Here is a 71,767-nt window from a genome sequence, read left to right on the forward strand (position 1 = left end):
AAGTCTTAAAAGATTTGTACTTTCTCATAATAATGTACAGACAAAACTGTGTGTTAACAGTTTTACTGTACATTAGAACTTTATTTATCATCGTGTGATGCGAGACACACCAACATCGCGAAATTTGTGTCGCTTTACGATGCTAATGTCAACATAATAATCAGTGGTATGGATGTACGATGTTGAAAAAATTTGAATGAGGTTCTTGATTATTCAACTTGAACTTGACTTTCATCACATTTTAGACACCACAGATAGGAAATCCATCCAAATAATTATTATTGCATCATTTTTATCTCTGTGTCCTATCACTTCCTCTTTCTTCCAAATTGTTCCGTTGACCTTGTCCACCACCTTCTATCTCAGTCAGGTCACCTCTAACCTGCTCTCCAATAAGTGGTAAATTAGGAGACTCTATAGATGCCCTCCCCCAGGGTTAGTCTCATCTAACCCTCCAACTTCCTGCGAGCTCATTTGCTAGCCCCCAACCACACACACACACACACAACACACAGATGCACATACAATGGAGGAACCCTGATCCGTTGCCATCCTTTTCCCCCTGCTTCTTTTCTCAGTCTCATCAATAATTCAAGGTTCGCTGATGGCAATCCCAAGCAGGGGTGAGAAGCTGGAGGCTTTGAGCAGAAGGTCAGACCTCTATGGGGGCTTCTGGGATGACATTAATTAAAGACTCTTGCAGGTGTCCGGCCCCCCCCCCCGAAACAAACACTCACATCCTGTAGGTGCGCTCATTACCCTTCCCCTCACAGCAGGGCCTGAACATTCATCCCCAACTCAACACATTTCTGCCCTTAACTGCTCACCTCAGCCTCTCCATACGCTGTTTAGAGTTCAACACGCAAACACATTCGATCTGTTATCAACACAGACACCCCCCCCCCCCCGCAGCATGGGTGGCGATTTCTATCCACCGCTAATAACCACAATGTTTATGCCACACCTGGTCTCCCCCCTCAGAGATCTGACCACCGGCGTGACCACTGATGCGTTCCTCCCGCCCACTCCCCGTACTTTCCGTTTCCAACAGCTCGTCACAAGAGTGATGGTTGCGCCGCCTCCACCGTGAGCCGAGCCCATCCATCTCTTCCGACAAAAGGCAGCGGAAGGAGGAGGACGGTAAATCAGTTATGTTGAAGGAGAGCATGGGTGTTGGCCGCACACTTGTTATAGTTCCTGTCTTTTCAGTGGATGGGAACGTTGCGGTTATGTCGTTATTCTCAATCTGCAGTTTCCTGCAGGGATTAGAGGTGTTGTGTTTTGTTACGGCAAATTATTAAAACAGCAAGTAAGAAAATATGCTTGCATTGATTTCATCGGTTGCATTATACTCTTCTGGGCAATATTTAAATTATTTTATATCTACTATGGGTGTCAAAATTAGTGTTTTCATTTTGAGTTAATTTAAAGTTCCTTTAACGCCACAAATTATTTTAAACGTGAGATTAATGACTGCCCCTTACTTGGAAAGCCTGTACTAGGGGAATTCCAATCGCAACGCAGCAGACGCATCCACGTCAAAATTTTGCAGTAATTAATTTAATATTAATGCATATATTTGTAGCGACTGGGGTCAAGTTGTATTTTACGATTTAAAAAAATGTGCAGAATTTCACAAGTTACTCCATGTTAAAGATTAGATAGCTTTTAATATGAAAAGAAAAATGCACTGAGCTGTCACCAATGTCTTACAAATGCAATTATGCCCTCTAGTGGCAGAAAAATTATGTCAACGCAAATCAATATCACACTTATTTTTTTTACAGTACATTACATCTGTTTAATTTTAACTAAATATGATGAATTATGTAATTACTGTAACAATGACTAAAATATGCAGCCATATTTGTATTAGTTTAACATTTTTAACAAGAGTATGAAAACTTGGGAAAAAATATTTTATTGTACATTTAGAACAGATATAACATTTGCGATTAATCGTGAATTAAATATTGAAGTAATGCGATTAATTACAATAAAAAAATAATAATCACCTGACACCCCTAATATATACCATTCTTATACAATTTGCGGCAGCTCAACATGGACAATGACAATTGTCACAATTTTTTACAAGGCAGATTTGATTTAACAGGTTTCGCAATATTATGGCTGATGGTGTGTTTTTTAAGGGGATATTTCACATTCTTTACTCACTGTAGACAAAGGAAGACTCACAAACAAGCTGTAAGTGACGGCGGTTGTAGTGAAGGCCTGGCAAAGTGTCTCCAGGGAGGAAACTCAAAGGTTGATGATGTGCAGGCTCCAGACTTCAGACACGCATGGACTGCAAAGGATTTTCCTCCAGGTTTTGAGCATTAAAATATCATTTATGTTTTGTTCTGTCATCCAAATACTTTTGAGGCCGTGAAACTTAAGGTAGTCACAATGTTGTTATTTATTTTTGAAACCTTTTAGAGGGTAAGTCAACCCCAATTTTTTTTTTTTTACAATATGTTCTCTGCACTCCCACTAGTCTAAACACGGGGGCGGCCATTTTGCCACTTGTTGATGACCGAAAATGACATCACAGTTTCTCAGGTCAATCATGGCTCATCTATTTTCTCAGTTCAGTCATGTGACATTTGCAAGGTGTGCCGTGATTGGTCGTTACCTGAGCCCTGAGCAACTGTGATGTTATTTTCAGTCGACAGCAAGAAGCAAAATGGCCGCCCACTGAGATGGATATAAACAAGTGGATTTCATTTTTCACAAACACAATAATAATCAAAATACTGTTTTTAAACTAGTCTGGCTGCTTCGAACAGTCAGCGTCCAGACATAGTACAGACGCTCCCCTACTTACGAACATTCGAGTTACGAACAACGGTACATACGAACATGTCTGCGCGCATGTCAAAAAATGTTCGGAAAGAGATGCTGTAAGTTAGATTTTGTATTGCGCACCTTTTTCCGAGTACTGTAGTGCTTCTTTCCGCCGCTAATACCGACGCTTGGCGCCGTGAGAGCTCACCCAGCATTGGAGGCTCAGCAACGTGTCGAGGAGGAAGAAGAAGAAGAAACGCGTGTCGCTCATAGATAAAGCCATCGCACTCTTCGAGCAGCAAGACCCAAATATTGAACGTTGCACAAAGGTTGCAAATCAATTGAATGATGCCATACAGTGCTACCGCATCATTTACGATGAAAAAAGAAGAAAACTGTGCAATCGTCGTCAGATCGCTTCTTTCGGCCAGTTTCTAGTAAATCCTCCAAGGAAGATACTTATCAACCCTCAACTTCTTCCTACATTGAAGTTACGGAGGAGGAAGTAACTTTTGAAGCCCATTCCAGCGACGACGAAGAACCTCTCATGATATAAAATCCTCCTCTTCCTCCTCCTCCATCAAATCCTTAAGCATCGAGTACATCTTCCAAAAGTAAGTTAAACTTCATTTTATTTATCTTATTACGTACATGTACACACTGTGTGTGTCTCTCGCTCTCTCTCTCTAACATACGTAGTACAGTACTGTACGTATTCTCTTTAAACATAAATTATAATACAAAATATAGCACTGAAGCAACTTACGAACAAATTCACCTTACGAACGATCGCTCGGAACGTAACTCGTTCGTAAATTGGGGAGCGTCTGTATAGTAATTTTTCTATGCTTTTTAAAAAAAAAAAAATTTAAACATCCCTTTTGTTTTGTTTTTAAATATTTGCTCCAGACTTCGGGATCAATAGTAAAGTAGCTCCCTAACCCAATCTTTCTAATTTGCTGCTTTAACAAGTTAATTCCCCCTGAGTGCAACCAATAAAGTCTTATGTTGTCTTATAAATAATCTGCACCGTGACAATTCTACTAAAATACTTTTACTCCTTTCGTCTGCTCTCAAAACAGTTTTTGACACAAACAAAAAGCAATGGTCTCGAAATAATAATAATAATTAAAATATTGGACAAGAATGGAGTCACGCTTCACTTGGATCATTATGTCAAACCACTGTGGCCAATTTGACAAAATCCAGCAACCCGCCATTTGCCTTGAGGGATTCCTTGAGCTTGTCTTTCCCCTCCGATGATAAAGGATGAACGGCTTGTCTTGCCTCCCTGTATGGAGTTGGATTTAAAGAGGAAACAGAGACTCTGCTCCCTCCCCTGCTGCCTGTGTTATTGATTGAAGACTAGCAAGGGGGGGAATGAATCATTGCATCTCCATTGGTTTGGCCAGACAGCACGCTCAAGATTGAAATAGTGTCTCTCCTATAGGACCTGAGGCCTGTCGCATACTAAAAAGCTCTCAAATATGCAAAGGGTAATGGTGCGCTAAAACTTGTGTGCTTCTCATTTGAGCTCAGTACCCAGAAGGATTCTCTCATCACCGTCTTACAAAGCTCGCTCGTTTATCTTTGACCTCAAATAGACAATATCACGCCATATATTGCTTTTTCATGAGCCATCCAAAGGAAAACCCAAAGCGAAGCTGCAGTAATTGGATATCAACCGTGCTGCGGTTGATTTCAAAAGGTACACAAACTTGCACACGTCTGTTGGCGCGCCTACATTTTTGTGCGGGCGGACGCCGCGTGGGCTGGTGCGAAATAAATCTATTTTAGAAGCTGAGTGGAGTCACGTGGCGAATATAATTGCAATCATCTGCATCGGTGGCGCTAGCAGGTTGATTGTAATAGGCACTTACCTAAACATAGGAAGTGACTGTTAAGATCACACATACTTTAAAATTTAATTTCTTATCCAGTATGGTAAAAGGGCCAATACTTTTTGTACAACAATGGTGGGCCTGATTCACCAATATGTTAGTCGGAACTTAAGTGACTTCTTCTTCAACTCATTTGCTCCCAAAAACATATAAATACGGTCTATTTTAAATGTTTTAAGTGTCCCAAAGACGTATTTATATGTTTTTTTTAATGCTAGAGCATACAGATGGCTTTGATGCAGCCTCTGAACTGCAGAGAACAGGTGAAGCAACGGTAATAATTACAAAAACGGTCAGCAGGTGGCAGCAGAGTATAAGAGATCAACTAGGGCCATGTTGCAAACAAGCTGATTTCACAACCGTTCTAAACCGATTTATGAATAATAATGAAACTAATGCTAATTGCTGCAAAACGGAAACAGATTTTTTTCCTGATTAAAGAAGAGACTCTAATCTTTCTTTTGGTAGGTTCCATGTTTTTATAGAAATAGAACACAAGATTTTTCTTGTCTGTCAGACTGTTTTTTTTTTGGTTCGGTTTCTCTGGGTTTGTTGGTTATGTTTGTGACGCTTGTTTTTTGTGGGTTTTTTTTTGTTTTTATGAAAAATTTAGAAAATTTGTTCAGATAAAAACAATTTTAAAAAATAACACAATATTCTGTGGGCCTTGCAAAATCAGTCAAAATCTAGTAAAACAGCCAGTAGCGAAGGGGGTTGCTTCAGTGAAAATGGCTGCGAGTGAATGAGTTAACCTTCTTCTGATAGCGTAGCTGTAAACGCCATAAGTAATTCAGATTTGTTCACACAAAACTGAGTGAAGTTGTTCTAAGCAATAAAAAACATTGAGCAAAATAAATTAACACAATGCAGAACACAAAGAACTTGCAAATTGGATTTGTTGCTGCAGGAAGTGGATGTTGAAGGTTTTGAATTATTTAGTGGTGTCAATAGTGGATACAAAGGTGCACATAAAAAGGGCGAGAAAGTAAGGGAAAGGTTCGTTTTTTACTAGGATGAAGTATGCTGTATATATATGATAGGAAATGTAGAATCAACGATTGACTTCTCTGCCCACTGCTAAAAATAAATAAATAAACATATTAACTCCCAGCCATTTTCACTGAAGCAACCCACTTCGCTCTGTTTGACTGGATTTTGACTGATTTTGCACGGCCCACAGAATATTGTGTTCTATTGCTATAAAAACAGCTTTTTGCAACATGGCCCTGGTTGATCTCGTATATTGTGCTGCCACCTGCTGGCTGTTTTTGTAAGTACTACCAGTGTTTTCACCCGTTTTCTGCAGTTCAAAGCATTCTGTATGCTCTAGCATTTTAAAAAAAAAAACGTATAAATGCGTCTTTGGAAGCATGGTAATATTTAAAATAGAACGTATTTCTATGTTTTTGGGAGCAAATTAGTTAATTGTTTTGATTTTTTGATGCACACACATGGCAACAATCACAGGTTACGAATGTTTTAAGATACGAGCAATGTTTGCGGAACAAATTGAACTCATTTATCAAAAAAATTAAAGGAACAAAGTGTTCCCTTAATTGTTTTGATTTTTTTTTAGCAGTACATATATACATAGCATATACACTGCTCAAAACAATTAAGGGATAAGTTTAGTTTTACACATCCTGACTTGCTGAATACATTAACTGCCGTTGACGGCTATTGTCGTCAAAGATCCATTTTAACTGGGCTGGCAGTGAAGGAGTTTTTAATAATGACTGATTAAACTGTTGAGTATGTTTTGGGTCAGGGATAAAAGTTCCTGTTTAATAAATTTTAATTTTAATTTTTTATCCAGGTCTCCTTGATATTATTTGAGTCATTTGATCTCTACTACTGTCACCATCAAACAGACAAGTCATCATGCCAGAGGATGTCGGAGGCAGCTCAACTGCTCTCATGCTTCATTTGTGACAGTTTGGGAAGAAATGTGGGCGGCCGGCCGCAGGTCAATGTGGGGCTTTCTGTAGCTCTTCCACACTCTTGAAACCCTATGCTAATTTCTGTCACGATCTATGCGTTATTGACTTTGTTTTAGATTTAGATTTAGTGTTGTTTCACGTTTTCCCTGTGTCTCTTTGTTCAAGCCATGTTTGGGTGTTTATATGCACAGGCTCCGTTTTTTAGTTCTCGGTGTACAAAAAAACATTTCTCATGTCTGTCCCCTTTTGTGCAACAGCAGGTGAAATTGATGAACAATTCATGCACATTCAAACTAGACAGTTTGCTATCTTGGAAGTGTGAGTACACTATGATGATGGACAGTGTAAGCAGGCGAAAAGTGCATACGTTGGATTTTAAGAAGCTGCTGAATAAGACCCATTGTCCGCTCTGACGTCTGTCCATTTGTTTAACATCAGGACAAGCTGGTCAATAATGCTATATGTGGACAATCTATGGTCTGCTTTGACAGCAATGTTCCCTTTTCCCACTACACAACATTTCTGGTCGATTATAGAACTTGCCAAAAAGGTCGTGAGCATTTGTTCTTCCTGTCTCTAATCACCTTTATTTCTTCTTCTGGTTATGTTGAAATAAATAAATAAATTTGCGGTGTCAGGCGATTACAATTTTTAATCGTAATTAATCGCGTGACTTCAAGAGTTAACTCACGATTAATCGCCAACTTAATATCTGTTCTAAATGTACAATAAAAAACAAAAAAAAATTTAAAATAAAATGTACAAAGTTTTCATACTCTTGTTAACATGAAAGTGTAAAAAATGTTAAATAGAAAAATGTTCAACTAATAGAAATTTGTCTGCATCTTTTAGTCAATGATACAGTAATTTCTTAATAAAATTGAGTTAAAATTAAAAAGATGTACTGTAAAAAAACGAGTGTGATATTGATTGAGTCATAGTTCTGCCACTAGATGGCATAATTGCATTTGTAAGACATTGGTGACAGCTCAGTGCATTTTTCTTTTCATATTCAGATCCATCTAAAGTTTAACATGAAGTAACTTGTGAAATTCTGAACATTTTTAAAATTGTAAAATACAACTTGACCCCAGTCTCCACAATTTTTTTTTGTTTTTTTGTCAAAATAAATAAATAAATAAATGAGGGCTGTCAGGCGATTACATTTTTTTAATTGTAATTAATCGCATGACTTCAATAGTTAACTCACGATTAATCGCAAATTTTATATCTTTTCTAAATGGACAATAAAATATACAATAAAATATTTTTGGGGTGCCTGATATGTGTCTAATATGAGAAAGGATTCTTCACAATTAAGACATCCTAGGTTTATATCTTGACTCAGGCCCTCCAATGATTTTAAGATATTCTTACTGTAACTGTTAAATAAAAACAAGCTTCTTTGTGCTTCCATCCATAGTAGCTTATTGTATTGTAATATATCACATAGATAGCTCAGCTTAGAGGTCCAATAGATGAATGTCCTTATCTTTTAGGAGCACAATTTCAACTGATGATTGTTACAGCCAAGGTGGCTAAGATAACCGAGCGGGTCGGATTTGTTACGAACAGCATCGATACTGTACGTCTGCAGCCTCGGCGTGGCCATTGTGTTTGATCCCTTCGTATTGTCCCGTGCAAATGTTGATGTATGTCATTATTTCCTGTGTGAGCAGGGCTGTCTTCTTGATTCAGCTGCAAAATGAAAACAGCGTGGGAAAAAGCAATAACTCCGCAGGGCCACAGAGGAGAAACGTGCAGTTGACCTTCCTCCTGTGTGCGGCGATGCATTCGCAAAACAGCGTGTACGTGTCTGAACAAGTGTTCCATGCATGAATTCAGACTGGGCTTATCGGAGTGTCCTGTGGAGGTGTGTGTTTACATTTTAGTGAGGCCATTTATCCTTTATATAAAAAGGGCCTTCGGTCTCGGCTCTGTTTGTGGAGAATGACTTCTGACCTTTATATATCAACTACCCTGTTATATTGATGGAACTTGGACATCAAATTTGTTTGAAATGCATCTTTTCAGACTCAAGGTTATAAACTTGTATTGACTTCTACGGGCATTATTTCAAGTAGCATTTAGCATTTCAAGTAGCATTTTAGCATTCTGGTTAAGGTTGCTATTGGTGAAGATACTGTACATCTCCCACATGCTCAAAAGACATTAAAAATTCATTAAAACACACTCTAGAACAGGGGTGGGCACAATCGGTCCTCGAGGGGCCGGAGTCCTGCAGGTTTTGGATGTTTCCCTTCTCCAACACAGCTGATATATGATCAGCTCATCAGCAAGCTCTGCATAACCCTGATAACGATTCTGTTGATTGGAATCAGCTTGTGTTGGAAAAGGGAAAGCTCCAAAGCCTGCAGGACTCCGGCCCCTCGAGGACCGAGTTTGCCCACCCCTGCTCTAGAAAGTATTTCTTGGCATCTGTTTGTCACTCACAGTTGAAGTTTGAAGAGTATTAAATATTGTATGTTTAATTAACTCTTTGACTGCCAGACGTTTTCAGAAAAGGGATGCTGTGGGTGCCAGCCGATTTAAGCATTTTGACTGATCTTTTGACTGATCTTTCAAGGTCCACAGAAAATTATGTGTTTGGACTATGGAAACACACATACTACCAAATGAAAGATTGGACTCTCATCTTTCATCAGAAAAAAAAGTTTGTTTCTACCTTATTCCGTTTTTTGAGTAATCAACAATAGAAAATGGTTTGTTTCACCTCTGTTTTGAAACAAACGTCTTTTAACGTCTTTGGCACTCCTCCATAGGATTTTACTAAACGTTATTTAACGTTTTTGGCAGTCAAAGAGTTAAACTAGGGCGACCGTATTTTGATTCCCAAAAAGTGGACAGACACTCTGCCCGGCCTCGAGATATGTAAATGATACTCAATGTTTACTCAAATTTGCCAAATATTTTAACTATTTTACTTGTGCCTCCACTGTCTGGGTAGAAAATAAAACACATAGCAACTCTCTTTTGAAGTCTTACTTGAAGACTGAATAAATAATGACCTAATGTTCTAAGCCCAACATTTTTTTCTACCACGATAGCCTTCTTTTTTCTTTTTTTTTTTATGGATGTGGGGATCAAACCCGCGCCGCAAACATGTCTCCGGTTTGTGAGCATAGAGCCAGTGCCAGTGTGTTCAAATTCTGGGCCGCTTTATTTGAACGTTTAGAAAATGAGGTACCGAAAAAGCTGACCTACTTTTTTCCTTTAAGAAAAAGCACACAAAAAACAATAACAACACCCGCCTTTTTAATTTCCTACACCCCTCGCGATCGATTCGGGAGCAGTCACGGTAACAACTGCTTCCTATTTGTCCCATAATGAAAACCAGAATTCATTCATTCCTAATCACCAAACCAAAGGAGTATTGAATATTGTATATTTAAACGCCAAAATTCAACCAAACTATTTAATTTCATCTAAAAAATATATATATTTAAAAAAGTACCATTTTGTCGACGCCACTAAGTCTGCTATTTTAATGCTAACATATAATGGGAAATGCCGTAGACGGGCTCTTAGAAACTAGCATAGCGTTCACTATAGTTAGAAACGGTCAAACCACGGCTGGAGTTGACCGTTAAACTGACACATTAACCAGAAGTATTAAATATTTCATTTAAACACCGAAATGTTCAACCAAACTGTATAATTTCGTCTAACGAAGTCTAATTCTATTAGGTCTGCTAGCTTAATGCTAACCTATAATAGCAAATGCCATAGACTTGCTATTGGAAATTAGTATTGAGTTCAGGGTAGTTCACACAGAGCAGCAACAAATAATTCGAAGAAAATTAAGAAAATAGCTCGCTAAACGGAGGTCTTGCCCCTGTTAGGACTTCAGGGCCATCAGATGTCACTGGTTCTGCGGTATTACATTTATTCTCCACGCTTGTGTGATTTTTGTGACTCATCTTTACCTTCATTATGACACGACGGGGTGATGGCAAGCAGGGCCCGATCGGGCGCACGCCATTGGGTGCCGGTGAGGTTGTTAGCGATTAGCGCGCTGCCCCAAGGGGAAGCAGCTCCAATTACTGCACACAGTTTGCTTCGAAAGCATGGAGGGGGAGCATAACTGTGCATATCACATCTGGAGGAAATGTCTCTTTTATTGAGAAAACTTGAAAGCCTTGATAGTGCTCAGTGGCGAGGGAGGAGAACGCCATCGGAGGTTGTAGTTTGTACCCAGGATGTAGCATGGATGACACATCTTTCCATCCGTATATTTTCTTCTCTTCTTTCTCAAAACCAGAGCGTCAGAACTGTTACCACTAATCCCACGGTGAACCCCCCCCAGCCAAACGAAACAAAACAATCCTTTCATGCCAACGGAAATCTCTCCTTTTGTATTCTACACCTCATCTGCTTGCTTACCGCCTCTCTTCAGTTGCTCTCTTCAGTTGCTCTCTTCAGGAAGTCAGCCAGTAGATTAGCGTAGCATTTGAACAGGCTAATTTCCAGTTTCCATGGCCACAGAGGAAGCTGTCAGTCGCCGTCTGTCGGGTGTTATGAAAGCAAACCGCATATTACAGCACTCAGACGTGCGCGTCTGCACGCTCGCGCGTCTTGCTCTCTTTAGTTTAAAGCAGACGAATTTTGAGTCAATATTTCAACAGATGTTCTTTAATTATGCAATAAATACATTACAAACATACGCTTTTCCCCAGTTGTCCGTTATACTCTTGTATCTGGTGAGTGTGATACTTTGCAAAATATATTGTCAATATAGATTTCAATCTAGTGGTTAGCACAGTTCTGAGGTTGGTGGTTTGAATCTTCATCTCTGGCCCTCTTCTGTGGAGTTTGCTTCTCCCTACGCTTGCGTGGGTTTCTCCCAGCTTATCATCCTGGTGACAATCCTTGACTAGGTGTCGCGTGAGGTACGGAATTCGGAATGGAAGTTGAAAAACAGGTAGGTCAAAAATACAAAGTAACAACAGAGAGCAGGGGTGGATTCAGATGTGAAGAAAACACTAGACGGAGAGCTTGAACCGGCCCGATGCTAAGAAACCTCAGAGTACTGACAACTGAAACCTCGGCATACTGACAAAAGTATCACTGAGAACTCTTGCTAGAGCCGTGCTCACTTTCGATATGAATAAAAGCTTGTACGACATAATAAAAGTGATAAATAAAGAACCTAGCAACTGACATCATCATCGCAAGGGACATATACAGGACAGAACCATAACAACTGCATAGCACCTGACATCATCATCAAAAGGGATATCGCAACTGCATAGCGGCTGACAAAATCATCATCGCAAGGGACATAGCAACTGCATAGCAACTGACAACATCATCATCTCAAGGGACATAACTTAATAGCAACTGACAACATCATCAAACGGGACATTGCAGCTGCATAACTGACAACATCCTTATCGCAAGGGACGTAGCAACTGCAAAGCACCTGACATCACCATCAAAAGAGATGTTGCAACTGCATAGCAACTGACAACATCATCATTGCATGGGAAAACACAACTGCATAGCAACTAGCAACATCATCACAGGAGACAAAGCAACTGCATATTAACTGACAACATAATCAAAAGGGACATAACTGCATAGCAACTGACAACACCATCATCACATTAGCAAGTGTGTAGCAACTGACAACATCATTGCAAGGGACATAGCAACTGTGTATCAACTGATATGAGCATCTTCATCATCAAGGGGACATAACAACTGCATAGTAACTGACAACATAACCATCACAGGGAAGATAGCAAATGCATAGCAACTGACAACATCATCATCGCATTAGCAAGTGTGTAGCAACTGACAACAACATCGTAAGAGACACATACAGGACAGGACCATTGCAACTGCATAGCAACTGACATCATCACAAGGGTCACATATGGGACAGGGCCATAACAATTGCATAGTAACTGACAATGTCATCATCATCATCACATGGGACATAGTAACTGCATAGCATATGACAGCATTATCATTGCAAGGGACACATACAGGACAGGACCATAGCAACAGCATGGCAACCAACAACATAATCTCAAGGCACAAATACAGGAACCTAACAACAAAATAACGCCACTTGGGGCTCAAAATGGCCTTTAACCATGATGACATGGCAGTTTGTTTTACAACCTTACTGCCCAGACAACTTCCAAAAAGTCAGACAGAAGGTCCTTGAATAAAATAGATGTTTATAGCGTTGAGGTCTCTCAAGAGACCCTAAAGAAAAAATGAAAAAAAAAAGATCCATCTGTCCATGTCTGGATACCTCGATCAATACAATGAACAGATGAATCTCTTTTTTAATGCGAAGTACTGAGATGAAAGTAGCAGCATTTGCAATATCATGGAGCCACCTTTATCACGTTGATCAAACATATAGTCAAAGTTTATTGACAATCTGCTGATGACAGCAAAAAATTGAGTCAAATTTAAATGAGTGCATTTGAGGCTTACGTTCTGCGGGCCAAGGGCAACATTCTTTACCCCGATGACGTGTTCAATGGCTCAACCGCAGACTGACCTCTGCGTTAGTCCATAAACATCTCAGACATAAGCATGCATAAGCACACACTGATCCTAAGCTCCTATTTCACAGTGGGCTAAAGACAGTTGGCTTAACAATTGGAATGTTAGGACTTTCCCTTACCAGGTTATAACACCTTGCATGCCCTATAACAATGCCAAGCTTTATAACAACAAAGCCCTAACAAAAGGAAACCGAAGCGGTGAGATCGAAAGGGGTCTTTGAAAGACCATCGCTCAGCGAGATCATTTTTTCTTTACACAACTCACCCACCGAATAATTAGTCAGGATCATCTTCAACAGACATCTGACAATCAAGCCTTTGAAACCCTTTAGGAGTATTTGTGGTATCTTATTTAGCTACTAATCAAGTGCCTGTTAAGTGTGTTTTCCTAAACTTTCCTTCTTTCCTCCGACTTCCTCAGTGAGATTCTGCAAAGGTCAGAGCTGAACCCCCCCCCCCCCCACCACCCCCACTGATGTGATGGAGAAATCAAGCATGGCAGTGTTTGAACAGCCTCTTGTGGCTTTAGAGAGATTGCGCATCAGCGCCGAGACGACATCCAATCAGCCGGTCCGACTCCGAGATTGTTTTTCGCAGAGGTGCTCTTACATTAGTGATGCGTAAAGGTAGGTAAAGCTTTCCCAGCATCAAGCTGCACACGACTCGCAAATGATTACAAGATGCAACATTTTTCAAGGCCCAACAATGTAAAGGTTAGCAGGGGGTCGGATGGAAAAGTTTGTCACAAATTACGCCTCGGTAAACTGCAGTAATATTAGTCATTCTTCGCAGAGGATAAAGAACATATCTCTATCTGTCTACATAAATACAAATATCTGTTGCTAAAATGGTCATAGCACCACAATGCTAATGTTTTACATTGTTTGTTAGCATTAAGCTAAACAGACATAACCCATACAGCTTGAGTGTACTGCTCAGTCTCATGTGTAAATATGGGAAGATATGAAGCATATCTTAGATGTTGAGAATTCTGCAACCTTTTGCCGTGACCGTTTTTCACTCCCTGTTATATTTGCCCCAAATTATTCCATCCAGCCTCCCTCTCAGCTGAAGCGCACAGCCAATTTCCTTCACACTCTTCTGTGTTGCTTTGAAATCTCATTTTCTTTCGTCCTACTGGAACACTTTTGATTTGAATATGTTTTGAGACTTTTCCCAGTCCCGTCCTGGTGTTTTTCATCCATATTCAAATTTTTACGTTGGATTGACCAGAACAAAATCTCCCAATTCAAATATGTGGGAAAGTGTGTTGAGACTAGATTATAGTTTTGGAATTTTTCATTTTAGTTGGTTTTTATTTTGTTTTTTTAATTGAGTTAGTTTGAATTAGTTTTCACTGTGATTCTTTTTTTTATGCTTAGTTTTGGTTGAGTTTTAATTAGTTACAGTATTTTTTTTTAAAGTGTATCACTTGTGCAATAATTAATGAACACCATGGTAAAATAAAAAAGTTACGCATTTCTTACCTAGCGTCGCATTTCAGCTGATTAAAATGAAATAGCGGGAGCCAAAAGTCAAGCAGGCAAAATTGTCAGCTCAGAACGACGTCATCTGAATGTGCTTTTCTATTGGCTGCTGCTAGACGATGTCACTTCTGAGTGACACACTTTCAAACGTCCTTATTCCAGTTAATATCGAAATCAATATATTTAAAATCACATTAAACATCTATGCCTATTAAATCAATTACCTAAGACTAAAACGAAGGACATTTTCGCTATAATTATAGGTAGTTTTGTAAACATATAGTGTAGTTTCAGTTAGCTTTCGTTTTTTTTAAAAAGCATAATCCTTTTTATTTTATTTCGTCAACAAAATGTTATTTATTTATTGTAGTTTTAGTTCTTTTGTTAGTTTTAAATAACTAAAATATATTAACTTATTTATGTTTATTAACTTTATTTTGGATTTATCAGGTGTCTAGTGTTGGAACGCGGCCAGCATTAGCGGGAAACGTCCCTGACGTGTGAAACCCGGAAGTTCGTGGCATCTACCCCACACCCCTTTTCAGAAGAAAAAAAAATACTGTATAGAAAATGTTATAATTCTCATTAATGGTGTAAAAAACAGGCTCCTTTGTGCCAAGGAGTGAACTAAAAAGCCAACATCTGGGCATGTTTACCTGTAAACATAAATGTGTGACCTCAAGTGGCCCACATCTCAATAAGCCGCTTTCGAACAAACACCCGCTGCTTATCCCGTCTCATCTTCTGCGTTCATCACAGTGGCGAGACACTTTTTCTTTCCCAATAGCAGTAAAACATAAGCCACGAAAAAGAAAAGGTCTAAACACACAATCGTCACTTTCATGGTTGTAAAGCACGCAGGCACGCCTGCCTGGGAACGGAAACGGCTTCTAAATATTGCACCGGCGCTCTTCTAACGAGCTTGAGGTGGAGCGCAACACATCTGTCATCTCGCAGAGCCACCACCCAAAGGTCAAGGGGATTTTTCAACGTAAACAGCTTGCTGAGTATTCTGCAAACGCCCGCCCGTCCCTGATTGAAACAGTTGGTGTCTGCTGAGATGACTGATGGCGCTGGAAACGTTTTGGCAATACGCCATTAACAATTCCTTATGTGCTGCGGAGGAAAATGGTTTTGAAGAACGGCCTCATTAGTGAAATACGTGGGCTGGACTTGGTGTCTGCTGTGGACATCTAGTGGCCACATATTGTAACAACATCCTGTTGCTTCACACTTTCTTAGTACCGCGTAGTACAGTGAACCCCCGTTTATCGCGGGGGATGCATTACCCACCCTCATTAGCTGAAAATCGGGTGGGTACAAAAAAAAAAAGTGTATCGTCAGCTGTGGATCGCCTTGACCACATGCATGAGCATCACTTTACACTAAAAACCCATATATCAATTGTTAAAAAAGAAGAAAAAAAAACAATAGCAGGGGAACACTGTACTGACAACACCCAAGTTGGTTTGAACCACCATTTTATTTAGCATAATTTAAAATCATCTCACTGTTAGTTCATTTATACAAATATGCTTTGTTATATATAAACAATTACAGATCTCTACAAATCAAGTTCCCAGTGTAAAAGCGTAGTACCACGCGCGTGGTAGCATACAGCTCTGGGACGCAGACACGAGAGCCCACAGGTGTATGTTCCACTTTTCCAACATATTTGAATGAAATCAGGACATCCGGGTTAAAGGGGAATACAAAATATATATATTTTTAAAAAGCTGACCACAGTTTGTCTAATTGTGCATTTACATTCAACACAACATTTTGACTTAAATCAGCCCTTTTGCTGTCATTGCGCTTAGGTTGTTACAGAGCACAATAAACCAATTTAACACAATCAACTCCACAGTTTAAACAGTTATAGTCGCTAAGAGAATGCAACCGCTTATTGCTGACGATAAACAAAAAATGTTAAAACTGACAAGGCACCTTCCACCAATGCAGCTATTGCTGCATCATGCCCACCAATGCAGGGATATAAACCACAGTGAGTTTAAGAAAAGAAAAGGAAAAAAGTGTGACTGTGGTGCACTGAGATGTCGCTTCTGCAGCTGTTTTATCGAGCGCTGCTTACTGGCAGGAAGAAAGTAAGGCTCCGATGACCAAATGTGAAAGTCATTGCTTGGTGGGAGCGCTTAAAATGACAAAGGGGGCACCACTGTGGCTTTTGGTTTGGATAAGGCATCGTGATCACAATCGTGACAGTTGGGATGCTGCAACATGCTGGAAAAATTCACACAGCAGCAGCAATAGCCCTTTTTCAGTAATGATATGATCTTAAAAATAAGATGTGTAAATACTGTTAAACGTACAGTGGAACCTGCAAAGTTGGCAACCAAAAATGTTTTAGGAGGGAAAAAAAATTGCCTTGATGGAGATCAAGACGTGTGATGTCACCAAAAGTTCTGAGCGCCTCGTGGATTATTTTTCTCTCACCACATGAGCAGAGCAAAGAGGGCATTGAACAGGTGAGTAGTTTATAACCGGTAGGAATGTGAAAACATTACCTGAAGCTATTTTTGTATTCAACTTACATTAGTTCCTATGGATGAAAATAGTTTTGAAATTGGAACATCAGAATAACAAGACGGCAGGTTCCACTGTATTCCGGTAAAACAGGATATGCACGATAAATCATGCGATCGTTGTCATCTGTTGGCGTTTTGTGCAAGGTGACAGTCACGGACATCATGATGCAAGTGTGTTTTTTAACACCTTTAGGAACCAATAAACATTGGTGATTACACAAAAATATATTTGGCCACTTAGGTTTAAAAACATTTGAGGAGGAGGAAATTCAATATGATCGGAAAATCGAATTTCTGTGATTGGGTCGAGGAAATCCAATCGTAAATGAGGCAAAATGGAGTGCACTACTTGGCTGCAACCAGCAGAGGCGCTGTTGCTGTCTAAAGACTGAAATGCCGTCGACTATGTGAAGCTAGCTAGCTACATCCGCGCTTGGCCGACTCCTCCCAACACTGCCAAAGAACCAGGAGTTCAGAACATTCTGAGAATACTGATCACTGACGTGAAGCCAAAGGCCCATCTCATTCCAAGGGTCAGGAGTCATTTGTTTAGGCACAACGGAAGTGGGACCTTACGCCTTCCTCTTACAAAGCTGGTTCTCCTCTTCCATGCGTGGCCGACGTCACACCGAGCACACGCTAGTGTTGGAACGCTAATCGCCGCTGCCGGGAACTGGCCCTTGTCCGGGATTCACCCCAAACCTTTCTGGACTTAAGTTGCTTGAATTTAAAAAAAGCTTCTCGCCCTCTATATGTCAACTAAATAACAGCCACAGTCACAATGCAGTTGCTTGAGACTCGCGAGATGCAACCTAAGTTTGGAGTATGAGGTAGTCACTAGTTCTCCACCTAAACAACAGTAGATCTCTTCTCTCCAGTCAAACAGGGCAGCTCGGTTTAGATGGAATTATGGCTTGTGACAACCACGATCAGCGTTTGGTTACAAAGGCAAAGCGGGGATGCTATAAATCTAGAACAAGTGTAACGTGAAGAACGGGTAAATATCAAAATTTTAAATGTAAGAAAAAATACGAGATCCACTTTTTTGCCCCCGTTTCGTCAAAGTCACTTTGGTGATGATGGCGTCGTAAGGATGAAGCCCTCCTGAGGATGAAGAAGAAGCTGAAAATGAAGTCTTCAAACTGCTCGAGGTGGCGTGGAAGCAGCCATCGTTCGCGTCTGCGGATCTCCACAATCCAAATCCGGGGAGCGTTATTACAATAGCACGCATTTCTTGGTGTTCTTTTTCGTGACGGGGTACAAAACCGCTCTGACGGCCTCTGCAAACACCTCCCTGACGCCTTCCTGCAGCAGCGCCGAGCACTCCATGTACTTGACGGCCCCGATTTGCTTGGCCAGGGCGTTTCCCTGCTGCTGGGTGGTGGGAGCCAAACTCTGCTCCTTAAGCTTCTTCACCGTTTCCGCGTCTCCCCTGAGGTCCCTCTTGGTGCCCACCAGCAGGATGGGCACGCTGGGGCAGTGGTGAGACACCTCGGGGTGCCACTTGTGTCTGACGTTGGCGTGAGAGGAGGGGCTGCCGATTGAGAAGCAAATGATGAAGACGTTGGTCTGGGGGTAGGAAAGAGTACGCAGGCGGTCGTACTCCTCCTGGCCGGCCGTGTCCCACAAGTTAAGGCTGACGGTACGGCCGTCTACGCTCATCTGGGCGCTGTAGTTGTCGAACACCGTTGGGATATATTCTTCAGGAAAGGCATTGGTGGTGTACGAGATGAGAAGGCAAGTTTTCCCTACTGCCCCATCGCCAACCACCACACATTTTATGGTCTGCATCCTGCCAACGACCACTGGGGCTGCAGCACCTAAAAGCAAATATACCTGGGTAAGCCCAAATTGCATTTTTTTCTGCACGAAATTCCACTTCAAAAAGTTTAAATAGTCCTGAAATCACACTACAATATTCAATGCAGTCATGCGTGCATCAACGAGAACGCAAACAGGCTAGCCAAGGCTAGATTTGCTAAACGTCGTTATGGTAGAGCAGTGGAAATGGGAGGACAAGTTCACGCATTCACCAAATGCTGACGTCGGAAGAATTGGACGCACACAAGCAGGAACGGAAACGCACTGAAGCGAAAGTCAGAATGTAAACTTGTAGTTATTATCGCTGGGATCTCGTCAACTACGAGCTAGGCGTTCCCCACTGGTGGATAGCATCAGGCTAAGGAACTAGCGCGTACGCTAGCAGCCAAGCTAGCCATTTAGCAAACAATTTGATGAATTTATATGACACTCCGGCGACAAAACGTCTTTTTATCAGCACATGAAGCTCACTCGGCCATACCATAATATTTACCATGTCCTAGTATTTGTTTTATACGCTAACGTGGGCTACAACGACGACATTTTAAGGACTTTGTCACTTACCGCCACTTAGCTAGCGATCTCTTCTGCCTGGTATCGTCAATCACAGCCGCATCCGGGGAGCTGCCCAATACGAGTGACATAACAGAATGGTGCAAGCTGGGAAATGTAGTTTTTATTTTGTGGTTGGACGTTTTACCTGTCGCTAGATGGTAGTGTTGTCTACTTCTAACGTTGTTTTTTTTGTAGCGGCACAAAAATACTGCCATCACAAACGGCAGCCTTCGAACGAAAGCGATTGTATCTCAATTAATCAATTGAACATTAGTTAAATAAAATATGCTTACAAATGTGTGCAAATGGTTAGAATTGGGGTCACCAACGTTTTAGAATCATCTACTATCCACTAGTTTGATAATTCACTCCTGAAAAAAACACATTTGCTCAAATTATTTTATACTTTTAGTTACACGTTTCTATGCATAGTTTGGAAACTGATAAATAATGCAACACTAATTCTATAAATCTCTGCAAGTGTTACTTCAAGGGAGAGAGTCTCCAGTTTAAAAATAAATACAGGCACTTATAATTGCTTAGTTGACCATCCATCTCCCTCATATATTAGGAATAAAGCAAACAACATTTATTCAAATGCCCATCCCTTGGTAGACGCGTACTCAAATTATATGAGCTTAAGAAAAAGAAACACGAAGCATCAGGTCGTGTTCAAATCCATGGAGAACCAACAAAGGCCCTCAAAGAGGGATTACTCTGGCTTGCACCACTGGAGACCCACTGATGATGTCACCTTTACACACTAAGGTTAAGAGGCCACTGTTGTGCGACAAACCGGACACTCAAGAACAAAAAGTGGCACCACTTTATTGCCCTTCCCAAAAGGCTCTGGCGTCACTGCGGCCTGTGAAGAGAGGGTTCCCACTGGGACCCCAACACCCGCAGTCAGGCTTTGCCCCAACCCCCGCACCCCTTGTTTTGGCAGGAATAGCCCCGGAACGTCTAAGGCGTCGCCATGACGACAACCGCCTACAGAATTAGAGCAATGGAATTGTGTCGAGATGCGACAGCGAAGCCCGATTCAGAAGAAATAATGGTGGCAAAATGTCAGAAGATGGCAAGGTGTGTTTCTGTAGTTCACAAGGAGGGTGGCTTATGGTTCCCGAATTATGGGTGTGTGAGCACCTTGATGAAAGTGTGCATGGTTGAATATCGAATAGCAGTTAAGAGTTTACACCACTGGAATAGAGAGAAACACGTTTGACCATACCACCTCCTTTATTCATCATTTACATATCCACAATTATACAGTGAACAGCCAATGCTGTTAAATAAAGTTGTAATCTTTTGATACAAAAATTAAAAAAAAAAAAAACACACACACAAAGTCTCCTCACTGCCTCTTCAGTTGGTGCACAATAGGAGGATAAGAAGTTTGAACCAAGACACGATAAGAAGACAATAATTTCTTATAGCAGAGGGCTCTCAGTGTTCGAAATACAAAAGGCCACCGATTAATACACTTTAAGAGCACAAGCGGTCGGATTGGGCACATCGTGATGATTTGGCTCTTTGTTGAAACACCAATTGAGTTGCATCCTATTGCCTGCAAAGGATACACATTGTAAGATGAGGTAGAGCTTTAGAGGATTTACTCTTCTACTTGTGCATGAGACACATGACTTCATGTGACCCAAATGATACCAGAACCCTTATAGATTAAGCATCTATAAGCTTAATGTCATGGAACTGATCATGTACAGAGATAACCAGCTCTGCGTAGACTTGAGAAAGGCATAAAAAAAAAAAAAAAACTTTTTTACTTCCACTGTGGCGGAGTTGTAGGAGGTCGAAGCATTTTGGAACCAGGAATTCGTGAAGGGTTTTTAGAGGTAGGACAGGCGCCTGCGTTGGTGGTCTTCGTGTTTTTATTCCGGGCTACGGGCATGACGGCCGTACGTATGGTCTTAGCTGTGGCAGAAGACGGACTGTGGGCCGGGAGAGCCTTGGCGGTCGGTTGAGTCTCAGAGTTGGGAGCGACCCGTTTCGATACGCGGAGGGGACTTCCTCGAACGAATGCTGACTGAGTCCTGCCTGATACCTTCTCTGTTGTTGGTCTGTCCAAGGTTGTCCTGCGGGTCATGGGAGATTTTTTAGGAGTCTGCGGATCGTTTGCGGTCTGCGGTCTCTCTCGTGCACTGCCGCTTCTTTTCACGTCCGCATGAAGTGAAGCTGGTTGTGTGATAGGAGACGAACCCAAGGACAATCGTGAGGTCGCTGGGTGCTTTGGGGACGATACCTGGGCGCGGTTTGTAGCCTCAGTTTTGGGGCGAACTCTTGGAACACCCGCGCTATTGGAAGGTCCTGCACGTGACCCGGGTCCTCTCTTAGTCCTGATACCACCACGTGCAGGAACCTTCAAGTTGCGACTCTCCTCCTTTGACGACGGTGAAGCCGGAGTTGTCGGATCAACCTCCCTCTCTTTCCTCCACTTGGAGCAGAGGCTCGGCCCCGGTCGCGGGTTTGGGGATGTTGGCGGTGACAGTGAGTCATAGGATCGGAGGCCTTTCACAAGAGTGTGGCACTCGAGAGTTTCCCCCACACGGGAGTACGACCTCGCGAGCTCCCTCTCCGGACTCGGAACACCCGAGCTCTCCTCTGGATGTGACTGGCTGAACTCCGGGAGACTGGACGGTATCCAGTTGTCTTCCACGGGAGTCAACAACCCTTCTGTGTTCAACTGCGTCCTCAGACCCTCGTCAGGCGCAGACGTAGCAGCACTTGCTTTAATCCCTTTGTTTAGTGGCTGCAAGTCAACTTTTTCTGTATCATTAACAGATAGACGTGATTCTTTCTCAGTTCTGCGATATCTCAATGATGTGGTGCGGTTGTCACGATGAAGTATTCCACTCTTGGGACCAGACTGAGGTTCAGACCCATCAACCCGACAATGGTTTAATTTATTCTGAAGTGAATGATTCCTGTCAGTCAGGGACATTCCAAAATTATGTCTATGGCTGGAGTTCTGGGTTTTAGCACACAGGGAAGGAGTGTCTGCGTTGACAGCAGCATTTCGAGGGGAGTCGGGTGAAAACTCAGTATTCTTGATAGCCTTCTGCTTACGTGACATTGCCTCCTCTTTTGTACGTCCACTCATTTCTGATGCCTCATGTTGCCCAACCGCCAACCGGCGTCCACGTTGCGAATACGATCCGAGGGATTCTTGAACAACCTCTATACACCGATCGATCGCCTGGAATTGGCTAGACTGACTCTTCTTGTCACTTTCCAAAACACTTCCTTGACCAACCGGAGAACAAAAAACATCCATCTCTGGAGAGCTACAAAGCAAGGCGGATGTCTCATGGTCAGACGAGCTGCTTGACAGACAGCTGATGGCCGTCAGGCTGCCGGCCAGCTCTGAGAATCTCTTGTCGCCGGACAGGTGGTGAGAGTACCTGCGGGTGTCAGAACTTCTCAGGCTACGCCGGCTCCAGGTGTAGCTCAAGTTCTTCTCAAGGAGTCTCTCCAGATCATTTTGGCTCTCCTGACTGTGGCCCAGGTCGAGACCTGTGCAGACGGCCACCGAGCGACGCTTTTCCATGATCTCCCTCTGACGTTCCAGACGTTTCTGCTCCTTCAACTCGCGCTCGGCATTCTCCTGTAGCAAAAGAGAGAATTGCGTATTTCGCTTTGAATCTGCCTCCATAATGATTAAGACGCTTATTTCGTTTGCGGATCGAACCTTGACAGCTTTTTGGAAGCGCTGGCAAAATAAGTCAAAGACCTTGCACGCCTCCTCGAGTTTAAACGTGCCGTCATCTTCACAAAAAAAATCCACCAACGCTCGACTTGACATCCTCATACCCTCAACCTCATCCTCTGCCTCTTTTAGACGCTCCTCTGTCACCTAGGCACAGAAACAAGCACTTTTAATAAACAATCAATTTGTCCATGTAACTTTTCGAGAAAAAATTGGGCAATGAAGGCATTAATCAGCAAGTCTTACCTCTAGGAAAGATTGCGCATGCTGCAAAATCTCTCCCTCTGTCAGGACATTTGCTTTCAGCGCCAGCACTTTGCTTTTTAACTTGGATAAATCCTCCAACACAGACTCCTCGCTTAACCTACATTTAAAAAAACAATAACGTTAAAGAGACTTTTACACCCTAAACCACGAGGCCTATTTTCACAAGCTTGTCTCAGGGGTGGGAAGAGACTGACCTAGAGGCAGCACCAACGTGGCCCAGTTGGCTAGGAAATGACAGTAAACTCTGATCCTTCTTCACAGCTTCCTGCGGAGACAAACACAAATGATTAGAGCTATTGTTCCAAATGAAGTGAAATTGTAATTTGCAAATGCTGCCAGAATTATACGCTCTGAGGATCAGTCTGGCTACAGACTACATATACTGTGCATATATAAATATATACATATATATATATATATATATATATGTATATACTGACAAATTAATTTAAATTGTAAAATAACAACAAGAAATTAATTGTATCACACCCTCTTGAACTAAGCCGTACCGGATCGGAAATCCACTGACTCGAACCGAATTTAATTACTCCACTCTAAAATTAAATTAAAATACAATTGAATACAATTAAAATTAACTCATTCACTCCCAGACAATTTCACTGAAGCAACCCCCTTCGCTTCCGACTGTTTTACTGGATTTTTACTGATTTTGCAAAGTTCACAGAATATTCAGTTCTATTGCTTAAAAACATGGAACCTACCAAAAGATTAGAGTCTCTTCTTTCATCAGGAAAAAAAGTAAAAAATAAAATAAAATTATATCTGTTTCCGTTTTGCAGCAATTAGTATTAGAACATAGCTAAGTTTTATCATTATTCACCAACCTGTTGCTTGTTGCAACATTGCCCTGGCTGATCTTTTATACTCTGCTGCCACCTGCTGGCCATTTTATTAAATAACTACCATTGCTTTAAGCAACCTTCTTCATGCCAGAAGCTCTATCAAATCCTTCTGTAATCTCTAGCATAAAAATAAAAAAACATTAAAAACGTATAAAAACATTTTTGGGAGTGCAGGACATATTTATACGTTTTTGGGTTTGAATCGTATCGCACAACATTAATCGTCTTTTATTGGAGAGAAGCACACCCCTAATATATATATATATGCATAGAGTAAATGTGTATGAAAACACAAGTTCCTACCATAGCTACAAAATGAAGCAAATTCATGCCGGGTTTGTTCGCTTTGGTGTCAGCCAGTGTGAGCAGTGATGAAATCCGGAATCCAGCTGCATTCCCCGAGTAGCCACCCTGAGCAATCGCACACAAAGTCAGATTAAGACACAGATGCACACTTTGTGACAGTTTAAAAACAAAATTCAAAATGCATCCGGCTCAGGAGAAGGAAATATAAATACTGCACAATATATAAAGAGGGTGACTCACTGCATTCATGTAGTTCCCTGCTTTAAGCACCAAACGGAGGATGGAGTGCAACTCAGGACAGCTAAGCAGTTCTACGGGAGACAAAAATAAGCACAATTCAGTAAGCAACCGAGCCTGACTCTTAAAACACGAAGATAACCTGCGTTCTTTGCCCTCGACTTACCACCCTGAACTAATCCTATATGTGAGCGTTGAAAAAGAGTCAAGACAAAGATCTTTATAGCGCTAGAGTACATAACTCCCCGCTGTTACTTTACCTCTGGCCGCCTCCCTCAGACATCTGGCTGCCACACACAGAGAGGTCAGAGCCGGGTCAAACTCTTGCTGTAGGATCATGGCATCCAAACGAAGGCGAAAACTAATGGAAGGGGAGCGAAAGGGGGACGGATGAATGAATAGGCACGGATGAGTGATGACGAAGACAAAAAGGCACTCCTGGTCATCACTTAAATAAACACACGTCATTTCAAGAGGAAGCACGTGAGTCACCGACTACTCAAACTATGAATCAAGCTGGAATAACACGCACACAAAAAAACAACACACTGGTCTAAGGGGGGGGGGGGGGGGGCATGCTGGGTAACAGTATCCAAAGCAGGGCTAAGGTGGAGCGTACCTGGGGACCTCCACCAGCAGGAGCATGAAAAGATCGGGCTCTCCAAGCCAGCGACGTTCGCCGCTGAAGCTCCTCAGGCGAGATTCCTGAAAGAGAACAGATGTTGAGAAAAAGCCAGCAAAACAGATCGCTGTTTAACGGTGGAATTCCAAAAGCTTTCACCAAGCGCCTTCCGACCAAACACACCGCATCTAACAGTCAACTTTTTGATCATCCTAACCGGAGCCAGATGACGACGGGATTGACCCCAGAAGTGAGGATGCACTTTACCTCCTCGCTGTCGGGTAGCAGCTTGCAGAGCTCCGTCAGCTTCTCTGATCCGTAACGGTCCCCGTCTCCGTGCCTGATATCCTCAGCTATCTCCTTAGCCGGCCTGTGGGAGAAAAAAAAAACAAAACAAAAAAAAACACATGAAATGTGCTGTGAGTATGACATCATGCTTGCAATGGGGCTACCAGATTTGTAATGGTGTCATTTCCCAAACCCCTCCTGTGAGCAATATCGCTGCTTTGTTTTCACACAATGACGAGATAATGAGGTTTTTTTTTCCCTTTTCTTATCAGTCAACGTGTAGACGAGGGGCGAATGGTTGACGCCGCAGTGGAAACTTGTGTCTGTCATGCTCAACGTGTCTGGAGTTTTCTTCGGGACGTCAAAGAAAACTGATGTGGTTGACTTCCGGCTTTCTTACCCAGTGGTGCAGCTCACTTTTTAGTTTTCCCATTAAGCTCATCTTATGGGCAATCTCGCACCCTTGTACTGCTACAACAGCTTGCTGCTGTTTATATGTACACAGTGTTTAATTCAACGTTTAGAAGCGGAACTGTAAGTGTTCGGTTTAGGTGAACGGTGTGGGATTTTTGGGTGGGTTTTAGGTGAATTAGTGAATACACACTCACACATTCTCACCCACATACAAAATAAAAAAATTAAAAAAAAAAATTATAAAGAAAAAAGAGAGAGAGCAACATGTCAAATCCGTAAAATTACCGAATGAACAATACTGAGCTCTCCAGAAAAAGAAAAAAAAAAGAGAAAACAAAAAAACAAAAAAGAAGCGGAACTGTACGAAATTTCAGATACAGTGGGTACGCTTACAAACTTACGGACTTCATTCCGTGATTTGCAACTTAAAACGTGCTTAAATCGAGGTAACTTTTCCCATTGAAACGAATGGAAATACAATTAATTAGTTCCAGCCTCCACCAGAAATTATTATAACCAGTTTTTTTTTTTTGTAACGCAAAAAGCGGTCCAGGGAAATGGACCTTTTTTGCCTAGTTAATGACGCTGAAGGCAGCCATTGTGACAATTGTGAGTGGAGAAGCACACAGAGAAGACGTATTGATTTTTGTCCAACCATATTCTTTAACCAGGAGCAAATGTTCTACAAAAAAAAAAATATACAAAACTTGAAAAGTTTGTAAAATGGGCCATTCGTATTTTGAACTCTAGGTTTCACTCTATTAGTCTTATAAATGCTTGCTTTTTTATTAACTATATATGGTAGCCTGCCTCTATACAGTCATTGCCATTGACGACTATAGACGTCAAAAAGAAATTTTTACTGGGCTGGCAGCAAATGAGGTAATATACGCACTCCCTTGTCACAAGAATAGGTTCGGTCAAACAATCAGTAGATATCCAATACCAGAATTCAATCCTAATAATAATTTCCTTGAAATAATAGCTGGAATTTAGTACATCTGCCAAGCTCTACATTTCAGCACACAATAATAACAACATAGAAAGATCACTATTATTACATTTGCGTGATGATCGGGATAAAGTTGCGGAAATGCCCCATATTTTTTGCTTTCCTTTTTCGAGCAGCCTTTTTGAACGAACTTCACATCTGTTGGTTATTTTCCATTTGTGGTACCTTAGCTTTTGCTGTGAACAGAACTTGCTTTTTTCATATTCCCCCTTGGGACTTGGAAGATTGGCTTCGTATCCTTTTCCTTAATGAGAATTTTATACTTTTATACACTTGCCAATGAGAATAAAATATCATAAGCCGTTCTTTGCCAGGAGTAATTATTTATAGCTTTTTGATCTCAATAGATTTCGCCTTCGGTGCATTGGGAGTGTATTTTAAAAAAAATATATATAGTGATGTTTGTTCACATGCACTGAAAAATATAGATGTTGTTGTAACTGATGCCGCATTTCAACAAAAAAACTCAATTTGCGCTGACAGAAGTCAAGAAAGCTCCAGACGAGACAAATGTTAACATAAAGAAGACGCTCTCTTCACGCTTGGGACTCAGACACAAGTCTGGACAAATCCAGGTTTGAATAGACACGATGTTCAGTCTACAGCAACACAACAAGTCGTCATTTGAACAAATAAATACTGTATTACGAAACAGCTCTTATGCCCATGGGAAGTGTTGCTTGGAGTCAAACCCCCAAAAAATTAAATAAGGAGAGTGGATGACTCAAGGTCACCAGCGAGGTCACTCCCATTCAGGGGTCACCTAAACAGGAGACACCCTTAGCAGGTGTCAACTCTGACTCCCAAGCGTTAAACATGGACACTTAAGGACATGCAGTCCATCTGTTCCGATTAGGGCCCTCCCCCTGCACCTGTCCCACTGCAATATCGACAGGAACACACCCGTGACACTCGCACCCCCCCCCCCCCCCCCCCTTCTGCCTTCAATCGTCTGACACCAACGCCATGCTGTTTGATTTATGGCCATTCCAGTTAAGTGTTGTCCCCCTCGGGCACAATTGTCTGTTTCCTGCACTAAATGATCTCAAATGGACTGGATTAAGCTTTAAGAAAAAGATGAAACCATAAAGTACTGAAATAATATACGTATAATTTTTTTTTTGTTTATTATTATAATTCTGCAAAAAAAACGAAACCAATTTCTACAAAAATCTGTGACGAGACAGCATGAGCTATGGACGCTCTCATTACATGTTAGTGCATATCCCAGAATTTTTAATCACTTTTGATAATGTTGCAAGAAAAGCTTCTTTTTTTTTTGCCAACATTTTACACAACGCCTCAATGTATAATGCATTAAACTTGCTTATGCTGATCCAAAATAAGGGTAAGCATGACGAAATTCCCTTGACCGACAATGGAGAAAATGAGCAATTAATGAATTATTTTATTATTATATATATATATATATATATATATATATATATATATTATTATTTATTATTTTATATTTAGAAACATTTCTAATATAACAAATTACTAGGAAATGTATGTTTTTGCACATACTGTCGATATTTTGTCCGTGAATGGTTCTAAAAACGAAAACAGCATAGCTGACGTCATGTATTTTTTTGTTTTTGTCATCTTTAGACTTGTAAACTTGTTGAGACTGAATCGACAATGCCGCTGATGGTTGCAGCCAAGTTCCTTCCAAAGAATAAATTAATCTACACAATTTGTACCAACCAGTTAATCAAGTTATATATCCGTCAATTGGATAGTGTCATCTCATCATAGTTGCTATATCAGTCAAATTAAAGAAATGTCTCATTATATTATTATTAATTATTATTATTATTATTATCTCATTTATGTTTTGTTTTTTTACAAGTGTCTTTTATTTTTATTTTTTTAATAAAAACTTGAGAACCAATTTTTAAATAAAAATAAGTGTTACAAATATTTGAAGAGAATTCAATCACATTTAAAAAAAAAAAAAGTCATTTAAAGGGATTTCAATTATCACTTTTTTAGTATTTAATATTTGCTTTCAACATCGCAAGCCAATAGTTCCAGTTTTAGCTAATAGGAAACGGACTCACATTTTAAACTGGCGAAGAAATATCCCAATGTTCATACTGCGTTTGGAGTCCAGTAGCGAGATCTGTAAAATGAAGGACATATTGGAAAATATTACAATGAAAATATTAGTTTCTGGAACACATAAAAAAAAAAAAAAAGCTGGGTTGTTTTCCTAGCCCACTGAGAAGGTCGGGTTGATTAATTTGACCCAGCAGATTGGGTTGAAGATTGGATTTGGACAAGATGAAGAGTTGAAGCTGGTTGATATTTTTGTGTACTGAAGTTGAGGTCAATCCAATGTAACAGATTTTTTAACCACACTTATGCTAATAAAGAGGTGACCCATTTTTTGGTAGCTTTAACTCGTCAGTATGGGTAGCTTTACCCCTTGTTTGATCTAAATCTTGACCCAACATGCTGGGTCAAATCTTCAACCCAATGGCTCAAGACAGCTCACTGGTTTGTATCCCAGTTGGAGCAGATCTGCACCAGCACAGTGGCCTAGTGGTAGAATGTCTTCCCTGAAACTGGGATTTCATCCGTTCAATCCCCAGCAATGTTCTCAGTCCCTTTTGGACCCGGTGATTGGTTAGCTATTTCGCCTAATTTTGGGTGACTTTTGACCCAGTGGGTTTAAGAATGCACAAACTGACCTCCTCTGGACTATCCTGAGGAGTTCTGCAGCGTAACAGAGCACACCGTCGTCTCAAAGTGTTGCTCCTGTCCTGAGGCTGACTGTCCGTCTGGCCGAACAGCTCATCCAGAGAGTGCAGATCTATGGGGAACTCGTCCTCCCCCGGGCCCGCACCGCTCCACACGCTCTTCCTCCCCTCCACCTTCTCTTTGGGGATACGCTCCCAGTTGAGCTTCCTCAGCCGGTTCCGACGGGCGCAGTCCGTCTGGATTAAAGGCGATGAGGGGGCGGGCGGAGGCGGCGGAGGAGGGGGGGGAGGCGGCGGTGGCGGTGGCGGCGGAGGCGGAAGGGCAGGCGCCGCCGCCACCGTGCATGAATCCATGACTTGCACTTTCACTGGCGCTGGGTCGTCGGGGATAGGAGGCAGTGTTCCATGAAAGGCACGAGATTCCTTGAGGGTGGGACTCAGGTTGATAAGCATAGGGGAAGGTGGGGAGGGAGGGGGGGCGCTACTTGGTTGGAGACATCTTTCCAAGCTCACAGGTCAAGGGTTCACCTACGCAAGAAGACAACAAAAATAAATCTCAGGCGATTACTGAACGCAAAAAAAAAATGGAATTCATTTGAAAAGAGGCAATTCACATTCATCAACGTTTCACAATGTAAATATGCCTGAGTTAGCTAAGTTAAGCTAATTTTCATTAAGTTAAGATAAGATGTAAGAGCCAGTCTAAAATGCACATTCATCAACGTTTCACAATGTAAATATGCCTGAGTTAGCTAAGTTAAGCTAATTTTAATTAAGTTAAGATAAGATGTAAGAGGCAGTCTAAAATGCACATTCATTAACGTTTTACAATGTAAATATGCCTGAGTTAGCTAAGTTAAGCTAATTTTAATTAAGTTAAGATAAGATGTAAGAGCCAGTCTAAAATGCACATTCATTAACGTTTTACAGTGTAAATATGACTGAGTCAGCTAAGTTAGCCCCTTAGGAAGTATTGTGACTCGTTTTGGGTTTTTTGATGGTTCTGAGTCTGACCAAGCCATTTCTAAATAAAATAACCCCCTCCACACCCCACGGGTTAAGCTAATTTTAAATAAGTTAAGATAAGATGTAAGAGCCCGTCCAAAATGAGGCATTCAAATCGTGCATCAATTTACAAAAAATATATTTCCTGTACAAGTAGCCTCACTCAATGATGGCAAATTTGTCTCGACTTCAACCACTGTTTTGAGTTTTTTTTGTTCAAGACGTTTGTATTTGTCTCCAATTTAAGTTCAGCCGGGAGAACATTTCACAGCTTAAGCTCCGCGATAGCAGAAGATACCGTCCAAAAGTTCCGGTGGTCCATCTACGAGAGCTTTGAAGCCTCACCGTGAGGTTATTGTGAACCATAAGGGACCCAAAACGGAACCCTGAGGCACTCCTAGGCTATCTGAACGCAGAATAGACTTAATATCATAAAACACTGTTCCCTACCTTCCGGGTAGAACTTAGACCACACCAGAAGAGAAGAAATCAGGCTTCTCCTGGGGTTTTGTTTGCAGCAGTAGGAAGCCACAATTGACCTCACCTGACAAACGGCCTTGGCCTTTCATTAGCATAAGACTTTGAGCTTGAAATATAAACATTTGCTTCAACTTTCCAAGCAAGTTCAATGTGTTTTTTTTTTCTTTAATTATATGCTGATATGACTTTTGCACAGTAAGCTGTTTAAACTGCTTGTCCCGTCCTGTTCTGCTGACACACACCTCCAACGTGCACCTACTCCCTTCTAATTAGAATAGATGGATACATTACCGGGATGTAGCGTGATGCAAGTCTAACCGCACAAAAAAAAAAAAAAAGCACTGGGTGTAGACTTGACATTATTATTTTTTTTTCTCTCCCTCGTTATGAGAGGTTAACGGCTAAAAGCTGGTTGCACACACTTGTACCGGCAGGTTTAAGCAGGATTAGTAATGCAATTAGGGTATGACTCAGAAGTCTGCATGCTGGTTCAAAGACGAGTTGTTCATCACAACGCGGAGTTTGGACATAAACACTGTAAGTGTGACTATTTGGTTTGAAAGATAATGACGACTTCCAGCGAGAGTCGCCTAAGTTTACTGCGCGGAAGTTTTTGGGGTTTTTTTTCTTCCAAATTCTGATTTAATGTAAACGTGAACGCGATTGATAACATACACGCACACACCAAATGTGAGCGTAATTTAGCCATACAAAAACACAAAACAGCATATTCGGACCAACCCAATTTTCTGCGATTTCAACTTTTCCACAAGCTGTCACTCTAATATGAAACATAGCCCCGTTCCGTTAAATGACAAATCACGACGCGTGACTTTGAGCCCGGTCAAAAGTTCACTTACCTGATGTGAGCGACCGAAACGACTCCCAAGAGGTAAAGCACCACTTTAAACGAACCTTTCACTTTTGCTTTTCATCCCGGTGAACAGACAAGCGATCCACCCGCTGTAGTCAACTCGATACGTAGTGAAAAGTTGCTGTCGGGGGCGCGCAGGCGCGCTCGCGCTCTTCAGGCTGATGCCTTGATTGCGTCCTCCCAGTTTTTTCCCATGGGGCGGATTTTTAGGGTTGTCAGGTGGGAGCGCGATCGGCTTCACGCAGCTTTGGTCCACGTCTACTGTTTGGTTTTGGATTTGGACGGTCAAATGAAAACAAAAAAAATGCAATGATTTTCATACATATGGAATATTGTGTGACTTCTGACGTGTGTCCCCTGCAAGCACTGTATAAGAGAGCGCTGAAAGTCCTTGATAAAAAGCCGCAATCATGCAACATACTGGAGAAATATGAGTTACGGCATTGTTTTTATTCCATTTAGGCGCACCACTTTTATTTTTACTTGACACTTGAATGCTTAATTTGTGCAGCAAGGAGCGTGCAAAGGTTTCAGGTATCTGATCGCATTTTTGGACTCTCAACGATGAGTTTGCGCCTTGAGATATTTTGGAATGCAACTGTATTGATATATGCACTGCTCGTGTTTTTTTTATATTGATTGTGTGATATTTTATATATATTTAGTTTCATAATGTGACGTGACTTTAGTAGTAGAGCATTTTTATTTTTTTTTGTAACTACTGTATTGTAAGTCAATCCAGAATTTTCTTTACAATATGTTGTATGTGCCATCAACAGTCTAAACACATCATTTTTGATTAACTCATTCACTGCCATTGACGCCTAATTTTTAATCATCTTTTTGTTTGTTTTTAATCGTGAGTTAACGAGTGAAGTCACGCGATTAGTTACAATTCATTTTAATCACCTGATGCCTCTAATTTTTGATGATCTTTTCTTCTTCTTCTTTTTTTTAAAAAAAGAAAATATTTTTAAAATGATTATTAGAAATTAGGGGCGTCAGGCGATTAGAATTTGTAATCGTAATTAATCACGATTAATCACAAATTTTATATCTGTTCTAAATGTAAAATAAAAAAAATTATAGGTTTTCATACTCTTGTTAACAAAAGCTGAAAAATATGTTAAACTAATAGAAATAGTTAAAATGATTTTTTTAAATCTATATCCATCAATGGCAGTGAATGAGTTAATATTGTGTTTGTGAAATATGAATAAAGCAGCAAAATCTACGTTTTTATCCATCTCCGAGGGCAGCCATTTTGCCACTTGCTGTCGACTGAAAATTACATCACAGTTGCTCAGGGCTCAGGTAACGACCAGTCACGGTTCAGCTTCAGAAAACAGGTGAGCCGTGATTGGTCCAGCAACTGTGATGTAATTTTAAGTCAACAGCAAGTCGCAAAATGGCCACCCTCTCAGGTGATTAAAAACGGGTAGATTTTGCTTCTCAACCCATACCACAAATGCAATATTTATCACAATGACATTTTTTGATTTGTGGGTCTGCATAGAACATATTATAAATATTTTTGGGGGGTTGACTTCCCATTTAATGTTAATAATCAAATTAAATAGAAATTAATTTCAATTTTTATCTTGAAATCAGATCAGGTTTGAAACCACTCCCTACTTACTATGGAAAGCCGCTGAGCATTTAGGACCGCATATAATAGAGTATATGATTTGTTGCCACCCATCCATCCTGTTCTGCTGCTTATCCTGTTCACGGTCAGCATTGGAACCAATCCCAGCTGATTGAGGGGGTGGGGCACATCCTGGACTTGTCACCAGTCAGTCAAAGGGCACATATAGCGAGACAAACAACTACTCACATTTCCATTTACGCAATTTAACCTATAATGACTGCTTTTGGAAGCCTCCTGTATATTCCCCCCCAAAAAGTATAACTAATTCAAACATCTCAATCTTTATTAACTCATTCAGTCCCAGCCATTTTCGCTGAAGCAACCCCCTTTGCTCCTGGCTGTTTTACTGGATTTTGACAAATTTTGCAAGGCACCGAATATTGTGTTCTATTGCTATGAAAACATGGAACCTACCAAAAGAAAGATTAGAGTCTTTTCTTTCATCAGGAAAAAAGTATATTTCTATCTGTTTCCGTTTTGCAGCAATTAGAATTAAGCTAAGTTTCATCATTATTCACAAATCTGAGCTTTTTTTCAACATGGCCCTGGTTGATCTCTTATACTCTGCTGCCACCTGTTGGCCGCTTTTGTAATAACTACCATTGCTTTAAGCGTTCTCTTCTGTTCAGAGGCTGCATCAAAGCCTTCTGTATGCTCTAGCATTAAAAATAATAATAATCGTATAAATATGTCTTTGGGACAGTGGTAATATTTAAAATAGAATGTATTCATATGTTTTTGGGAGCAAATGAGTGAATAACAGTTTGGAACATTCACGGCTCTTCAGAACGTGAAACGTCTGGATTTTTTAGCAACTTTCTCTGCATTCAGGACATGTCGAGGACAACTGTGCTCAAGATAAAAACATTCTGTCTGATGTTTTTCTTGAAGTTAGCCGTTTGGACTGGGTGGCAGGATGCCTTTTCCTTACAACTTGGTGTCACTTCAGAATTGAAAAAAAAAAACAGGGGAAACAAAGGTGGTGGCCACACTAACATTTAACAATGTCAATTAGGGGGCCACAAAATGACATTCTGTGGGCCACAAATGGCCCCCGGGCCGCATGTTTAGAGTCTTTATTTTACCCAATAGGTATCTTTTGGGAATGTGAAAAAAAATGCACGCAAGTGCAATGTTAACGGACAAACCATGCTGCCACTACTGCTTTCCAAGATGATATAATGTACCGGTGCATTATGTTGACACGAAAGCCTCAGGACTGCGATCTGCAACCGGTGCAGAAGGCCTTGATCAAGCTAAGAAAAGTATCCTATTGAGAACCTGAGAGCAGCGGCGGATGGCTCTCAGACGTGACAAATGATTTCCATACATCTGCCAGTCGGGGAAAAAAAGATATCACGGGTGAAAGGCAAGAGGCTAGAAGTCGTACTGTGGTGCTGGCAGACCCGTTCCCACAACGACTTTTCATCTAAGGTGCGACAGCACAGGTAGCCTCGTTCGCAGGCTACGCTGACAAGTCGCTGTCATCGCCCTCATGCGCCGCAGTCATTAGGAGGTTACGACCCCGCAGATCTGGCTGATGTTGTTGTTGTGCACCAGGGCATGGTTTTAGTGTACCCGTGCCAGAACAAACCTCTCTCATGCAGGAAACTTCCTTTTCTATTCACTCGCTCACATCCCAGCGCTCGGCGCGGTTCTCAGCATGCAAGGAAATGCCACTGTTGAGAGAGCGCTGATTTATAGTCCACACACAAGCTTGAGCATTTTCACGGTTTAATGCCAGCACTCGTGGAAATGATGTGGTGGCAGAGATCAATAGGATTTTGGAGCTGATCACTGAACTGTGAGTTTTGAGAAAATGACCGATCTGATTAGAAGATGGATCGATCAATCAATCACTATCTATCTATCTATCTATCTATCTATCTATCTATCTATCTATCTATCTATCTATCTATCTATCTATCTATCTATCTATCTATCTATCTATCCATCCATCTAGCTATCCATCCATCTAGCTATCTAGCTATCTAACTTTTTTATTTTTTATTTACTGCACAGTTGACTCACTGCTCGCGGTGGATTGGGTCTATGAATAGACAAAATTTGCATATAATTGACGTCCATTGAAATGCATTTTGGGGAAAAAAATAATTAGGCGTGACACGATCAAGATTTTGGAAGCGATCACTGATCAGAGTTTCAAAACGATAAGCGCTAACTGATCCGATTAGAAGATGGACCATTCTATCCACTCTATTCTGTTTAAACAATTTATTTACTGTACAGTAATTTTGACCGTCACCGCCCACGAATGGCCAAAATTTGCGTATATTTGATGCCCAATGAAACAATTAAACTAAAAATTCTCCCACAAATGCTGATAAGCAATTAATACAAGGATGGCACGGAAGGGACAACCTTGTAGATTAAAGGGGAAGTCAACCCCACCCCCAAATCTTGACAATAATATTTTATGCAGCCCCACTAGACTAAATATGGTATTCTGGTTAATATTGCGTCAAAATCCAGCCGTTTTTCTCCATCTCAGGGGGCGGCCATTTTGCCACTTGCTGTCGACTGAAAACGACATGAATGTTGCTTAGGTCTCATGTAACAACCAATCACAGCTCAGCTTAAAAAAAAAACAGTTGAGCTGTGATTGGTCATTGCCTGTGCCTGACCAACTGTGATGTCATCTTCAGTCGACAGCAAGTGGCAAAATGGCGGCCGCCTGTGAGGGATAAAAACTGCTGGATTTGGCATCATAACTCATATTCAACAAATGTAACATTAATCACAATGTCATGTTTTGACTAGTGAGGTCCCATATAGAATAATATTGTCAAGAAATGTTTAACGTTGACTTCCCCTTTAACAATGGCGGCAAAAACATCCCTGGATTGAACAAGATTGTGTTTGCTATAATGTCTTATTTTGTGGATCCGATCAATGAGGTCACCGACCGGAGGACGAATTATGACATTACAAACGATCACCGATTTTGCATAAAATACAAAATATCCGTTCTAGCTCATTCTGAACTCGGCATCCATGACTCGTTTCACCAAGACAGTCGAAACTCCAGGAGACAAAACAATCTGCTGATGTGTGTACAGGCCTTTTTTTTTTTTTTGCCCAACAGTGAGCTTCAGTCAGTGCATGTGCTTCCATTATCGAATGAATGAATGTGCATGAGGGTGTTCACGTGTAAGATTTCGATGGGAACCTCACGTTTTTTGACCAAATTGCAAGTCATTAAACCTTGCGAGTATTGTGGAGGCCCATCTGCATCCCTGAGACTCTGAAGCATTGCATAAATACAAAATTCACTTTTGCCATAGTGATCTCACTGCATTTTTTTTTTTTGCAATACTGGAAACAACCAGGATGTAAAAAAATAAAATAAAATCCATACTATGGATCACGAGGCCTGGTGCCCCATTTACATGTTAACCGCGGCTGTGAAACCAAAAGTATTGATATTGCAATTATCGTGCCTTCTGGCTTTTGTGGTGGAATAAATAGGTCAGCATAACTCTGTTTATGTGCTGTGGTATTTTTTAAACACAGCCTCTATGAGAGAACTCACAGCCACCTGGGTCTGATCTTGGACTGTGACCGTTGAGTCTGGTGGGGGGTTGTTCTTAATCAAACCCAGGTTCCTTAGATCTGCACTCACGTGCCAGTTTTGGCCCGACAACGATCTCTGGACTGGGGTCTTGACCACAAGTCCGATAAAAAAAAAATAAAAAAAAAGAGAGAGGAGAGGGAGAGAAGCCAAATGATACATAGACACTCAAACGGGTCAGTCTGCTTCTTTGACTGTAATTCTGCACTCCCACACAATAAATCTATAAAGATCTCCGCAATCTATATGAGTCAAGCCCACATGAAAACCTCGTTTGCTGCTGTGCGGGGGGGGGGGGGGGGTTCGCAGACATGCAGTCCGACGATGATACAAACATTACGGAGACGCAGAGATTAGAGACCATGACTCAGGATTTGAGGCGCATCATAAAAAGCTTCCCTGCAATAATATTTGTGTGAATGTTTGCTGTTTAATGTGAGCTATTAGTTCTTCTCAGCCCCCGTGTTCCGGGAGATGTTCCGGAAAAGCAATGTGGCGGCAGCGATGACGACTGCCAGAAGATCTTAGCACTTTATCATCAAATCATGTGCTGATGTTAGCCATATGTCACTCTTCAAACAACTCTTGATGATCGACTAAAGGGGTACATACAGTACATACCCATTTGTAACATTTAATCGATTTTTAAGATTTAAGATTTTTGCCATGTGTGTTCTTACTAGTCTTAAAATATGTGATGTGCTCAAGACAACCCAACAGAACACAATGAATCTCCACCAACAATCTCCGAACCCAAACAAGGTTGAGGTAGTACCAAGTGTGCCCTGAGAGAGGCAGCATGGGGCCACGTTACATCCAGACTGTCGTAAATACAACAAGAAAAAGAAATACAAGTAAGCTAGGCTAACTGTTAGCTTACGTTGTAACTACATTGCAGTGTAAGCTTTTCTCCTCATTTTGACTGTGGTGAATGACTTAGGAGGCACCTTACTAAAAAAAGAAAAAGAAAACAAAGCAACAACAACAAAAAACTCAAAACAGCCAGTTGCTAATCTGTTAGCATCCAGAAGCAGTGCTAGCTTCAGGTCGTTTCCTAACTAGCTATCGTTTCATACCACATCACAATCATGAAGTCTGTTGCTCGGCCGAACTCGGTGTTGACTACGCACATGAGGATTTGCCATTGGAAGTATTGGTTTAACATTTATGATTGTTGTCAGATTATTGAAGAGAAAAAAAATCACAACTGACTCCATCCTCCCACCACATATTGCTCAAGATCATCTGTAGAAGTCAACCCCAAAATGTTCTTGACAATAATATGCTGTATGTGTCCCCGCTTATCTAAATACCGATTTCTGATTATTATTGCGTTTGTGGAATATGAATTAAACAGTAAAATCCACCCGTTTTTTTATCCATCTCAGGGGGCAGCCATTTTGTCACTTGCTGTCAACTGAATATGGCGTCACAGTTGCTCAGGACTCAGGCAATGACAAATCACGGCTCACCTAGTCAAGCCGAGCCTTGTTTGGTTGCTATCTAAGCCCTGAACAACCGTCAACAGCAAATGGCAAAATGGCCGCCCCCCTGAGATGGTAGATTTTGCCGCTTTCTTTATATTCCGCAAATGCAATATTAATCAGAATACCGTGTTGACACTAGTGGTGAACATATTATTAGAAAGGAAAAAATAGACTTTAAAGAGACATCCACTAAATTATGGTGGAACTTTGGTGACGTTAGTCACTTTGGGAAGAAAAATTCTTAAATTTACCTTTTAAGAGAACACTCTTTTGTGAATCTATATTTCTATTTTTTGATGGTGTTTTAGTGTTTTGCTTTTAATCGCTGAGTATTTTTTAGACTGATTAAAAATGCACCGTATGCATCAGTATTTTAGGTACATTTTTTTGTTTCCTTGTACGGGTTTTCTGTTTTACAGCCACAGCTGCGTCTTGTTTCATCCTGATCGGGAAAAAAAATTGTATTATGAATAGTGTGTGTTCCCTTTATGGGAGTTAAAGTTTCTTATGTGAGCCTAACTTATTTATGATGTATAAATAATGAAAACACTTGTATTTGGTGTTTTTGTGTTATTAAGGCAATTGAGAAACAATCAGTTTTTTTTTTGTGTTTTTATATCCTTTGCGTATATGCTTTGCAGTATCACCCAAGTGTGGCATAACATTTTAGCGGTAGATACGAGGGAGCGGCTGACATGTTCCTTTCTGTTTTTGCTTCAAAATGGGATTCCCCAAAGATGCCGGGGTACTTTTGGTCAGTTGTTCTTAGTTATTGTCTGTTTGCGAGTTTAAATTAAACTCAGCGGGTGACGAGGAGAATGAGGCCTTTTCGGTCACTTGTCCTCGGGGGTTCGGGTTTGACCGTTTGTCTTTGCACATCTGGCCCACTTCCGACACCAATTAGGATTTCCTGAGACTCAATAAAGGAGATTATTGGCCTGCAAAAAAAAAAAAAAACACCATCTCGGTCTCTCCCACCCTCGGTCACCTTCCTGCCCCGGCTGCTACGCTCATTACACTGGCGAGGACAACAGTTGCACTTCACTAGCGGCTCACAATGAGGCAGAGACACCCAGCAGTAAAATCAGCCGTTTTTTTTCCCCCTCACTTTTAGCAGTTTGAATCGAAATGTTTCAACGACGTCAGCCAAGCATCGCTTGGACTACATTTCCATCACAGTGAATGACAATTGTGTGTATAGCAAGCTGTGGTTGGGCACAAAGCCCCCCAAGCAAGCGGCAGGGGAGCTGGGCTGAGTTGATTGGGGGTCCAGAGAGGCTCCTTGTGTGGCAAGAGTGATCACACAGTTAATAGTCAAAGGGCCCCGGGTGTGTTGTAAAGGAGCCACTAAATAGAGGTTGACAAAGCGCAACGTGCAAATAAAGGCTTTTTCCCCCCCGAGTAGGCTGTGTATGCAGTGCAAAAAGCGTAGTGAACTGCACTTTGCTGGGTTGCTCACGTATGAAGTCTAGAGTGAGTTCTAAAAAACAGGTTCTCCTCCTTTCTCACTCATACGCCAAACCGACCCACGCTACATGTTGTTACGGCTCTGATTTGTTTTTTTGTTTTTTTTCAAATCTGAGAGATTGTATGTGAAGGGACAGTTCTCACCCAGTTGACCTCAAATGTAACTGATTGAATTTTCATTTCCCCAAATGCACACTTCCCGGTCCTCCGCAACGGTCGTAATGTACAGTACGTGCTCCGTGTTGAGTAAATCCGTGCAAATTCCGTGCTGCGTAGCACAGACTCATAGTTACTTCAAGCATCCAAAACCTAATTATTCCCCCACGCTTCCTGATGCCAACCGGTGAGGTCATCCGCGGAGAGAGACAGTGGGAATATTGGCTCTACGCCTCAGGTCCGATTTGCTCGCAGAGGACAGGGGGGGGACCTTTTTGTTTTTTTACCTTTATTAGCGGTTATGTGCCCTGGAAAGTCACATTCGGAGTTTTAAAAAGATATCTAAGAGGGTTATATATTGACAAAAACAAATCTGTATTAAGTATAAATGATGCATTTTATGCCCCTAAAATGAAGCAGTTAGGACGTCATTCTTCCTACCTGGCCCGTTTCATCGCATTTCGGGTACATTTAGGCTAATAGCAGACAAACACAGAAGACATAAGGGTCAAGGACTCCCTCCGGGATCCCCCTTGCCGCTCCTCTCATTCGCTCATTTCCACATGCATTCACTGGGTGGGCTGGCACTCAAACCTATTCATTCATACCAAACTGTTGCATAACAATGCTGCCTGTCCTTTGCTAAAGCACGGCGGGGCTGTTGGCGAAACATGGCACCCTTGGGTCCCCCTAAAGACTCCAGAATATGGGGGGGCAGATTTGCTTTTTACTTACTGATGACAAAAGCGAAGGCACCAACATCCACAATCGATCGGCTCCAAAATTGTTACGGTGTCGGTACCAGATGTGATCGGGCTGCCAGATCGTATCGGGGTCGCCTAACGAACACGACGCGCTACAGGATCGGCTTGAAATGATCCAGTTGACGTCAAACATTGGAAAGAAAATGTTAAAGATGTCATTTAAATAACAAAATGTACGGACTGAAATTGTAAGAACGTAAATAAACCGTAAAGAATATAAAAGCAAGATATATTGAATGCATAATAAAATAGATTGAATGAATGATAAATACACAAATTAATTGTCTGAGATGTGAAAAATATTGTCAGTTTAGATTGCTAATGTGTTCCTAATATCATTAAGACTATTGTTGTGAGGTATTGCGATTTGTGAACCGCTAAAGAAGAAACCAACACGTCTGAATCGCGCATTTCGTTAGCGCTGCTGTACTGACGTCATCTGCAATCTATTTTTTTTTATTTCTTAAATCTTGAAGTATCTGGCTTTTATTTTATTTAATTTTTTGTTTCCCTGGAGAAAAAAAGTATCCTGCTTTTATATTCTTAGGTTTATTTATGTTTTGAGTCCACACATTTTATTTAAATTAAATCTCATATTTTCTTTCCAAAGTTTTGATGTCAACTGGATTTTTTTTTTTCAAATAACTTTATTTAACAATTGTAAATGGATCATCTCCAACCAATCCTGTAGCGTGACACTATGAGTAGGCGACCCCGATAATATCTGGCAGCCTGATCACATCTGGTACCGACAACGGAAATTCCCACTGGCCAGTCTGCCATTACTTGAGTAATTGATGAAATAATCGATAGGATAATCGATTACAAAAATATTAGTTTTTAGTACTGTATGTTACACTTTGCTAGCTTGTTTAAGAAGGACATATCGACGCCTTCTTAAAATAATCATATTTTCAGATTTTTCAGGAAACACAAAAAAAATGAACAATTTTGATCATGAGGAGAAGATTTAGGCAAAAATAATAATTGATGATATGGTATATTAGGAAACAAATAAACAATTCTTGTTAACTGGAAAAATAAACAAACTCTGAATATCGACCAATGGTCTAACCTCCTCATAAATCACATTTAAAAAAAAACAAATATCAAAATTTATAGAAACATGGTCTACGTATATAGAATTTTTTAACCTAATTCTGGTTACTTAATTCTGTCTGTTAGCGAGAGCCACTACATCGTGATAACTTACATTGACGTTTCTGCATTTGGCAATTTATTATTATATTATATTATTAGTATGGGATTTTTTTTAATGGGCTTTAGGTGAACTGATGAATACACACACGCTCGCACGCACACACGCACACACACACGCACATACACATACTCACCCACATACAAAAAAATATATATATACTGTATATATATATATATATATATATATATATATGTGTATATGTATATATATGTATATATATTAAAAAAAAAAAACATTTATTAATTTTTTTTAATTTATTTGTTTGTTTTTTAAAAAAAAAGGAGAGCAATGATGATGTCAAATCGAATGAACAATACTGAGCTCTCCTGAAAAAAAAAAAAAAAGGAAACAAATAAACAAATGACCTCTTAGATTTTAGGGGGGCTGGGATTATATGTAGGGGTGCTTGAGAACCCCCAAAAATGGCCTAGAACCACCCATGGTAAATCTCCTATTCTTATAAACCCTCTGAAATTAAAATCTACATTTTAATGACAGATTGATTGATGTGACTTCAAATCCATTGTGGTGTATAAAAACAAAAAGCACCAAAAGATACATTGTCATTGAAACAGCCAATTTATGAAATTGACTAATCCTCGTGCACATACTGTATCCGGCTAGGCCCCTTTTCTATTCTTCAATAAGATAACTTTTTCTAGCTGTTTCCTGCTGATATTCTGAGACGTTAGTGTCGGCCTTCCCCTCTTGGCAGCAGAGTGCACTTTCCAAACGTATTGGTTTCATATTTCAGTTTCTGAGAGCAAAATAAGTAAATGTAGGTCAGATAAATGGGAGGACAACATGAGTTTTTTTTTTTTTTTTTTCCCCTTTGGAAGTCACGTGCAAGGCCTCTCTCTCTTCCGCCCTCTGTCCCTGACGCACAGGGATGTGACATGTTTGGCGGAGGGAGCAAAGAAGAAGGAACAAAAGGATGAGTGACAATTGCAAAGTTTTGATCGTCACTTGAGGTATTTGCTCCAAACCCGGAGGGACGGGGCCGTTGCTAGGCTGTGCGGAGGGAAACAGACAGAACTCCATGGACAAGCTCATTGAAACGAAGCAGGCCTCACGCAGTTATACCGTTTCCCCCGCTTTAGAAGCGCTGCAATCGCCTCCAATTAGCATTATTATCCACCATTACTTCCCATCACACTCCCTGAGCCTTTAGGAACCACTCAACCCTGAGAGGATCTAAAGAACTCAACAAGAGGCTAAAGGAAAGCCTCAATGGTAGTGAGTGATGTAGACAAATGCAAAGCAGAAAAGAGTCTTGTGTGTATCATGTGCGACTGTAATTCAAAGCATGTTTAGCCAGATGATAAGTTAAGATGAAGTCAGTGTTTCCCATTAGATCCATAAAACTCACATTTGTGCGACATGCTTTTGATGATAAAAGCTAGGGATGTTTGATACCACATTTTTAGACCGAAACCGGTAGAAGTGTCACGTGAGGTGTCGAATTTTACTCATTCACTCTCAGCCATTTTAACTGAAGCAACCCGCTTCGCTCCCGGCGGTTTTACTGGATTTTGCGAGGGCCACAGAATATTGTGTTCTATTGCTATAATAACAAAGAAAGATTAGAGTCTCTTTTTTTCATCAGGAAAAAAAGTATATTTCTATCTGTTTCCGTTTTGCAGCAATTAGCATTAGAATATAGCTAAGTTTCATCATTATTCACAAATCTGTTTAAAACTGTGGGGGAATTAGCTTTTTGCAACATGGCCCTGGTTGATCTCTTATACTCTGCTGCCGCCTGCTGGCCCTTTTTGTAATAACTACCATTGCTTCAACTATTCTCTTCAGTTCAGTGGCTGCATCAAAAGCCTTCTGTATGCTCTAGCATAAAAATTAAAAATAAAACGTATAAATACGTCTTTGGGAGAATGATAACAGACTGGATGCAGAACATATGAAAGAACTTTATCTCTCGCTAGGGCTCTCGCTAGGGCAACGCACAATTCCATATGACAGAATAAAAGCCTATATGACAAGATACGAGTGCCCAGACAAACTAGGAGTGGATAATAGCATAGCAACTGACAACATTCTCATCATAGGGGGCATTTGAATAAGGATAGACAAACTAAGAATGGTCTACAAATCATCAAACATTATCTTCATAAGGGACATAGCAAATGTATAGCAACTACAAAATAAAAACGACTAGACAAAATAAGACTAAGACCTCACATAGCAAAAATTTCAATCTATAAAGCTTTGTAATTTGCCTAATGGAGATTCGGGTAGTATAACATCCTAAAACAGAAAACCTCGAGGATAAACAGAATCATCTATTGATGTTTACTCCGCTCATGTGCGCCGCACTAGCCTTTGGCAAAGTGTTGTAAAAACTCTGGATAGGCTCTAAAGGAAACAGACTAAATGGATTATCTTGTGCTGCCCCTGAAACCGAACCAGAGAGAGAGGAGAACCAGATCCAGGACTAGACGGGGACGCAGAGAGAAAGCAAAATAGAGAAAGCGAAGAGAAACTCCTTCAAATATGCGCATTGAATCCCTAGAGGCCAATATCTTGTTTGAAGAGCCCTGAGGTTGAGGTCAAAGGTCTCAGGTTAGGCTCGTAGGTTATCAGCACTGGTTTGGGGTTAACTGAAGTCATTTCTTCAAGCCGAACGGATTAACCCAGCAAAGTTATTCCGGTATAAAACCCGGTGACCAGGCATGCGCCGAAACACTCAGACGTAAACATTTTTTGTGTCCTGTTGCTGCGGGGTGTGAGAGGAAGTCAGCGGGGAGCAGACGTGTTGAACCACGTCATCCTGTTGTCACCACTCACACCTGCCTGCTGTTGCCAGCAGATTGTAAAGAGTTAACTGGAACGTGTGTATGCATGTGTCGATTGAATCGAATAAAACCCGCGAATCACACTTTTTTGGAAAGAAGTCAATTGTGATAGACCCTGAGGTTTGGCTCAGGATTTGAAGATAGAGCAGACACAACAGTCAGCCGTGACACACACACACACACACACACACACACACACACATGTGAATGGCAAAGCTCATGTTTGACGCCTCCCTCATTGAACATGCTGGGGGATGGACTATGGCACATTCTCAATGGTCTTCCAACTGTGACCTGAGCAAGCCACTGAGGAGGAGGGGATGGCGGGGCCTGTGTTTAAAAGAAAACTTTCATCCCTCGCTGGCACATTTCCAAAATGTTTTTCTCGTAGTTTCCCTGATGGTGTAGTGGTATACTTATTTTTGTGCAGGCAGCATGAGTTCTGTCTCTGTCAGTGACAGTGTTGATTAATTAACGCTAATGCTAATGCTAATCAGTGACTTCATTTGAGGAGCATTTTTTTTGGGATTTTGAGGCGCAATTTTTTTGCTGGTTGGAAAACTGAACTGAAGAGTTTTTTATTCAACAATAAAAATAGGAAAATAAAACAAATGAAAATTTAGGTTTTTATTACAGTTTGTATTTCTTAAATTCACATTGTGCATAGCAAATGTTTATTTGTTTTTTGTCTAGAAACATTTTCAGTGGGGTAATTTCGAACACAAATATCAGGGATGTGATTTTTCCGCTAATTCGCGGAATTCCGCTTTTTTTATCTCCCCCCCAAAAAATTTTTTATTTATTTATTTTTTTTTTTTGGGGTAGTTCATTGTGTATGCACATGACTCCGACAGATCACATCTTCTGCTATAACAAAGACATTTGTGGTATGCTCTAATATGAGTTACTTTTCATTTGGTCATGATACAATTATTTGTTCATGAAATTTGAACTCTTCAACATTATTTATGTGTTAACTTAGTAATCACATTAGTTAGATATGATGATATTCTCAGTGATAGTTTTTAAAAGCAAAGACAGTCCAATGTTTTTGAATGTGACTGAGTTGACTAAAACTGCCATTTTATATGGGATAGTTCAATATGCATTGAAAATTTATGCTGTTGTTTTGTCTATTTCTTTGTCATGTGAGTGCATTGAAAGTACTTAAAAACACGCAAAACCCATCTCCAGTGACCCGCAGAGGATCAGTCACATATTAGACATGGCTGTCGTAACGCCGAGCCCTCGCCGGGGATGTGGTCAAGCATAAACACAACACGGTTGATTACTTCTATGGTGACAATGTGGGCATCAAAGTAAAGTGAGAAGCTACTATGTGGCTCAACAGGGCTGGGTGGTCCTGCGGCGTAGGCCTGGGCACAGAGTAGGCCTTTCATGTACAGGTCCTTGACTCGAGGTGTTGAAATGGATCCTTTGTGCTCCTGCTTAGCAAATATAAATGTGGAATATCATTTATCAACATATGATATGGACTTTTAAATTGATTTGTATTTAAAGACTTGTAGTCTGCAAATGCGTGACTATGATGTCAAAGGTCAACACCTCATCCACTCCCTGACTGACCCTCACTTCTGAATCTGCTATCCAGAACTTTTTATTGGCATGTCTGTTTCCTGGATGTACCCTGGAGGGAATAATTCTTATGTCTAGGCCTGCCAGTCCGTTCAAGGGATGCTGGAGCCTATCACGGTGTGTTTATGCAATGCATGTTGCCTTCAGTCATGAAAGAATTACACGGATAACCCCCTATAACCCTTATCTAGCTGAGCCAAGGGAAGTTCCTGAACTTGGACACAGTTTTGAGTTCACATTGTTTTCACTTTTCATTCATGCAGTCAGCAAGACAAAAGTGTCTGCGGTTCCTGTAATTGTTTTCCTGAGAGAAAGCGCAGAAGGGATGTAATCGTGTGAATCTGCAAGATTGCAGGAATCAAAACAAAAAGATGACTTTTTCAGAAAAATCGCCTTCCTGTGATGTTTGAACATGGATAGAAGCAGAGGTGGCAAATCCAGGTCCAGAAAGTAAAAACCCTGCCACAGTTTGACTTTAGCCCCTGATGCTAGCTAGCTAGCTATCCAGCTCCCTAGCAGGTAAACAAGCACCATGTGAGCTAGCTAGCACCGGAAAGTAAAAACCGTGCCACAATTTGACTTAAGCCCCTGATGCTAGCTAGCTAGCCAGCTCCCTAGCAGGTAAACGAGCACCATGGGAGCTAGGTAGGGAGCTAGCTAGCTAGCACCTGAAAGTAAAAACCCTTCCACAGTTTGGCTTTAGTCCCTGATGCGCGCTAGCTAGCTCCCCAGCAGGTAAACGAGCACCATGGGAGCTAGGTAGGGAGCTAGCTAACAAACAACTGGGGCTAAAGCCAAACTGTGGCAGTGTTTTTACTTTCTGGACTTGGATTTGCTACCTCTGGATATAACCTTCAGATGGCCATTAACAAACAGTAACATAAGACAGTCTGGGTGGAATGAATGGCAATAACCTTTGGTCTCTTCCTGTGACCCCAGTGACCTTGGTACCGGACAGCTGTTTCTGAACGCAATCCCACCGTCTACTTTATGAGTCAGGAGTAGGGTGACAAGATTTCGAAATCCGTCAGGACTCGGAACACAATGCTCAAAGCCCGGCTGGGAATGTTCTGGTTAAACGGACCAAAGGTTGTAAATTCATCCCAAATTCTTATATAGCAACAAGATAATGCAAATGCATGAATTATTGCTGCACTTGTCTTTACAGTCCATTAGCCGTGTGTGTTGTTTCTATCGCCTTGTTTTATTGCACCCCCTGGCAAGGGTAGGGGATGTAATGGTCAACTGGTTGCAGTTACGCCTTTTCCTCCCAAATCCTTCCCTGTTCCTTTCACAGTCGCTGCGGTCCGGCCCATTTCCGACAGCTAATGAACAAATCGACTCTTCGTTTGCCCTGATATGACCTCAGGCCGAAAATTTTTTTGTTAAAAGCTTTAACACTCTGTAAGAATGCCCAGTTGCCATTTAAAAGAATCAAACGTATATGAGCAGAGTTAGACCCAATTTCCGCTGTATTTCTGTGACCGTGTGAATCATATAAACAGGATACCTGGAAAGGAAAAGAACTGGGTGGGAAAAGACAGATAGGATTTAAACTGTTCAAGCAACTGAGTAAATAACCATACAGTACGAGAGGAATACAAGTGAATCACTTTGTGAGAGGCACATAAGCTTGTTGATGTCTGCTTCAGTTGCTCCAACTTACGATAGCAAATGACATAATTAATTCCTAATAAAACACCAACGGTAGAAAAACACCTCCGGGTCACTTATTATCTATCATAAAGCTTATCTTTTCAAATAAATCCTAATCCTTTATTGTGACACATCGTGCCGTTATATAACTTGAGCCTGCATCAATAAGACAGCAAGGGGATAGTTCTCACACGGACACGAAGACCGTAATTAATCACTTTTGACATCGCAACTGTCAATCTGTACAGAAATTGGTTGTCATTAACGCAGTTCAGCCACAAGAAGGTGGCAAGCGATTTTTGGGATGATACAGTGGCGTTATTGTACTCACAGCCCAATAAGAGGCTGATTTCTACTCTCTGGTGGTGACCTTCTTTCCGGACAAAAAGTTCCCCTCACCATGATTGACTCACAAGGTAGGGCCTATTACGCAACCCGTGGGAGGAGAGGGGCTCGAAGAGGGGAGTGGAGTCAGTGACGGATGATCCATTTTTCTTGATAAAAGCTTTTTTTCCTCACACAGCACTAGTTGTATTTGCTCAGGGCTGGCCCGCGGTTCGGTTACTGTATGCTGTAACTGCCACTGGTGGCGAAGGCCACTTAAAAGCCAATAGTGATGGGCAGAAGGCGAGCACTGCAAAGTGTGATTGATTGTTTTGGTGGATTAGCAGGGAAACACCTTTTTTTACTCCCAGTACAGTATGAATACATTACAGTTCATACATTTGTTTTTCAAGGGCTGTTCAACCTCCATTTGCCATTATGATATGATGGATTTTTACATGCATCAGTGATGGGATTTCCAATTAAGGGTGCATGAGATCAAATTAATGGTCACTCTTTGCACAATAACTCAGTAAAATAAAAAAAATAAAAAGCCATGTTAGAGACTTTCATTGAGATTATTCATAGCCTGGCCACATTCTGAGTTAGTGAATTGTTAATTGTTTTTTTAACCCGTGGGCAGTATTTTATTTTGAAATGGCTTGGTCAGAACCAACAAAAAGCCCAAAAATGGTCACAATAACGCCTAGAGGATAAACGATATCAGCAACAAATATCGGCCATTTTCTTTTATATCTTCAAATATATATTTAATAGTTGGGTCTCTGCCTGGAGGCCAAACTTCGTTGAAACCTTATTTTGAAACCCTTAAATGACAGATTAATTTTTAAACTCAATTTTTTGACAATTGTTAACTCTCAACTTTGAAACTATGACTCCTTTGATAGCTGAATTTTTCAACTCAATTTTGGGACAATTGGAAAAGATTGGGACACTGTGTGGAAGGCAAACCCTACGTTAAAACCTCACTTTGGAACCCTGGACTGTTAAAAACCCAAAGTTACACATTCTGACAGCTGAATTTTTCTACTCAATTTTGTGACAACTGTAATAAATGGTGACGCTGCATTAAAAGGCAAACCCTACAATAAAACCTCCCTTTAGAACCCTGGCCTGTTTAAAACCCAAAGTTACACATTCTGACAGCTGAATTTTTCTACTCAATTTTGTGACAACTGTAATAAATGGTGACGCTGCATGAAAGGCAAACCCTACATTGAGACCTTACTTTGGAACCCTGACTGCTTTAACACACATTTTGACAGCTGAATTTTTCAATGCGATTTTGTGACAGCTGTAAAAAATAAAAAATGAATCATGACTGTGCACAAAAGCCAAACTTTCATCTGAAACCTTAAAACCTGATTCATTTGAAACCCAAAGTCACATATTCTGACAGCTGAATTTTTCAATGCAATTTTGTGACGGCTGTAAAAAAAAAAATTGTGACTGTGCATGGAAGTCAAACTCCCATCTGAAACCTTACTTTAAAAGCCCAATTAATTTATAACCCAAAGTCACACATTCTGACAGCTGCATTTTTATACTCCTGTGCCATTTCTTTGCTCCAAAATACACTACTACCAATTTAAAATTAAACAATTAAAAGAACAAAATTGGCTGGTGTATGAGTCATTATTTGCTGCTGTGAACATCATATTCTTTGCCTGACAAATGCAAAAATAAAATGGAATTGGGGCTACAAAGAAAAGATCATCTAAAACACAATAAAAACACAAATATAAGGCAAGGAATAAACTGCCCATGACAATATGCTTCATAAAGCAAGTCTACACTTGTGCAATAGAACAAAATAAGGTTGAATAGTCGAGCTACAAGTTCATGAAACAGCAGAAGCAAGCAAACATCGAAAATAACTGATTCTTCTCGTGTGTTGAGGACTGTACAACGTACCCCCACAAAGGCATACGATAGCCCCTCCAATACTCCAGCTAGCCTGGGGGAGTCTACTTTAATCCCTCCCCACCCCAGACAGACCGTCTCTGGGATTGGACGCCATCTGATGCTCCCTCAGGTGGATCTAAATGAGATCTGGCAAAGCGGGGATAAGTAGACTTTTCTACCTGAGGAAAATATTTTACATGGTAGATCTAATCTTAACCCCCTTGAGGGAGGCCACCGTTTCCATTAGAACCCTGTGGTCTACCGTGTCGTAAGTAAGCACATCTGTGGTTAGGATATTATTCCAAAACAGGGTGTGTGTCGATGACGCACTGCTTTCCAGGAGCCGGAAGTGGCGAACAGGCAAAGTTAGACAAGTTAGACATCTGCACTGTCATAGCCGGAAGACAATCTAAGAGTGAAAGGAGCAGGGTTGGAAAATCATGTCAATCATTGGGTGTAATTGAGAGCAGAGGCTAACAGCTGCTGTCACCATGAGTGTAACTTGGTAACTTGGGAGAAGAGGAAGGATTGACTCGGGTCAGGAAGTCATGATGTGATGGAATGCTGACCAGTAGTATACATGCAAGCGCCACAGGTAGAAGAAAGCATATCATATAAACATGAAGCCGTTTAAATCATTTATTTATTTTTGCTTTTATAACACGTACCAGGAAGGAAAGCGCCACAAATTTCAACACAGATCTGTATTTATTTATTTTTTTATTTTTTTTTTACCAAACTTCAAAGAATCAAGCTGTTTACAGGGGTGCATAGTTTGTACAAACACAACTTGGATTCCAGCACGATTTCTAAGGACAAAATGTGCAGCCATAAACATCAGTCTACAGCTGACAAATGGTTTAAATAAAGGCCCGGAACATGATTCGAACCGCTACAAATGATTAACATGTCTGGGAGACATCTAATATCACTGCTTTTTTTTTGCACTTTTTCTAAGCATTTGCCGGTCTTGACCAAAGGCCAAAATTGCTGTGCTGCATGTACTGAAAAGTAAAAGAAACAAAAAAAGGCAAAGCTTTTTCTTTTAAGCTGTTATATTTTATTGTATCTGTATTTTAGTATGATAAACGAACGGATGTATTTTTCATTAAATTTTAATATCCATCTTCATTAAAGAACAATTTTGTTTCGTGTTAGATTTCCTTGAAGGTTCATCAATCATGAATACGTGGATTAAAAGCATCCGTGGAAATCAAGATCATTTAGTGAACAGAAGTTGTGTGTCTATATATTGTGTATCTAATGAATGAACTCCCTCAACCCTTTCAAATCAAATGTTTTCACATATCAATGAAAGCAGTCTTAAATACTGTGATGTGGGTCATCATGCTGTATTGGATTTTCTCCAATGGGTGGAAATTAAGGCCACCTATTGAAAAGCAGCAATTAAGCTCTTGACATCTTCAGCCCATTAATGCTGTTAATTATGGCATTTTCATAACAACCACTTTAACTCATTCACTGCCATTGACGGCTATGGACGTCAAAAATTCATTTGAACTATTTCTATTAGTTTAACGTTAACCCCCACCCCATTTTTGTTAAGAGTATAAAAACCTAGATTTTATTTATTGTACATTTAGAACAGATATAAAATTTGTGATTAATTGTGAGTTAACTAGTGAAGTCATGCAATTAATTATGATTAAAAAATGTAATCACCTGACACCTCAAATTTTTTATAATCTTTTCTTTTTTCTTTTCTTTCTTTTAAAAGAAAAGATTATTAAAAGCAAAAAATAAATAAAAAATTTAAAGAAGAAAAGATTATTAAAAATTAGGGGCGTCAGACGATTAATTTTTTTCGTAATTAACTCACGATTAATCACAAATTTTATATCTGTTCTAAATGTAAATTTTTTCTAGGTTTTCATACTCTTGTTAACAAAAGTGGAACAAAATGTTAAACTAATAGAAATAGGTCAAATGAATTTTTGACGTCTATAGCCGTCAATGGCAGTGAATGAGTTAAAACCTCCTGCTCTCACGTGCGTCCAAAAATAGCCCGTGTGAAAGAAAGCGGGGTTTTGTTGCGGAGAGCTGTCATCGACCCTGTAGATGCGCGAGAGAAGATGTGCTCACCCCATAAATGCCGGGCTGCGGCTTGCACAAAGATAAAGCACGTCAGATGCAATCGCCACATACAGTGCGCATGACATCATCGGGTGACCGCGAAGCAGTGCGAAGGGTGAGAGCAAAGGAGAGGAAAGTGTGGAAAAAGTACACAAACTGAATCCTTTGCGTGCTTTGAGCACACACAGCAAATCCAACGGGGGCGATGATGTCAGCTACTTTCCCACTGGGGGAACAATATGTGAAAATGGGGTATAGAAAGCAAAATATACAAGGAAGTGTGCTATGCTAATGACTGCATGGGTCAAATGCCAATGTCTGACTGTTCTAGTACTTTTTGCTCTATGACAAATATCATTTTTCAAATTGGATTAACATGATTCACAAGTGTTTAATCCATGAAAATTCCAAAGCATGTCCACTTCTATGCTTTTCTGTGACTCTTCCAGTCTCCTGTTTGCCTCGCAATAGTGAGGTACTAAGTTTCTTTTTGATTTCATGGTGTCAAGATGCAGAATGGAAAAAAACTGTTTACATATCATTCTTGTTTAACCAGTTATTGGTCCATTCATGGAGCAAGCACTTGTTGTGAGTCAACTCCTTGTTTGAGAACAGGAAAAAAGTTCTGACATATTGAACAATTTGCCGTACAGCCAAAAGTTTAGAGAAGGTCAAATTAAATTCAAAAACAATCTTTAACTTATTGTGAGTAGCCGTGCATGACGTTTTTTTTTTTCTCCTCTTGTGTAAAGTGCAGATAAAATAAACATACATTGTACAATGGGTTATTTGTTTAGGACTGTACCGATGTCTGTTTAAAGCTTAAAATTACAAAAATATATATTTGTCTTCAGTAGAAGACACTCTCATTAATTTGTACTGTGTGTCATGTTTTATATTCATGGCATAAAGTTTGAGTTGTGTAAATATTTACTGTAATTGCAACAATTTAGAGGTCATGAGAGGTGCACAATGAAGTCTTTTGAGAGGTGGTTGGTTTATGACTCACTCTCACTTATCGCCATACTTACTGTTTTACATTTAAGATCTAGAGGTGTTTTTCAAACGAGTATTTACTTCCGACTTAAGTACGAATTCGTACTCGTCGTAGAGGAAGGAACTTCGTCGTAAGACGAGGAGTACATTTCTGCAACGCATTCAAAGGTCTCGGAACTGTTTCTTTCAATTAGTTTGCAGAGGTTGCCCCCTGTTGGCCACAATGCTGTACTTCATTTCAATGTAATAGAGCTTACAAGCAGTTATTTATCTTTTTTTTTCCATTCGTTTCAAGATGAACAACACGGACAAACGACCACACAACATCTACAAGACTGGAATTTAAATGTCTTTCCCAGCCCACTACACCAGTAATAACCTCTATAGTGCGCTGTGACAGGAGGAGAATAACATTTAAATTAACAATACAATATCAAATGAAATACCAGTGGAAAAGGTGACACATTTTCATATAGGCCTATTCGTATTTGCAATAAATGCATTTATAATAACTGAAATAATTCCTGGGTAATAAAAACCTCATGTACATATTTTATTTTACACATGATATAACAGTTCACCTGCTACGTCCTTTTGCAGGTTCACATGATTTGTATAATACTTTAAAGCAGACTGTTACTGTGTATGTTTAAAATATATAGAAAATATATTGTCTTTATTGTTTTGCAATTTAGTGACAGCAAAAGGTTGGTCCCAGGGTGACAACAGTTGAGAATGACTGCTTTAGAGAGTAATTCTATTCGAAAATACTAATCAAAACAATGTTTCCTAATACGTAGTACATAATTTTGTAGAATTGTTAGTGAATTCTAATAATATAACTTAGACGGTTGTAGTTAGAGACGATAAGTAAATTAACAAGAATACAATATATCCTCAATATGATAAAAAAATAATAATAATAATAATAGTATTATTGTATTAATACACTTAAAACTATGTATTCTTTGTCTAGATTGACATGGAAAAGTAATAATTGTACATGCCTTATCGTGGGTATGCAATTAATAGTTATCATCTGAGAGTATCTGCACAGATCTTATTTTAGACTGTCACGTGATCATCTTGCGCATCGATTTTACAGGCACTGTGGCTGTCCTCATCGTTACTGCGCCAATGTATAGTTACGCCTATAGTTCGTTATCGGTCTTTTATTATTTTTATTAGTAAGAAGCACGTTAGACTTGTGATTAGTTGATAAGTAAAATAAGAATATTACATGTTATCAATAAATGTTACACAAATACAGTATTATTGTATTTTTTCCCCGCTTTTTGCATCGAATTGACAAGATGCGGAACTACTTTCTGCCCAAATTTTGGTTACACCCACTTCGCCATTTTCTACTCGATGAGTGCATTGTCACGAAGCTACAGCTAGCTTTAGCTTTTAAAAACACATTAATGTCGCTCAGAACACTTAACGTGTATCGGTTCGAATTGGCTAGCAAATTTTCAACCAGGTGCTAAGTACAACGTTCACTGAGCAGCGCGTGGCGTGAGAAAAATTAAAGGTAACGCCGTTTGGCTGGCAACGTGCGTTGCTGCTCGTTGGTCGACAAAGACGACTGCACGGTCGCACATTTTTCTTCTTAAATTGGAAACCTGCCGGCTGACACATTGACGTCCACCGTGCAAGAGTCGAAGACCGAGGAGATGGCGAGCTCCGTGGGGAACGTGGCCGACAGCACAGGTTGGTTTCGTTTTGAAATCTAAAATGGCGCAAGTAATGTAAAGAAAAGAGAAACTGTTCATAATTTTACACGTTGATGTGAATGAGAATGGTGTAAAATGTGAAGATTTTGGTCTGCGTCATGTATCAGATTGGTCGTAGAGGGTTGGCCATTACGTAATATTAGGCTGCTGCTTACCTCAGTTGTTAGTCATGCTATGGCGTTTTAAACAGAAAACCCTGTAATTGTTAGAAACTAGATTGATTGTGTAATACTCGTTTGTCACATGAAATTATTTGTCTCTTATGTCCCTTTCTGCAGGTTTTAATGGGTTTCAATTCCTCCTCTATTCCCTCAATGTCATATGCAGGATTAGTGTAAAAAGCAATAATTTAGCATTGGTGCTAACTGCTAAGCCTCTCTGAATATAAATTGATGCTATGCTGTCACCCTCCCTTATTTGTTTTCACCCCATGCATGTTTTTTGTCATCATGTCAAATTAAAGCGGCAACATGTTTTATAGGCAGCATGCACATTTTAAGTCAAATCATTATCAAGCTGTCTTCTTTCAGTGCTTTGTTAAAGCCGTTATTCATGCATGGAAAAAATGCCCCTCTTGATTGAATGGCCAATTTAAGAGGTTGTTTTAAGTTATTTTTTTAAATCGTATTTGTATTGAACTAATTGTTAATTTACCGTTCAAGGACAACCATATCTTGCGTTTTATTGACTATTTAATATGTTACCATTATTTCTGATTTATTTTTCATTTGTCTGCCATTTTCCATCCATCACATCTAATGTCTTGTTTTCCCCCTCCCCTCCGCTCCTTGGGCTGTGTTGGTGCTCCAGAACCGACAAAACGTATTCTTTCCTTCCAAGGGTTGGCCGAGCTGGCACATCGGGAATACCAGTCGGGGGACTTTGAGGCAGCCGAGCGCCACTGCATGCAGCTGTGGCGCCAGGAGCCTGATAACACAGGCGTGCTGCTGCTCCTGTCCTCCATTCACTTCCAGTGCCGAAGGCTTGACAGGTGTGTTGGCCAACTTCAAGGGTCCGATGTAACAGGGTTGTCAGTCACGATTTCCTCTGTCATCAAAGAACCATTTTCTGGGTTTTGCCTGCTCGAGAATTAAATGTCTCCTAGCAGTTGAGGCAGTGGCTAAGATCTTTCTTTGCAGGTTTCCTAATGAAATTATTCTTACATGTTGATGTTGTTATATACTGCCGGATGCGTCATCTGTTTTTTTGTGTGTTGTTTTTCCATTCAGGAAACAAGAATTTGTTCACTTGCCGACTTTGACCCATCTGTACCGTTTCTGACCCAACAGGTCAGCTCATTTCAGCACGCTGGCCATCAAACAGAACCCAATGCTGGCCGAGGCGTACTCCAACCTGGGGAACGTGTACAAGGAACGGGGACAGCTGCAGGAGGCCATCGAGCATTACCGCCATGCTCTGCGACTGAAGCCCGACTTCATCGACGGATACATCAATTTGGCGGCCGCTCTGGTCGCTGCAGGGGACATGGAAGGAGCGGTGCAGGCTTACGTGTCTGCATTACAGTATAACCCTGTAAGTCGAATGCCGCGTCATCAACTCGGATCAAGCCGCCACAGTTGTTTGCAAAAATATTGACGTGATTTGTTTCTGTTTTGCAGGATCTTTACTGTGTGCGCAGTGACTTGGGCAACTTGCTTAAAGCGCTTGGGCGCTTGGAAGAGGCCAAGGTATGTCATCCTGGTCTGGCGTTTTGAAATGCGGTGTTTTGATTGTTTTTCTGTGTGTTGTTTTTTTTTTGTGTTGCCCCTCCTACTAAAGCCATCCTTACTCCACTGACTTTTTTTTTTTTTTTAACAACTAGAGCCCCTCATGTTTACCACATTTTTCCTAGTATATTTCAGAAAACAATTTCCCCCCCCTCTCACTGTAGAAGTGCGTGTTGCGTACTTGTTAAAAAAACTTTGGACTTTTGGGCCATAACTTGCCTAAAGCCCATGTGAGTAAACCTAAAAAAATATATACTTTAGTTATTTTTTTATGATAACACATTTTCCATAAAATAAAGATTTTGCCAACATTTTTTTTAGTTTTCCCCAGTATTGAAGACTTATTTCCCTTCAACCCCATATATTACCATTTGTCCTAATCCCTTTTGTTTACCTTGACCTTTGACTAGAGGTCACCCTCCCCTTACCCCTCCTTTAGGAAGAAAGGCTCTCTTAAGTCAAACACTTGACATAATAATTTTTTTCCCCATGTATTTGATAGTTGACTGTGGGGGGAAAATGCTGGCTCGGTCTGTGAAGAATATATGAACTGATAAGAAAGTAGTTTATATTTGCAGTGCTAAAGATGAGATGGTTTGTAACCTCGTCACTGTACTCCAGTATTATCTCCAGTTAATGGGCGTTACACTCGTTTCCTCCCCTCCCATTCACACTGAGAACTTTTCGGCTTGTATTTGCCACTTCAGTTCTTTTCTGCTTCTATTTGCCACTTCAATTCTTTTCCGATTACATGGGGGGGGCTCCCTGGGTCGGGTCAAATCTGGAGGTGTGCAGTTGTCCCAGTGGTTACAGGCCCTCTTATTTTATGCTAGATGGGGGGGTTTCAAGGGGTGGGGATGGAGTATCAGGGAGTGTCAAGCTCCTCTGCTCTGTCACTCCACCCCCCCGCGCGCTTGCTAAGGTTTGGTGGAATGTACGCGCCTAGAGCTCTCTTCCTGACCTTTCACCCTTCTCCCAAAAGTGCTGTGAAGCTCTTCAAGAGTGCTTTTCATGCGCCCAGTCTTGTTTTCAGTTAACTTTGTCCCACTATGCCATATCGAAACACCATTAAATAGCCTACCATTTAGTTGTAAAAGTGTAAACGCAGGTACCCTTCAGCGGTGCCTTCCATTGGTGTCCGGCAGACAGCTCACAAAATGTACTCCACCACCTGCGTCAGATGCGGTTCGAAAAGGACAGGCGTGCGCAGCAACAGCGATGACTTCTTCATTTCAGAGCTGTGGAGGCTTCTAGATCCAAATAAACCACAGACTTTTCTCCCTACCCTATTGGCCAGGATTCAAGAGAGCAGGCATATTTCCTGAAAATGCTAAAAGGCAGAAAATCGATGATTCATCCTTTTTCCATCTTGCTTCAGATATGTAATTTCCCCCAAAGCAATGGGATCAGTTCATTATGTTTAAGATCAAGCCAGTAACTGCCCTCCTGTAGCAACAACTGAATTAAATTCTTACAAATAATAGATCTTGAACCGACCAGCACACAAAAGCCTTTCTTCCCCCCACCACTACCCCAGAACATGTTTTGGGTTTTCTTTTAGACTAAACATCTTTTGCATGAATGGATACTAAATATAGTCTGTTATGTTGGTTGTGTTTTGGAAGAACCTGCTACATTTCCATATTGAAAGACAAATGCATTGTTTATCAAATTTACTAACAATGTTGTTTCTGATTTTGTCTCTTTTGGTTTTTCCTCAACTGAAATTGTTGTATAGAAGGTTTCAGGTGGGTGACACTATTCCTGCGTAGGTGCCCGGCGGAAAGGAGCACTAGGGGCAGCCTCAGTCTTCTCTTCTTCCAGCCAGCCGCGGCCACCACTCTGACAAAGTCCAAAAATATGGTAACGGGTTTGTAACAGCCAACAAAAGAATAAACAGAACAAAAAACAAAAAAAAAAACTCACTTCACGCTTGAGCTCCTCTCCTGTGGGCATCTCTTGAAGAGCAAATGGAAAAAAAGTAGCAAAAGAAATGATAGTAAGCATTTTTAAGACATGCTTATACTAATTTCTGAATTCTATATGAGTATAAAGAAGCTTGGAAGCCGTAATAGTGAAAAACAAGTAAGGACGCTCTAACTCTTACATAACTCTTGATTATTTTTCCAGTTTTGTTTTATTTTCCCCTTCTTTATTGAATTGCAGCGCTCTGATGATGCCGATACTGCGCCGTGAGTCTACAGTAGCGCAGGGGCTGCGCAGCGATGCCCTCCTGGCAACTAAAAAGGCACAGCGCGCCAGCATGCGACCCCTTGCCCAATCCCTATTGCCTCTTGGTTGCAGACCTCTCTACCCCTAAAACCAGCCTCGCCCCAAAATGCCCCAACATCTCTCAAGTTTGGTCACGTACAAGTTTGCCCTCAACAGTCCCTACTGATTTTGAAAAGATTCTCAAACGATGCGTCATAACCGCGGCTCCTCAGTCGCAATTATCCAAAGAGATGGTGGCTGTGCGTGCCAGTCTGGTGCGGCAGGTTCTCTGCCAGGGGGCGTCGGTCTGTTGCCGTAGCACCAGGCAAAGCGAAGGCCTCTGCCAGGAGCGAGGCTGCGCAAGCGCGGCGCATTGTGGTGGTGGCAAATGGCGAACCCCGCGCGCCGGCGGAATTTTGTCGCGCCCGCATTTCAGGGACCGTCACCTGCACAATCGGTTCACCATCGCAGGTTGTAAGGTGTCGCGGCAAGACGGACTTGGGTGGTAGCTTATCACGAGCGGTTTGAAAGGGCGGTGTAAGATGGATGTTAATTTTGCCACCAAGCTTTTCAAACGGTGGCCATAACTGCGCGATGAGGGCCGATGTGTGGGTGTCGGTTGGATCTGCGCAGCGTAGGAAAAAGCAATGCAGCTTAGCGCAGCAGACCTACGCGCACGCGAGCCCGTGCTGTAGACTCACTTTTTGTTTTGATGGAGATGAGTCACTAATTTTTCTTTCTCTGCCCTTTTTTTGTTTGTTTTTTTTGCTTTTATTCTCAACCTTTATTTTATTTTATTTTACAATCCCTTGTCCTCCTCCTCTCTGTACTACTCCCCCCTTTCTTTCTATCCTCTTCCTTTCCTGTTGCTTTTTCCATTGGGAACTCAAGGCTTGCTACCTGAAAGCCATTGAGACTCAGCCCAACTTTGCAGTGGCTTGGAGCAACCTCGGCTGTGTTTTCAATGCCCAGGGGGAGATATGGTTGGCCATACACCATTTTGAAAAGGTATGTTGCTTTATTTTCAAATACCTGGATCTGATCGTTCCAAATGTATAAATATTTATACCTGTACTTGTGTGTCAATGTTTAAGGCAGTGACACTGGACCCAAATTTCCTTGATGCCTACATCAATTTAGGAAACGTTTTGAAGGAAGCTCGAATCTTTGACAGGTCAGTCATCTCAAGTTTTGACATTTTTGTTTGTATTCTTTATCTAGCCTCAGTAATCACGTTAGTTTGAAGACACTCAACACAGTTGTGCACAATTCAGCCTTGTTTAAATGTGAGTCTTAAGGATGTGTTGTGTTTCCAGAGCTGTGGCGGGATATTTGAGAGCCTTGAGTCTAAGTCCCAACCATGCGGTTGTTCACGGAAACCTGGCTTGCGTCTATTATGAGCAAGGCCTCATTGACCTGGCTATCGACACATACCGCCGAGCCATTGAGCTTCAGCCTCACTTTCCAGACGCCTACTGCAATTTGGCAAATGCACTGAAGGAGAAAGGCAATGTAAGTCATTTTACTCAGGAGCACCGAATTGACCAAAAGTTTGGAGGATCTGTCCCGTCACTGACAAACTCTGCCAATATCTTCCCAGGTGTCTGAGGCGGAAGAGTGCTACAACACAGCTTTGCGTTTGTGCCCGACGCATGCAGACTCCCTCAACAACTTGGCTAATATCAAACGTGAACAGGGCAACATTGAGGAGGCAGTTCAGCTTTACAGGAAAGCGCTAGAGGTACGACTTGATGATTTGTAAAATGTCAGTTCAACAGGCTACATTTTTATGGCTACAACCAACGACATGTTTCCAGGTGTTCCCAGAATTTGCTGCAGCTCACTCCAACCTGGCCAGTGTCCTGCAACAGCAGGGGAAACTCCAGGAGGCCCTCATGCACTACAAGGAAGCCATTAGGTTTGTAGTCATGTACTAATATACAAAAATATGACTGATTGTCACGCTGTACCTGAATGTGTTGTACAGGGATGTGATTTTTCCGCTAATTCGCGGAATTCCGCTTTTTTTATTACCCCCCCCCCCCCCCAAAAAAAAATCCGATTTTTTTTTTTTTGGGGGGGGGTTTTGTAGTTCATTGTGTATGCACATGACTCAGACAGATAACATCTTCTGCTATAACAAAGACATTTGTGGTATGCTCTACAGGGATGTGATTTTTCCGCTAATTCGCGGAATTCCGCTTTTTTTTATCCCCCCCCCCCAAAAAAAAAATCCGTTTTTTTTTTTTTTTTTTTTTTTTAGTAGTTCATTGTGTATGCACATGACTCCGACAGATAACATCTTCTGCTATAACAAAGACATTTGTGGTATGCTCTTAATATGAGTTACTTTTCATTTGGTCATGATACAATTATTTGTTCATGAAATTTGAACTCTTCAACATTATTTATGTGTTAATTTAGTAATAACATTAGTTAGATATGATGATATTCTCAGTGATAGTTTTTAAAAGCAAAGGCAGTCCAATGTTTTTGAATGTGACTGATTTTGAGTTGACTAAAACTGCCCTTTTATATGGGATAGTTCAATATACATTGAAAATTTATGCTGTTGTTTTGTCTATTTCTTTGTCATGTGATTGAAAGTACTTAAAAACACGGAAAACCCATGAGCTCCGGGGGGCCTCGCCCCCCTTGTCCCCCCACCAGGGGCACTGCCCTGGACCTAGCTGGGCCCCAGACCCCCGGCTAAATTTTCAGATAATTTCACTTTGGTCAAATCACATCCCTGGTTGTATGTGATAATGAAAGTATGTTTTTAATGATAATTTACCTCTATTATATACAGTTTTGACCTAATCTGGTGCGGGAGAACATGATACCCGGTCACACCTGAACTGTACTTATGTACAGTAATTATGCCGTTCACAGACGGTGCTAACGCTTTGTGTGTGATTTGCAGGATTAGCCCCACATTTGCGGACGCCTACTCAAACATGGGCAACACGCTGAAGGAAATGCAAGATGTGCAGGGAGCACTCCAGTGCTACACCCGTGCCATCCAGATCAATCCTGCTTTCGCCGACGCTCACAGCAATTTGGCTTCAATTCACAAAGTATGCGTTATTAGACCTTCATTTTGACTGTAGCACCTTGAGTATTATAATAATATATTCAACTTTTTTGGTGGCGTTTGTTTGTTAGGATTCTGGAAACATCCCAGAGGCCATTGCATCATACCGCACCGCCTTGAAACTCAAGCCGGATTTCCCTGACGCTTACTGTAACCTGGCACATTGCTTGCAGGTTGGTGGCGTTTGTTTATATTGTATCCTTAACATTTACATAATCACTCATCGGGGATTGTTTTACTATGCTTTGTGACAGTATTTTAACTTGGGGTATTTCTGCCTATGTTTTTAGATTGTGTGCGATTGGACAGATTACGATGAGCGGATGAAAAAACTAGTGAGCATTGTCGCTGACCAGCTGGACAAGAACCGCTTACCATCGGTGCACCCCCACCACAGTATGTTGTACCCACTGTCTCACGGCTTTCGCAAGGCCATTGCCGAGCGCCATGGGAACCTTTGCCTGGACAAGGTACACAGTCTCTTCAAAGCAAGTAACATTTGACTTGTTGATGGGATTGGTGGGTCTTGGTGGAAGTGACTGGTGCCACTGGGTTGCAGATATTGAGGTTTACACTAGATCAACATTGTTTTTAGATTTATGTAGCCACTATGCAACTTTCTAATGTAGCTTCTAAAATGACCTCCTCTGACTGCCGTTTCTACACGTTTGCTTATTGAACAGGTCAACGCGTTGCACAAACCTGCCTATGAGCACCCAAAGGATCTGACGGCCAGTGGTGGACGTCTGCGTGTCGGTTACGTCAGCTCAGACTTTGGCAACCACCCGACTTCCCACTTGATGCAGTCCATTCCTGGGATGCACAATTCTGAGAAATTTGAAGTGAGTGACTGTAAACGCTAACTTGATCAGTTATGAAATGAAGCTGCGAATGTTATGATGTCATTATATTTTTGATAAATTATATCATCATAATTTGATGATAATTTATCTTAACTCATTCACTCCCAAACAATTTCACTGAAGCAACCCCTTTCGCTCCCGGCTGTTTGACTGTTTTTTGACTGATTTTGCAAGGCCCACAGAATATTCTGTTCTATTGCTATAAAAACATGGACCAACCAAAAGAAAGTTTAGAGTCTCTTCTTTTATCAGAAAATAAAAGTATATTTCTATCTGTTTCCGTTTTGCAGCAATTAGCATTAGAATATAGCCAGGTTTCATCGTTATTCACAAATCCGTTTAGAACTGTGGGGAAACCAGCTTGTTTGCAACATGGCCCTGGTTGATCTCTTATACTCTGCTGCCACCTGCTGGGCGTTTTTGTAATTACTACCATTTCTTCACCCATACTCTTCAGTTCAGAGACTGCATCAAAGCCTTCTGTATGCTCTAGCCTATAAAAACCAACAAACGCATAAATATGTCTTGGGACACTAAACATATTTATAGCTTTTTGGGAGCAAATGAGTTAATTATGTTTATTTTCCCTTTCACTCCCCAAGGTGTTTTGCTACGCACTGAGCCCTGACGACAGTACGAACTTCAGAGTGAAAGTGATTGCAGAGGCTCATAATTTCACAGACCTTTCACAGGTAACTTACTCTTTTTCCTAATGATGGTCATGGCTACAAATAGCCGTGTTGAATTGATGTTAAAATAAAGAAAACGTTCTCTTTAAGGATTTGTACTGACACTGTTATTTCTACTTGTAGATTCCTTGTAACGGCAAGGCAGCTGATCGCATTCACCAGGATGGGGTCCACATTCTGGTCAACATGAATGGTTACACCAAAGGGGCCAGAAATGAGCTGTTTGCCCTTCGCCCTGCACCGATTCAGGTAAGGTCAACGTCTGAAAGAATGAAGCCCGTTTGGCTTGTTTATTTTTTAAATCTTTTTTTTATAAAAGTCATTTGGTTTTCTCGCCCGCATTAGTCTATGTGGCTAGGTTACCCTGGAACCAGCGGCGCTCCCTTCATGGACTACATCATCACCGACAAGGAGACATCGCCTGGGGAAGTAGTCGAGCAATATTCTGAGAAGGTTGCCTACATGCCACATACCTTTTTCATTGGCGATCATGCCAACATGTTTCCTCATCTCAAGGTTTGTTCTGCCTCCATGCGCTGTCATTATTTTTTTTTTTTTAGATTTTGGCTTAATGCTCTTTTTAACCCAAGATTTTGTACCCACAGAAAAAGGCAGTGATTGATTTCAAATCAAATGGCCACATCTTTGACAATCGCATCGTTCTCAATGGTATTGATCTGAAGGCCTTCTTGGACAGTCTGCCGGATGTCAAAGTGATCAAGGTAGATTCCATTTTTGAAGGTGGAAGAAAAGTGATGAGAGTAGTTTTTAAACAACACTGATGGAAGTGGAGCACTAGTCCAGTCGTGACAATTATTCCTGACATCTGAATAAGAATGACTTCTTTTTTTTTTATATATATAATTTGGACAAGATTTGTAGCCCTTGCAACTCAAACTTTTGTGTTGGCCAGATGAAATGTGACAACAATCAGGAACCTGCTGCAGACACAAATGGAGCGTTGTCCATGCCGGTGATCCCCATGAACACGGCTGCTGAAGCCATCATCAATATGATCAACCAAGGCCAAATACAGGTCACCATCAACAGCTTCACCGTCAGCAATGGCCTTGCCACCACTCAGGTATACATTAGAATAAGATAGTTATTTCTATCCAACCAGTCCAAATGGACATTCAAGCGGAAGCCCTGCACCCAATTAGAAGTGTGTTGAGTTTGTTTGATTATTCGAAACTACATTCGGAGACATTCCTATTTCAGTTTTTCTTTAAAAAAAAAAAAATGTGAGTGTATGTTCCCAAACTGTTACTTTCTCTGTGTGTTCTTAGAAATTATTTTCACCCCCTTTTCAGATCAACAATAAAGCTGCCACGGGGGAGGAGGTGCCGCGCACAATTGTTGTGACAACCCGCTCCCAGTATGGTCTTCCAGAGGACTCCATCGTTTACTGCAATTTTAACCAGCTCTACAAAATTGACCCCCCAACCCTTCAAATGTGGGCCAATGTAAGTCTAGAGCTCCCTCTACACTATAACATTAATACCAAGTGAAGGGAAAAGATTTCTTTTAAGCTTGTGTTTTGCAACTCCTCTTTGCTCCAGATCCTCAAACGTGTACAGAACAGTGTCTTGTGGCTGCTTCGGTTCCCCGCTGTGGGTGAGCCCAACATCCAGCAGTACGCTCTGAACATGGGCCTGCCCGCTTCTCGCATCATCTTCTCGCCGGTGGCCCCCAAAGAAGAACATGTTAGGAGGGGCCAGCTGGCTGACGTGTGCTTAGACACGCCCCTGTGCAACGGTCACACCACAGGCATGGATGTTCTGTGGGCTGGAACACCCATGGTCACGATGCCAGGTGAGGTTTGGGTTATTTCAGAGCAAAACACACACTATTTCTTAAAAAAGTGGAAGCCAACTGTAAACATTTCTATATGTGACCTCACTAGTCTAAATATGACATTCTGATTAACTCATTCACTCCCAGCCATTTTCACTGAAGCAACCCCCTTTGCTCCCGGCTGTTTTACTGGATTTTGACTGATTTAGCAAGACCTTTTTGCTTTAAAAACATGGAACGTACCCAAAGAACGATTAGAGTTTCTTCTTTCATCAGGAAAAAAGTATATTGTATCTGTTTCCGTTTTGCAAGGATTAGCATTAAAATTTAGCCAAGTTTCATCTAATTTCACAAATCTGTGGAAAACGAGCTTGTTGCAACATGGCCCTGGCTGATCTTACACTTTGCTGCCACCTGATGGCCGTTTATTGTAATCACTACCATTGCTTTAAAAGTAGTACTAAGGAACATTTCAACCTTAACTCTTTGACTGCTAGACGTTTTCAGAAAAGGGATGCCGTGGGTGCCAGCCGATTTAAGCATTTTTGACTGATCTTTCAAGGTCCACAGAAAATTATGTGTTTGGACTATGGAAACACACATACTACCAAATGAAAGATTGGACTCTCATCCGTCATCAGAAAAAAAAAGTTTGTTTCTACCTTATTCCGTTTTTCAGTAATCAACAATAGAAAATGGTTAGTTTCACCTCTGTTTTGAAAAAAAAAAAACGTCTTTTAACGTCTTTGGCACTCCTCCATAGGCTTTTACTAAACGTTATTTAACGTTTTTGGCAGTCAAAGAGTTAATAAAATATTTTCATAACTTTTCTGAAGAAGCTTCAACTTAAAACTATTTGAATGGTGCCTTTGCCATGGCCTGAGGAGGTCTACTCGGTATCATTTCTACTGGCACGAAGCAACTTTGAGGAGGATGGTAAGAACACTGCCACACAAAAAACTACAAATGTGCTGACTGCTTTATGGCAAAAGTCAAAAGCTACCTCGGATGAAAGGTCTGTCAAGGACCAATATTGGCCCGGATTTCACTCGCTGGAGTGGGTTAAAAAAACAAAACAACGCAATGCACTTGGCCTCATCCGTCAGGCATAAAATTACCGCTTTTGTCCATATGGCGTCACCATAATCAACGTAAACTGAAAGTTTCTTAGTGTTGCCTTAAGCGATCTCTTCAGTTCAGAAGCAGCATCAAAGCCTTCCGTATGCTCTAGCATAAAAAACATAAAATGTATAAATGTTTTTGGGAGTAAAGGACAAAGTATTAAAAAGTTATTTATACATTTTTGGGATTGAATGAGTATATTTTTGGAATATGAGTTATGAAGCAAAAACCACTCAGAGCACACTTTAATTTCTGAAGCTGCGCTGTGATTGGTTATTACCTGAGCAACATTGATGTCATCTTCAGTCGACGGCAAGTGGCAAAATGGCCGCCCCCTGAAATGGATAAAAACGGCTGCATTTTGCTGCTTAACTCATATTCCACTAACACAATTTTAACCAGAATAACATATTTAGACTAGTGAAGCTGCATAGAACATATTGTCAAAAACAATTGGGGGGTTGACTTCCCTTTTAAGAGTGTATAAACAATTTCAATTGACTAATTGTTACCAATCACATCCTTGTGAAGGTGAAACGCTTGCCTCGCGAGTGGCTGCTTCACAACTCAGCTGCCTTGGCTGTCCGGAACTCATCGCCCATAGTCGACAGGACTACGAGGACATTGCAGTCAAACTGGGCTCTGACATGGAATTGTAGGAAGACATTTATTGATTGATTCACTTTTTAATGTCAAACTTGTGGCTGATTGATCCCTTTTCGTTTCCCTGTCGCCAGCCTGAAGATGATCAGGGCACGTGTTTGGAAGCAGCGCATCTGCAGTCCTCTCTTCAACACCAAGCAGTACACGATGGACCTGGAGAGGCTCTACCTGAAGATGTGGGAGCACCACAGCAAGGGCAACAAGCCGGAACACATGTTTCAAGTGCACACAGTAGAAACCGGCGACAGCGCTTGAACTGGAAGCCCTCCCACAACTTCTCACAAAATACCACAGTGTTTCCGCCCCGCCATCTTTAAGCAGTCTAGTTTGAATGGTTTACTCGCAGCCCTCTGCTGTGAATGTTTGTGCCGCACACACACTTCAAAGCCGGGGAGGGGGGGCAAAGTGTCGTGAACACAGACACGTTTATCCCCTCCCTCGTCTCATTCACGTTTTGTATCATGTGATTTTGTCCGAGACTACAGAAAAGGAAAGCATGAGACTATTGAGTGACCACTGAACACTTAACTACTCGGATCAGTAGAAGTACTCTTCTGTTGGCGCGTGTGTGTGGATGTACAGGACTAAGTGAAGTTTGTGGCACAAATATCCGACCCTTATAGTTGTTCTATTTATGAAAGGAGCCATGATGTTTTTTTTGTTTTTTTTTGTATGAGAATGTCGCACCATGGAAATTCTTTTCAGCTTTAAGTGTTTCATTTTAGATTGCAGATTATCTCCAGTTCCTGTGGGGTAATATGACATCCTCTCCTCACCAAATCTGAAATCTAGTTTCATTTTGATGTTGTTACACTGCTTACTAACATCAATGGCCATTTGGATGAAGTTCAAAATTGCAGTATAGCTGAAAGAGCGGATTGATCTTGTTTTAAATCACACCGAAGGAACAGCCTAGGTAAGTATTTTCTTAGCAGTTTTGTTTTTGTAAAGTCTTGAGTTTGTTTATTGCTCTGTTATGCTTTGCTCTGAATAGGGGGGAAATAAAGATGGCAATTTGAAACAGAAATGGCTCTTGAAACCTTTCTTTGCGTGACTATAGTAGATAAACTGAGCAGTATATTATACCTAAGAAGGGATGGAAGAATAAACATGAAGCAACTTCGAGGGAGGGGCGAAAAAGGAAAATTGGAACGAATTTAATTATATAAATTGTAATGCAGTTTCATCCCCACCTTTATTACATAGAAGTAGCTAATAATAATAAAAAATAACTAAGCCGTCATATCTGCTAAATATATTTTAATGTTGACCACCTGTCACATTTCCTTGGTAGAAAGAGGTCAAGAAACTCCCACCTAACAAAAACTGAGCTACGATAAAATGCAGCAAAAAAATTGGGATGGTATTAATAGTCCTGGCCTGAGTGTTTAACTGAACAGCTTGTGGGGCAAGAATTTCAATAAACACTCAAATTTGAAGTTTAAAATATAGACTCTATTGAGAGATTCAGCATTAGCTCAAGATCTATTACGACTGAAATATATAACCCAAGTAGCCACTCTCGTGTTGAAGGACTACAAATCCCATGGATACGACATGTCTTCTTTCCATTGCACATGCGCAGTCTTTGCTTCCAGTCTGGACAGCTGGAGGAGAAAATGGCAGCACTCATGCTAGGACAGCAGGTAAGACGTTCAATGATTTTACACATTTGTTTAATTTTACAATAGTTCAAACGCGATATTCCTGTGTTTGAAAGTAATTTTAACGCACTATAACCATATTGGAGACCCGCTGTGGATGTTTGAATGTCACGAATAATTACACGCGGTTTTGCACTTGAATGACTGCTAAAGTGCTAGCCTACCCATTAGCTACAAGGGACACTGCATGTGTTGATATATGCTCACGATCTTGATATGTTTAATGTTAGAATTTTCCTACTTCACTTTGTGCAGGCCCGCCAGTTTAGCACATCAGCCATTAGGCCTGCAGCCAAACTGATCAGGGTAAATATTGATGCAACATGAAGCGTCGCCCGACCGTACATTTCTATAAGACTGCAAATGTGTTTTAATGTCATGTTGAATTTCCCTCAAGCCACCAATCCAGGTTTATGGCGTGGAAGGTCGATATGCCACTGCTCTGTTCTCAGCTGCCAGTAAGCAGAAAAAACTGGACCAAGTGGAGCAGGAGCTGGGTAAAGTGAATGTAAGTAAAGAGGGTTTGTAAACCCAAGCAGATTTGAAAAAAAACGCAGAGTTGATTTAATCTTCTCAAATGCTACTTTTTTTTCTTCTACACAGGCCATCATCAAGGACCCCAAACTTTCTAGTATTGTCATGAACCCTCACGTGAAGCGCAGCCTCAAGCAGAAGACCTTCCACGATGCCCTTGCAAAGGCAAAAGTCTCCCCTATCACAGTGAACCTCATCAGTGAGTTGTCACTTGAAGCTTTATTTTTAAATATCATAAATATTCTACTAATGATGAGAAATGCTACATCAGCGTATGTTTACATAATGTAGCAAGCTTGTCTTGCCTAGCTTTGGCTAAAGATGAACTTTGTGTTGATTTAATTTTGGTTTCTGCAGCTGTTCTGTCTGACAATGGCCGCCTGACCCTAACTGGCGACGTCATCACTGCTTTCGGCAAGATGATGAGCGCGCACCGTGGAGAGGTGATCTGCTCAGTAACCACTGCTCAGGTAGGTTGCACAAAAACGCCTGCCTATCCTGTTCGTTATTATTATTATTATTAGCTATGAGTATTTTGGCTATACATGCATACACTCAATCAATATATATTCATTTCAGCCATTGGATGCAGCTAATCTTGCTGAACTGAAAGTCACACTTAACGGATTTGTTCAGAAGGGCGAAACTATCAAGCTGGAAATCAAGGTACAATTTTTAACCCTAACCCTCCTACCATCTTGTCTGTAGTACAGTGTACAGGACCTACGTGTATATGTCAACAATTTTGATGACTATCTTGATGAAGAATGACTGAAGCTGTGCAAATTGATTGAGTGTGTCGGCAAAACTTCCGTAAAAAAAACATTTATATTTGGGGCTGACATCACTAATGTTGCCCTGGCAACTTATTCCATTTGTGTGCAGCATAACGGCTAAAACCTGCTTCACCTTGTGTGCCTTGAAACCTGGGCTCCAATAATTGACCCGAGTCTGCAGACCTCACAGCCCGACTGGGTTTACACAATCCAATAAATATCATACATACTTTAGACAGTATTTTGTCAAGATTTATTTTTTTATGACCTTTTTTTTTTTTTGCTTTGTTTCAGGAAATCACAAATAGGTGCTTTTATCTGTGACTGACAGAGGACAGTTTCCTTTAAATAATTATAATAATAATAAAAATCTGTGAATTTGCAAATGCCAAACTAAGGATATGTGATGGGGGAGGGCTCCACCCACTGTATTTGTTACTTATTAATGGATGTATGTGAATGTTATCTGCCTTTTATAACACTTATTTTAAATTCCCCATTTCAGGACTAATATAGTTATTGTGACTCTGTATTATCTAAAATTGTACCACTAGGATTCTGCGGTAGCAGTAATAAAATGTATGTGACTTATAATGCTCTCCTCTTTCCAGTCCGATCCTTCAATCCTGGGCGGCATGATCGTCAGTATCGGGGACAAGTACGTGGACATGTCCACAAAGACAAAGATTCAGAAATTGACCAAGCTCATGAGAGAATCCTAAGTCCCGTGGACTTCATCTTGTATCTGTTTTAGAAATGACCATCGAG

The 71,767-nt window shown here is 40.9% G+C and overlaps 4 protein-coding genes across 7 annotated transcripts in view; 2 read left to right on the top strand and 2 right to left on the bottom strand.

Moving 5' to 3' along the window:
* Nucleotides 1–16,127: 16,127 nt before the first annotated feature.
* On the bottom strand, nt 16,128–19,670 carry rhogd (ras homolog gene family, member Gd). Its single transcript, XM_077578969.1, has 2 exons — nt 19,595–19,670; nt 16,128–19,029 (listed from the first exon to the last, which is right to left on the bottom strand). The coding sequence occupies exon 2, from the start codon at nt 18,998–19,000 to the stop codon at nt 18,425–18,427; it is 576 nt and encodes a 191-aa protein (XP_077435095.1). The 5' UTR covers nt 19,001–19,029; nt 19,595–19,670; the 3' UTR covers nt 16,128–18,424.
* A 1,135-nt stretch (nt 19,671–20,805) lies between these two features.
* fhdc2 (FH2 domain containing 2) lies at nt 20,806–32,485 on the bottom strand. The gene is made up of 12 exons (XM_077578963.1): nt 32,369–32,485; nt 30,015–30,551; nt 29,382–29,443; nt 25,872–25,974; nt 25,602–25,687; nt 25,243–25,343; nt 24,986–25,056; nt 24,743–24,850; nt 23,771–23,841; nt 23,556–23,673; nt 23,292–23,456; nt 20,806–23,207 (listed from the first exon to the last, which is right to left on the bottom strand). The coding sequence occupies exons 2-12, from the start codon at nt 30,474–30,476 to the stop codon at nt 21,366–21,368; spliced, it is 3,189 nt and encodes a 1,062-aa protein (XP_077435089.1). The 5' UTR covers nt 30,477–30,551; nt 32,369–32,485; the 3' UTR covers nt 20,806–21,365.
* A 22,980-nt stretch (nt 32,486–55,465) lies between these two features.
* Nucleotides 55,466–69,052, top strand: LOC144059698 (UDP-N-acetylglucosamine--peptide N-acetylglucosaminyltransferase 110 kDa subunit). Of its 4 annotated transcripts, none has more exons than XM_077578964.1 (22): nt 55,466–55,836; nt 56,670–56,850; nt 57,149–57,392; nt 57,479–57,547; nt 60,689–60,805; nt 60,892–60,971; nt 61,114–61,309; nt 61,398–61,538; nt 61,615–61,715; nt 62,721–62,874; nt 62,963–63,064; nt 63,182–63,379; nt 63,575–63,733; nt 64,357–64,446; nt 64,567–64,692; nt 64,789–64,959; nt 65,049–65,165; nt 65,357–65,527; nt 65,757–65,909; nt 66,006–66,258; nt 67,894–68,017; nt 68,100–69,052. In XM_077578964.1, exons 1-22 carry the CDS (start codon nt 55,800–55,802, stop codon nt 68,278–68,280), a joined length of 3,165 nt encoding a protein of 1,054 aa, XP_077435090.1. In that variant the 5' UTR covers nt 55,466–55,799; the 3' UTR covers nt 68,281–69,052. The 4 variants fall into 4 exon arrangements, with proteins under 4 accessions (XP_077435090.1, XP_077435091.1, XP_077435092.1 ...); XM_077578965.1 differs by having other exon boundaries at nt 63,182–63,361; XM_077578966.1 differs by having other exon boundaries at nt 56,700–56,850.
* A 527-nt stretch (nt 69,053–69,579) lies between these two features.
* The window catches only part of atp5po (ATP synthase peripheral stalk subunit OSCP), a 2,300-nt gene continuing 112 nt past the window's right edge, over nt 69,580–71,767 (top strand). The window contains exons 1-7 of the mRNA XM_077577892.1: nt 69,580–69,671; nt 69,945–69,995; nt 70,087–70,197; nt 70,293–70,422; nt 70,581–70,693; nt 70,803–70,889; nt 71,611–71,767. The exon at nt 71,611–71,767 is cut by the window's right edge and continues 112 nt beyond it. Coding sequence (XP_077434018.1) covers nt 69,603–69,671; nt 69,945–69,995; nt 70,087–70,197; nt 70,293–70,422; nt 70,581–70,693; nt 70,803–70,889; nt 71,611–71,721 — 672 coding nt within the window. The 5' untranslated portion in view covers nt 69,580–69,602 and the 3' untranslated portion in view covers nt 71,722–71,767. The remainder of the gene's footprint in view (nt 69,672–69,944; nt 69,996–70,086; nt 70,198–70,292; nt 70,423–70,580; nt 70,694–70,802; nt 70,890–71,610) is intronic.

Source organism: Vanacampus margaritifer, chromosome 10 (genome assembly GCF_051991255.1).
Source record: "Vanacampus margaritifer isolate UIUO_Vmar chromosome 10, RoL_Vmar_1.0, whole genome shotgun sequence".
Lineage (NCBI taxonomy): Eukaryota > Metazoa > Chordata > Actinopteri > Syngnathiformes > Syngnathidae > Vanacampus > Vanacampus margaritifer.

Coding starts and splice junctions, on each gene's coding strand:
- rhogd (XM_077578969.1), bottom strand. CDS start 19,000: ATGCAGACCATAAAATGTGTGGTGGTTGGCGATGGGGCAGTAGGGAAA.
- fhdc2 (XM_077578963.1), bottom strand. CDS start 30,476: ATGCTTATCAACCTGAGTCCCACCCTCAAGGAATCTCGTGCCTTTCAT. Junction 24,851..24,985: donor CAGGGAACTACATGAATGCA/GTGAGTCACCCT, acceptor GCGATTGCTCAG/GGTGGCTACTCGGGGAATGC. Junction 23,457..23,555: donor ATGCGCAATCTTTCCTAGAG/GTAAGACTTGCT, acceptor TTCTGTGCCTAG/GTGACAGAGGAGCGTCTAAA.
- LOC144059698 (XM_077578964.1), top strand. CDS start 55,800: ATGGCGAGCTCCGTGGGGAACGTGGCCGACAGCACAG. Junction 62,875..62,962: donor ATTTGGCTTCAATTCACAAA/GTATGCGTTATT, acceptor TTTGTTTGTTAG/GATTCTGGAAACATCCCAGA. Junction 64,447..64,566: donor ATTTCACAGACCTTTCACAG/GTAACTTACTCT, acceptor TTCTACTTGTAG/ATTCCTTGTAACGGCAAGGC.